This window comes from Aquarana catesbeiana, linkage group LG12 (assembly GCF_042186555.1).
Source record: "Aquarana catesbeiana isolate 2022-GZ linkage group LG12, ASM4218655v1, whole genome shotgun sequence".
In the NCBI taxonomy this organism is placed as follows: Eukaryota; Metazoa; Chordata; class Amphibia; order Anura; family Ranidae; genus Aquarana; species Aquarana catesbeiana.
In genome coordinates, this window is record NC_133335.1 from 229,099,327 (window position 1) to 229,171,415 (window position 72,089).

The 72,089-nt window shown below is 45.9% G+C and overlaps 1 protein-coding gene across 2 annotated transcripts; it reads right to left on the reverse strand.

Moving 5' to 3' along the window:
- Nucleotides 1–17,137: 17,137 nt before the first annotated feature.
- On the reverse strand, nucleotides 17,138–57,614 carry GPRC5C (G protein-coupled receptor class C group 5 member C). 2 transcript variants are annotated; one of them, XM_073606881.1, is made up of 5 exons: nucleotides 57,443–57,614; nucleotides 28,316–29,348; nucleotides 25,492–25,586; nucleotides 21,424–21,555; nucleotides 17,138–19,964 (listed from the first exon to the last, which is right to left on the reverse strand). In XM_073606881.1, exons 2-5 carry the CDS (start codon nucleotides 29,343–29,345, stop codon nucleotides 19,938–19,940), a joined length of 1,284 nt encoding a protein of 427 aa, XP_073462982.1. In that variant the 5' UTR covers nucleotides 29,346–29,348; nucleotides 57,443–57,614; the 3' UTR covers nucleotides 17,138–19,937. The 2 variants fall into 2 exon arrangements, with proteins under 2 accessions (XP_073462982.1, XP_073462981.1); XM_073606880.1 differs by having other exon boundaries at nucleotides 25,492–25,589; nucleotides 57,443–57,610.
- Between the last annotated feature and the right edge of the window lie 14,475 nt (nucleotides 57,615–72,089).

A 72,089-nucleotide genomic window follows, 5' to 3' on the forward strand; every position in this document is an offset into this window, starting at 1 on the left:
ACTGATGATGGATGGTGTTGATGGTACGACTCTGATGGTGGACTGAGTTGATGGTGTGGCTCTGATGATGGACGGAGTTGATGGTATGGCTCTGATGATGGATGGAGATCATGGCACAGCTCTGATGATGGACGGAGTTGATGGTACAAAGTCTGATGATGGATGGAGTTGATGGTATAGCTCTTATAGGGGATGGAGATGATGGCACGGCTCTGATGATGGACGGAGTTGATGGTACAGCTCTGATGATGGATGAAGATAATGGTACGGCTCTGATGATGGATGGAGTTGATGGTATGGCTCTGATAATGGATGGAGATGATGGTACAGCTCTGATGGGGGATTGAAATGATGGTACGGCTCTGATGGTGGACTGAGTTGATGGTATGGTTCTGATGATGGACAGAGTTGATGGTAGGGCTCTAAAGATGGATGGAGATCATTGTACAGCTTTGATGGTGGGTGGAGTTGATGGTATGGCTCTGATGATGGATGGAGTTGATGGTACGCCTCTGGTGGTGGATGAAAATAATGGTACAGCTCTGATGGTGGGTGGAGTTGATGGTACGGCTCTGATGATGGATGGAGTTGATGGTATGGCTCTGATGGTGGATGGAGATGATGGAACAGCTCTCATGATGGATGGAGTTGATGGTATGGCTCTGATGGTGGATGGAGCTGATGATGTGGCTCAGGCGGAGGATGGGGGATGATGGTACGACTCTGATAGTGTATGGAACTGATGGTATGGCTCTAATGGTGAATGAAGATGATGGTACAGGTCTGATGGTGGATGGAGATGATGGTACGGCTCTGATGGTGAACGGAGCTGATAGTACAGTTCTAATGGTTGATGGAGATGATGGTACAGCTCTGACGATGGATGGAGTTGATATTATTGCCCTGATGGTGGATGGAGCTGATGGTATGGCCCTAATAGTGAATGGAGTTCACACTCAGTATGGCTTATGTGGTGGATGGAGCTAATGGTATAGCTCTAATGGCGAATGGAGCTGATGGTTTGACTCTGATGATGGATGGAGCTGATGGTGCAGCTCTAAAGGTAGATGGATTTGATAGCACGGCTCTGAAGATGGATGAAGTTGATTGTACGGCTCTGAAGATGAATGGTCTTGATGGTACTGCTCTGATGATGGATGGCATTGATGGTATGGCTCTGAAGATGCATGGAGTCGATGGTACTGCTCTTATGATGGATGGAGTTCATGGTATGGCTCTGATGGTGGATGGAGATGATGGTGGATGGAGCTGATGGTACGGCTCTGATTGTGGACAGAGTTCATGATACGGCTCTAATTGTGGATGGAACTGATGGTATACCTCTGATGATAGCTGGAGCTGATGGTATAGCTCTGATGGTGGATGGAGCTGATGGTATGGCTCTGATGGTGGATGAAGCTAATGGTACGGCTCTGAAGATGGATGGAGTTGATGGTACTACTCTGTAGTAGTATGATGGAAGGAGTTGATGGTATGGCTCTGATGGTGGATGGAGCTGATGGTGGACAGAGCTGATGGTGGACAGAGGCTCTGATGGTGGACAAAGCTAATGGTACGGCTCTGAAGATGGATGGAGTTGATGGTACTACTCTGTAGTAGTATGATGGAAGGAGTTGATGGTACGGCTCTGATGGTGGATGGAGCTGATGGTGGACAGAGCTTATGGTGGACAGAGCTGATAGATGGAGTTAATGGTCTGGCTCTGGGGTGTTCTACTCCAGAGATTGTACTCCATGTTGGAGTCTAATGCCATGTACACACCGGCGGACTTTTCGACCGGACTGGTCCAACAGACTTTCTGGCGGACTTTCGACGGACTTTTGATGGACTTTTGATGGACTCCCGACGGACTTTTTAACGAACGGACTTGCCTACACACAATCACACCAAAGTCCGATGGATTTGTACGTGATGACGTACACTGGACTAAAATAAGGAAGTTGATAGCCAGTAGCCAATAGCTGCCCTAGAATCGTTTTTTGTCTGTCGGACTAGCATACAGACGAGCGGATTTCTGGGTCCGGCAGAGTTACGACGTAAAGATTTGAAGCATGTTCCAAATGTAAAGTCCGTCAGATTTTCGTCTGGAAAAGTCAGTTGAAGGTCTGATGAAGCCCACACACAATCAGATTGCCTGCCGGACTCGGTCCGTCGGACCAGTCCGGTCGAAAAGTCCGCTCGTGTGTACGCTGCTTTAGAGTAGTGAGAGAGCCTGTGGTGTCAGAAGGACTCCTTTTGAGAGGCGAGGAGTGGGCCTATACATCCAGGAGTCTGGAGAGAGTTCAGAGAACCAGAAGATCTGTTGGGATGATCTGAAGTACCAGTGACCCCCCCAATGCTGGGGGTTATTACGGTACCCACTGACACCAAAGCTGAGGGTTATTAATGCACCCGCTGACACCAATGCTGGAGGTTATTACTGCACCCAATGACACCACTGCTGAGGGTTATTACTGTACCCACTGACACCAATGACACCAATGCTGAGCGTTATTTCCGTGCCCACTGACACCAATACTGGGGGTTATTACTGCACCCACTGACACCAATGCTAGGGGTTATTACTACACCCACTGACACCAATGCTGAGGGTTATTACTGCGCCCACTGACACCGATACTGTTTTTTTTTACTACACCCACTGACACCAATGCTAGAGGTTATTACTGCACCCATTGACACCAATGCTGGGGGTTATTACTGTACCCACTGACACCAATGCTGGGGGTTATTACTGCACCCACGGACACTAATGCTGGGGGATATTACTGCACCCAATGGCACCACTGCTGGGAGTTATTACTGTACCCACTGACACCAATGCTGGGAGCTATTACTGTACCTACTGACACCAATGCTGGGAGCTATTACTGTACCCACTGACACCAATGCTGGGGGTTAGTACTGCACCCAATGGCACCACTGCTGGGGGTTGTTACTGCACCCAAGGACTCCAAGGCTGGGGCTATTACTGCAGCCAATGGCACCCCTGCTGGGGGTTGTTACAGCACCCACTGACACCAATGCTGGGGCTTTTACTGCACCCACTGACACCAATGCCGCCCAATGATTTCTAATGGTGGCCTTGGGGTTGGATAGTGCAACCATTTTTCACGTTTCATTCTAAATATGGATGTAACATAAAACATGATTGGAAAGGCGGAGTTTGCCTTTAACGCAGCAGAAGTGAGCAGACAAGAGAAGTTCATTTTCAGGGTCTATCCCTTTAGCGACGACCTTACGCACATATGCGGCCCCGGCTTTAAGGGAGACCCGATCCACGATCCGCCACTTCCCTCGGCTAGAGTGAGACTGGGAGGGAGCCAGAAACGTCTTCTTTGTGTAAACACGGAAGCGACGTCACAACGTCACTTATGGTTTACTCGGCTGCCAATGGCACCATTTTTTTAAAAAGATTACAGTATTCAGAATCTCCGTTTTTGGTGATCTGAATACTTTGAAGTGCAAAAGAGGGATTTGGGGTCTTTTAGACAATACCATATGGGTTAGGAAAAAGGTGAAATTGTCTAATGTATCAGCCTACGATAATTTAATTGGGGTTATACTGTCCGATGTTCGGAAAAAAGCCCCAATGCATTTCGACCTATATGTTTACGGTCTTCCTCAGGGGGTTCTTGTATTTCTATAATTACATCAAAAGACAGTTTTCAATGGTATAAAATATGATGTACAATGATCATTTATGCATCTATCATGTGTAAAAGCTTTTTTCCGAACATCGGACAGTATAACCACAATTCAATTATCGTAGGCTTATACATTAGACAATTTCACCTTTTTCCTAACCCATGTTGTAAACATTGTGTTCCCCCTTTTCCAATCTACCAGTCTCGCATTGTACATACCCAGAGCTCATGTTTTAACTTCTGTGTTAGTATTGTTCAAATAGTTTTTTTTTTAATTTTTTTTTTTTTAAATTACTTATATATTTTTATAAATTTTTGTTGACTCATGATTGCTGCTAGAAAACCCCACGGGGAATTTTTCCTTTTTTATAACCTGGTAACCATTAATTTTTTTTTTTAAAGCGCCGCCTATGGAGATTTTTAGGTACTGTAGTTTGTCGCCAATCCACGAGTGTGCGCGATTTCAAAGCATGACATGTTATAGGTATCTATTTACTCGGCGTAACATCACCTTTCACATTATACAAGAAAACTGGGCTAACTTTACATTTTTTTTTTTTTTTTTAATTCATGAAAGTGTCTTTTTTCCCCAAAAATTGCGTTTGAAAGGCCGCTGCGAAAAAAAAGAAGTGACATAAAATATTGCAACAATCACCATTTTATTCTCTAGATTATCTGCTAAAAAAATACACATATAATGTTTGGGGATTCTAAGTAATTTTCTAGCAAAAAAAAATACGGATTTTAACTTGTAAACAACGAATGTCAGAAATAGGCATAGGCATGAAAGGGTTATATAAAACTCCAAACACTCAGCTTAACAATGTGACGGGAACGCTCTTCTGCAGAACAATGGTGACATAACTCTGTTTTAGCTGTTATTCTATGAGATGGGGGGGGGCTGGTTACAATAGCGATTGTCCGGATGCATATTGAACGATCGATCCTTTGGTTGGCCATGGGGCTCCAGCAAACATTTACAAAGTACCCGGCTTCCTGAAATGAACTTGTAAACAGCAGCTGACAGTGGAAATACCTCTAAATCCTGAATCTCCGGGTCAAATATCTACACTTCCTAATTCCTTCAGGAAGCGGCCCCCCCCACACAGACCTACCCGTGTCTATACTGTGTCCCCCCTCAGTGTAACCAGATCCGCAGAGGGCAGGGGGCTGCCTAAAGGGGGAAGGAAGTCCAATTTAGTACTTTTTATTTTTTTTGCCAAGTACGGAGAGGTCAGCCAAGGCACTGGGCTGGCAAGGGAACTGAATGGTTTATTTAGGGGTAATAGATTTCAGGAAGTTTGCCTCCGTGTGTACACAGGACAGAGCGCCGTGCTGGAATGTGCTCCTATGGGGGGATAAAGTAACAAAAAAAAAAAAAAAAAGGAGAAGTCTGAAGGAACAAACCAGTTTTAATAAAATATAATTAAATTAAATGTTAAAAAAAAGAACAGTGCTCCTCCGGAGAGCCGAGAACAAGCTGAAATTTTCCGCCTATTAGTAGAGTAGCTCTCACCCCAGCGAGGGGCGCTAGATTTGTCCCAGATTCTTCCCCCAAAGGCAGCCGGGCACACACCAACAGTCACTCCTCCGGCTCAATAAACACTCCAGGGGCAGTGATGGCGAACCCTGGCACCCCAGATGTTTTGGAACTACATATCCCATGATGATAATGTGCTCTGCAGTGTAGTGGAGCATCATGGGAAATGTAGTTCCAAATCATCTGGGGGTGCCAAGGTTCGCCCATCACTGGTCTAGGGGGTGGCCTTTCAGTTATTGATGATTAACATGAATAGGGCATAGGGAGTTGTGGGATACTCCATGGACACTTTAGAATAACAGGGAGGTGAAGCCTCCATCAATCTAAGACACAGGCTGGAGGGGCGTGACAAAGCCTGTGACTGGCAGAAATCCGCCCATACCATGTTATTTCCACAAAATAATAAAGATTTGCGTTAACACATCCCTGAATACAGTATATATACACAAGGGAAGTTTTGGATTTTTGGCGGTGCTTAAATCATTAAAAAGTACCAAGAAACAATTAAAATATAACAAGTTTTATTTATACAATGTTAACAAGTTTTTTCTTCCATACATAAGAGAAAGGAGGGAGGTTAGCAGATTGTCCTTATATCATATTGTAGATGACATGATGATTGTACAGTATATACTATCCCGACATGTTTCGTCTTTAGTGGGCTTCCTCGGGGGATTGATTCACACAATCATCACTATAAAACAAAAAGGACCAATACAGTAACAGAGAAAGGGAAATATGTTCTTTTTTAGTAAAAAATATATATTATGTATGTTCTTTGTAGGCCCTCTGCGGCCACACGGATGATTACAGTTCATACCTGTGCCGTCCCTTTTGGCCCCTTGACTTGGCAGTGTGGAGGGTTTGCGTGGGTAAGCTAGTTAATGGGTAAATATGGCGAATATATGCATACTGTTCCATTCCAAAGTGTTGATTTTTTTTTATCGTGTTCAATGCATATATTTCCCTTTCTCTGTTACTGTATTGTTCCCTTTTGTTTTATAGTGATGATTGTTTGAATCAATTCCCTGAGGAAGCCCATTGAGGGCGAAACATGTCGGGATAGTATATACTGTACAATTATCATGTCATCTACAATATGATATAATGACAATCTGCTAACCTCCCTCCTTTCTCTTATGTATGAAAGAAAAAAGTTTTTTAATATTGTATAAATAAAATAATGATAATATTTTCATTGTTTCTTGGTACTATTCATGATTTAAAGTGGTTGTAAATCCTTTACAACCACTTTATACTACAGGCAAGCCTATAATGATGCTTACCTGTAGCTACACTGGATATCTTCTAAACCTGCACGGTTTAGGAGATATCCCTGTATTTGCATGTGCCGACGTCATCAGCACATACGCACTATGTATGTGCCGTTGCTTCAGTTGTACTGTGCCGTTACCGGCAGCTCCCGCGCGCAGGAGCGGGAGTGACGTCATCGCGGCTCCGGCCAATTATCCGCGATACCTGGAAGTAACCCCTCAGGGAGATGTCGGCCGTCAGAGCGGTGAACGGGGACCGCCGCAGGGGCTTTGATCTCAGGTAAGTAATTCATAATGAGCTAGTATGCTATGCATACTAGCTCATTATGCCTTTGTCTTGCAGTTTTTTGGGGTTTTTTTTAGGATTTTTTAAAACTGGTTTACAACCACTTTAAGCACTGCAAAAAATCCAGTTCAAAACTTCCCTTGTGTATATGTAAATTATACAGTGTGTCTTTAGTATCTGCACCAACGCTATAAAAGGGCCTCAACGATAGCCAGCAGAAGAAAATCTCAAAGGACTCCCCCTCCTATAATAATATAGCGCCATCATGCATATACAGAAATAGAAGGGACAATGTAAAATAAACAGTGTGTGTTTAGTATCACTTTAATAAGACAGACTTCCCTGAGCCCTTTCCTGAACAGGAACTGATGGAACATGGAACCTACAATTATTACACAAAAGTGGGTCACAGCCGCAAGTCTCTCCATGAAATATCTTCATCTCTTAGTTCTGCCATGCTCCATTCTCAGTTCTGTATTGGCTCGTCACTTTGCCCAGCGCAGTAAATATCAGGCAGCTGCTTTATCTCCAGCACAGTGATAGCATTGTGTGGACAGTCCATGGCGGCCCGGGCGGGGCAGTCTCATTAGGTGATATCAGTGGGTGTGGTCGGCTACCTGTGCAAAGTTCTAGAGCAGATGATGAAAGGTGAACGTGCCACTTACATCACCTTCTTCTGAAACGACGAGAATATAAAATACTCAGCCGCTAATTATTTCTGCTGCATTGGCTTTTACTTATTTTTAATATTTTAATATTTACGGTATATCTGTTCCCCTTCAGGTGCCTGGTACACACCATGAAAAGGTGCGTCCGAGCGCACGCAATTTTATGTGTTTCTGTGCGATGCATTTTTGACAGCCCATTCATCTCAATGGGCTGCCAAGCGCATTGGGAATGCACAAAAAAAGTACAGCAGGCAGCCTTTTTAACCCCTTCAATACCGGGCACTTTTACCCCTTTCCTGCCCCAGCCAATTTTTAGCTTTCAGCGCTGTCACACTTTGAATGACAATTACTCAGTCATGCAACACTGTACCCATATGATTTTTCTTATTTTTTTCACACAAATAGAGCTTCCTTTTAGTGGTATTTAACCACTTCCCGCCCGCCCTATAACGGATTGACGTCCGGGAAGTGTTTCCGTTATCCTGACTGGACATCATATGATGTCCAGCAGGATAACATGCCGCCGCGCGTCCCCCGGGGCGCGCATCGCGGCGATCGGTGGAGCGGTGTGTCAGCCTGACACACCGCTCCACCGATCTTGGTAAAGAGCCTCCGGCGGAGGCTCTTTAACATGTGATCAGCCATGTCCAATAACGGCTGATCACGCTGTCAATGGGAAGAGCCGTTGATCGGCTTTTCCTCACTCGCGTCTGACAGACGCGAGTAGAGGAGAGCCGATCGGCGGTTCTCCTGACAGGGGGGGTCTGTGCTGATTGTTTATCAGCGCAGCCCCCCCTCAGATCACCACACTGGACCACCAGGGATCGCCACTAGGACCACCAGGGAAGGGGCAACATGTGGATGGCCAGGTATGTACCCCATGGCTATCCACATGTGCCCAATGTGCCCAATCTGTGCCAATCAGTGCCCACAAATGGGCACTGATTGGCACCAATATGTTCCAGATCTGCCCAGCAATGTTTTATCAGTGCCACCTGTCATTGCCCATCGGTGCCACCTGTCATTGCCCATCGGTGCCACCTGTCAGTGCCCATCTGTGCCCATCAGTGCCCACCTATCAGTGCCCATCAGTGCCACACATCAGTGCCACCCATAAGTACCCATCAGTGCCACCCATATGTACCAATCAATGCCACCTACGAGTGCCCATCAGTGCTGCCTATGAGTGCCCATCAGTGCCACCTATGAGTGCCCATCAGTGCCGCATACCAGTGCCACCTATCAGTGCCCATCAGTGCCCATCTGTGCCGCCTATCAGTGCCCATCATCAGTGCCCGTCAGTGCCACCTCATCAGTGCCACCTCATTGGTGCCACCTCGTCGGTGCCCATCAGTGCCGCCGTATCAGTGCCTGTCAGTGCAGCCATATAAGTGCCCATCATTGAAGGAGAAAACGTACTTATTTACAAAAAATTTTAACAAACAAAGAAAAACTTGTTTTTTTTCAAAAATTTTTTTTTTTTTTTTTTTGTTGTGCAAAAAATAAAAACCGCAGAGGTGATCAAATACCATCAAAAGAAATCTCTATTTGTGGGAACCAAATGATAAAAAATTTGTTTGGGTACAGTGTAGCATGACCGCGCAATTGTCATTCAAAAAAAGGACGTCAATTTTGTTTGGGTGCAATTGTCGGTTAAAGCGACGCAGTGCTGAATCACAAAAAATGTCCCAGTCATTCAGCAGCCAAATCTTCCGGGGCTGAAGTGGTTAAAATATGTATTTCTTTTTTATTTCATTTAAAAAAAAATGTGATGATTTATTTTTTGTACATACTGTCACCAGTGCAGTACAGTGTCATCATATAACTGCTATGGTGGTGATCAGGGACACTGACTGGTGACAGTATGTAAAAAAAAAAAAAAAAAATATGAATCTTTTTTTTTTTTTACATTTTTTTAAAAATATTTTTTCTTTATTTAATTATTTTTTACATTTTTTTTTTTACATACTGTCACCAGAGCAATTCAGTGTTACCATAACAACATTATCTTACTCTAAGGAGGTGATCAGGATTTTTTTTTTGTACACACTATGATTGCTTATAACAGTGATAATCAGTAAAATTATTATCATATGATCTGCTGTGATTGGTCACTGTGATCACATGGTTACGGCAGCGGAGCGATCCTGGGAGGACGTCACTTTACAATAGGCCAAGCGGGAAGCGGTTAAAATTGCTCCTGCAATTTTACTAGTTGTTTCCCTCATCGCAAGCGGTGTGGACCGCGCCTTACAGTTTTGTGTACCATAGAACTGATCGCCAATTAATTTGGATCACCTGTTTGATCGCTTTCATAAACAGCCGATCAGCTTTCATTGAATACCGATTGGCTAAGCATTGAAATCAATAGGCTTAAATATCCGCAAAAAAAAGCCTGGCATCCAGGAGCTGTGCTGGGTAATCCAGTTGGCAAGGTTCGGCACCTGCAAGATGTTCTCGAAGTTGCAAAGGACCCATTAAATACAACCTGTTCAACCGAATGAGTGTACCCCGCAATCGCCCCAAAACCACGTGCAATTCATGCTAGTGCAGGGTTCAAGGGGTTAAAGCAGGCGGTATGGACGTGATACAACGCCTCCTGACTGCCTGTCAAATGCTTACTGAAGAGCATCCAAATGCAGTTTGCTTTTCAGAGTGCAACCCCCTAGTGTAAATGAGGCCTGAGGGGGGCGCTCTCTGGTTATTCTCCAATTATTACCTTTGCACCATAAACATTGGTGAGCTGGAGGCTGGACCTGTGACCCCTGTACTTGTTAAACCACCTTCACTGCTTTTGAAACTCAAACTGGAAGTTCCCATACTCAAGAGCTCTGTATATTCTGGTCTAGAGAGTAAAACATTGTTTAGAAAAGGAACTACTTGTGTGTTTTTCTCTCTGGTACTCTGTGTGACGGAGATTATACAAGTTATTTCTATAGTTTAATATAATGGATAATGCCCAACTGAACCCTTGTGATTGATTACTGTAAATGCAACCAAGCTTTTTCCATTATGAAGGGGTTCCCGCCATCCTTGTGCTGAGTTCCCTGGTCTGTACACCGGCTGAGCCCATTAAGAGAAGTTTCTACCATCCCTGTGCTGAGTTACGGGTCTGTACACCTGCTGTGCCCATTATGAGGGGTTCCTACCATCCTTGTTCTGAGTTCCTGGGTCTGTACAACTGTTGTGCCCATTATGAGGGCTTCCCACCATCCCTGTGCTGAGTTCCCAGGTCTGTACACCCGCTGTGCCCATTATGAGGGGTTCCCACTATCCCTGTGCTGAGTTCCTGGGTGCCTACACCTGTTGTGCCCATTATGAGGAGTTCCCACCATCCCTGTGCTGAGTTCCCGGGTCTGTACACCTGCTGTGCCCATTATGAGCGGTTCCCACCATCCCTACTGGAACACACAAAGGGAGGGGACTACTTCCTTTATGAATGGGCTGTAAATATCCAAACGATATGATGGGATTATTGGAATATTTTAGGAAGTCATGTGACACCAGCATGGACCTTTGATGGGACGTCGCTCTTCATTCCTCCACTCGGTCACTCTTAGATCTCCACACAGGAACACGGAATGAAGGTCACATTCTCCCGATATTCGCAGCCTTTCAGCCAGTGTAATGATCAGGTATCTGAGAAGAACCTAAATAGTTCAGCTTTCGCTGCAACTTTAAAGAAAACACAAAGAGTCACATTTTCTAAGAAGAAAGCGATTGATGGGCGTTCACCGAGAAATTCAGGTGAAATGTCAAAGTCATTGAAAAGTCAGCTCTAATCCTTATCTATACCCGGCCTTTTCTGACACTTTGTTTATATTCAAAAATCAGTATCTAGAACCTCCAAACATTAAATATATATATATATTGTCCAACAAAGGATATCCATGCAGGGTTAACTCCAATCGATCACCTTTACCACACAGCATGTGCAACACTCCCCCAAGGTAATAAACTTACCAGGCACTAGGTCATAGGCTTGTGTTTAGGTTATCACTATCAGCAAACACTGCATCTCTCCATCTAAGTTGTTGCTCATCACAAGCAAAAGAAAAAGGTGCACATAGCATAATCCAATAATTTGCAATGTTTATTAAAATTAATCCCCTTACACATGTGCAGTTACAATTTTTAAAAGTATAAAAGCATGTATCAAGTATTATATGCATCAAAGAATCTTATCGCTATCTCCTGTCTAACCTTTCACTGCTTCAACTAATCTCTCATACAGCGGTGTTCCCGGGTAAGGCGAGCAGGGGACCCGACGACGTGGGTTAGTGGGTGGTCACACCCTGACGCGTTTTGTTTCGTCATCACTTCATCAGAGGTCGTCACGCCCTCTGACGAAGTCATGATGAAACGCGTCAGATGCTACACTCAGTGATGGCGAAGAGCGCCTTGTGGCTGAAACCCTGGTCGGCTGATCTAGCTTCCAAACAGAACTGGTGCAAGATCCCATTCGATGGGAGAGCATTATTTGGAGATAAGTTGTATAAAGCTATCTCCAAGGTGACAGAAGGGAATTCCGGCATGCTTCCCCAAGACAGAAGGATGCGAAGACCCAGAGGCAGTTCTTCTAGGTTCCGCCAGTCGAACCCAAGGGATTTCAGACAGTCAAGGCAGTTCAGAGACAACAGAAGACCTTGGAAGGGCACTCAGGCATCCTTTTTGAACAGGAAAAAGAAGGCCCTTACGGCTCCACAGGAGCAGAAGCAGTCTTTTTGACACCAGATTAGCCCAGACACTCCCGGTAGGAGCCAGGCTAAGGTTCTTTGTTCCAGTCTGGGCCACCCATTGCCAGGACCCCTGGGTTCTGTCAACAATCCAGTGGGGCACTTTTGGAATTTTTCTCATCCTCCACCTCGGACATCTTTCAAAAGAACAGAGATTCCATCCACTCCGCTGAAGGCTCAAGCTCTAAAACATTTCATAACATCACTTCAGCTTCAGAGGGCAGCTGTGCCGGGTCCCTTGGCAGAACGCTTCGCAGGCTTCTACTCCACCCTATTTCTGGTGCCAAAGAGGACAGGTGGGTGGAGGCCTGTGATAGATCTAAAGAGACTCAACATCCGCCCCGAAAGCTTCAAAATGGAATCCCTGCAAACAATTATTCAGGCAGTCCAGCCAACAGATTGGATGATCTTAGTCAGTCGATCTGCAGGATGCATACCTACACGTTCCAATTCTACCTGTATTTCAAAAGTATCTAAGATTTGCAGTGGGACATACCCACCTACAGTTTCAAGCCCTGCCTTTCGGTCTGTGCACCTCTCCCAGGGTGTTCACCAAGATACTAATAACCGCTCTGGCCCCCTTGCGGGAGAAGGGCTTGAGGATATACCACTATATAGATGACATCCTCCTCCTAGCAAGCAATCCGGATCAGTTAGTATATCACCGGGAGATTCTTCTACAGTCCCTAAGAGAGCTAGGGTGGCTGATAAAGAGTCAACTAGCACCGACACAGCAGATGATCTACCTGGGTGCAATGTTCGACACTCAGGAGGGGACAGTGTCATTACCACCTCCGAAGGCTAGGATTGTCATCCAGAGAGTGATCAAGGTCATCCGGAGCCCGTATCTGACGGCTTGAGCCTCATTGGCACAATGTCTTCCTGCATACCCCTTATTCCTTGGGCCCATTGGCACTTGAGGTATTTCCAGACAGGTTTCTTGGCGCAGTGGAGGAAACAACGACTCTCTCAGGCGATCCTGCTGACGGGAGAAATGCGCAGCAGTCTTCACTGGTGGACAGGTCTGGAGAACCTCTCCAAGCTTCGTCACCTGGGCTCCCTCTCCTGGATCACAATTACGTCTGACGCAAGCGGGCAAGGCTGGGGAGCCCATTGCGGGGAAACCAGGATACAGGGAAGATGGCCCTGTTCCACCCAGGGAGTGGTATCCAACATCTTGGAGATGAGGGCAGCATTCTTGGCGCTGACTTCAATGGCATCTCAAATCAGAGGCCAGAGAATACTCCTACGCCTGGACAACAGGGCAGCTGTCGCATATCTGAAGAAGCAGGAAGGCACTCACAGCAGATCACTCCTCAGAGAGGTAGAGCCGATTATGCTCTGGGCAGAGAAGAACCTCCTGGACCTCAGAGCGATATATCTTCCAGGCAAGTTGAACATAGAAGCAGACACGCTGTCAAGGAACTTCCTGGACAAAAATGAGTGGGCCCTTCATCCCCATGTCTTCCATCAGATCGCCAGCCTGTGGGATCCCCCTCAGGTAGACCTGTTTACCACTCCGGAGAATGCCAAACTGGCCAGATTCTTCTCTTGCCTGCCACATACACAAGCCAAGGCAGTGGATGCCCTGTCATGCCCCTGGAGGTTCACCATGGCGTATGCCTTTCCTCCCCGGCCATTAATATTCAAGTTCCTCCTGAGGCTCCTCAGAGAGCCAGTCCAGGTGGTGGCAGTACTTCCGTATTGGCCAAAGAGACCCTGGTTTCCTCTAGCCATGCGCCTCAGTGTGAGCTCTCCAATCGGGATCCCTCCTTTTCCTCAACTTCTGTCGCAGGGCAGTCTAGTTCATCCAAACCCTCAGAAGTTGGATCTTTGAATTTGGAAGTTGAGAGGCTAAAAGCCAGAAAGCCTGCAATCAATGCTATATATTCAAGAATCTGGGACAAGTTCTTGTCATTTGCTGCCGGGAATGGCTTTGATCCAATCCTTCCCTCTAAGTCCAATATTTTGGGTTTTCTTCAGACAGGTCTTGATCTGGGGCTTGGTCTAAGCTCCCTCAAAGTGCAGGTAGCAGCAATTTCTGCAGCAACAAATAAGAGATGGGCGGAGGATCCTTTGGTGGCCACTTTCCTCAGGGGAGTATTAAAGATTCGCCCACCTGTCAGACGATCATTTCCTAAGTTGGATTTGTCCCTAGTCCTTGATGTTCTATCTGACCATCCCTTTGCTCCAGTGGAACAAGTAGCAATATGGAATCTAACACTGAAAACGGCTTTCCTGCTAGCCATTACATCTGGCAGAAGGATTTCGGAACTTCACTCTTTAGGGATAGGTGATAACCATATCTCCTTCTTCCCAGACAGAGTGGAACTTCATCCCCTTCAGGGGTTCACACCTAAGGTCGCTACTCCAAGCCACCTGTTGGAACCCTGGGCTCTACCAGTATTTACAGATGCAGTTTCAGAGTGTTGTCATGAGCTAGACATCTCCAGAGTGCTCAGGGCCTACCTAGAAGCCACCGGACCCTTCAGAAATTCTGAGAGACTTTTCATTGTACCGTTCGGTAAATACAGAGGCAAAAAAGCTTCCATCAGAACTCTGGAATCTTGGGTTGTAAAGCTAATCCAGAAGGCCTACAGGGTGAAGAATATGGAGCCTCCATCCCGAGTGAATGCTCATTCTACAAGGGCAGTCTCAGCTTCCTGGACAGCAAGCGCTAACGTTTCGTAGGAGCTGGTTTGCAGGGTCACGACCTGGTCTTCTCACCATACATTTCTCAGACACTACCATATTGATCCAGGAGATCTCACGACTGTTGAGTTCGGAAGGAGGGCAGTTCAGGCTGCAATGTCCTTTTCTAATTAAACACTTATTATTAAGCATTATCCCACCCGTGTCAGCTAGTTATTTATCACCAGTATGCTGCCATGGAGGCACCAGGAAAACGGAAAATTGTATCATACTTACTGTAATAATTTTCCTTTCCTGGTGCCTATCCATGGCAGCATACGCTCCCACCCTCGGTATTCTATATTACGGAGAATGTTGGGGGAGGGACTATGCCTTTAATTTATGCTATTCAATAGTCCTAAGGGAGGAGTCGAGGCGGAGCTCTATCACCAGTATGCTGCCATGGATAGGCACCAGGAAAGGAAAATTACGGTAAGTATGATACAATTTTCCATGTTTTTTTTAGGAATATAAATATCACTTGTGACAGCAATAAGCAGTGACAGGTACTCTTTCTGGAGAGATCTGGGGTCTACTAGCCCCCGGATGTCTCCCTGACCTTTAAATAACCTGATCACACCAAAATCGTTCTTAAACCGAACATTTAAAAATGGCGCTGTTTTCTTTCGGGGAACCTGGAAGTGACAACAGTACTCAATGCTTCTAGTTTCCTATACCGTAGAGCTGATTGGAGACCTTCATGTCCTCCATGGGCTCTATGGGGTGCCAGCTTCAGTTCCTTTCCATGCTCTCTGGTGTGATGGAGATAACGGAGGGGCACCAGCGAACGGCATAGTTACATAATTACATAGTAGGTGAGGTTGAAAAAAGACACAAGTCCATCAAGTTCAACCTATGTGTGTGATTATATGTCAGTATTACATTGTATATCCCTGTATGTTGTGGTCATTCAGGTGATTATCTAATAGTTTCTTGAAACTATTGATGCCCCCCGCTGAGACCACCGCCTGTGGAAGGGAATTCCACATCCTTGCCGCTCTTACAGTAAAGAACTCTCTACGTAGTTTAAGGTTAAACCTGTTTTCTTCTAATTTTAATGAGTGGCCACGAGTCTTATTAAACTCTCTTCTGTGAAAAAGTTTTATCCCTATTGTGGGTCACCAGTACGGTATTTGTATATTGAAGTTAAAAACATTATTTTATATTAACATTACTGATTATTTTTAAAAATATTTTTATACAGTGATTTAAATTTCCAATACTCCATTAAATTTTTAAATATTTGTATACAATACTTTATATTTCTATTGCTGATTACATTTTTAAAACTTTGTAAGCAATGCTTTACGTTTCCATTACTGATTAAATATTTTATTTGTAAACAATATTTTATATTTCCATTACTGATTCAATCTTTTTTTATTTGTATACAATATTTTATATTTCAATTTCTGATTATATTTTTAAATGTTTGTTTACATTATTTTATAAACATTACTGCTTATTTTTTAAAATATTTTTATACAGTGTTTTAAATTTCCATTACTCCATTACATGTTTACATATTTCTATACAAAACTTTATATTTCTATTACTGTTTACATTTTTAAAACTTTGTAGGCAATGCTTTACATTTCCATTACTGATTAAGTATTTTATTTGTAAACAATATTTTATATATTCATTACTGATTACATTTTTTTTATTTTTATACAATATTTATGTTTCCATTACTGATTATTTTTTTATTATTTGTATACAAAATGTTATATTAATTACATTTTTAAATAATTGTATTTAATATTTTATATTTCCATTACTGGTTAAATTTTGAAATCTTTGTATACAATATTTAATTTTTACATTACTGATTATATGTTTAAAAATCTTTGTATGCAATATTTTATATTTCCATCATTAATTAAATTTTGAAATCTTTGTATACAATATTTAACTTTTACATTTCTATGCTATTTTTTTTCTTTTTCTTTCTAGAACTAACTTTAATAAATAGGATAGACTAGTACACTTCTCCTTAGAGCATAAAGACTTAGATCTTTGATAAGCTCAAAATAAATATGTTCAGTGAGAAGACAGAATTACATGGAATGGAAAATTCTCGGATCAAACAGGTCCATCACATGCGGTTGGAAAGTCCCTGTCGCTGTCTTGTCAGCGGGACTTTTCACAAGCGTTCGTGCGAGGAGCATGCACAACGCAAGACAAGCAAAGCCGTCCATCAACAATTCGCTTTTCCCCTCCACAAAGGTGCCAACCGTAAAGGAAAAAAACCAAAACGCAACAATGACACGATTTTCGTTTAAATAAATGTTTTATTTAATATTACCGGAAACAAAAATATACAAACGTAGATACAAGACGCCTCCGGAGAGGACGAATTTTACAAGGATTCCTGGTCGATTTAAATAGCGCACACGTTCTCTTCTGGAAACCAGTGCGGGATTGGCTCCCGGCTGAGGAGGGCGGAGAGGAACTCAGATAAACCCCTCCCCCGCAGAACCAGTTCATTCATGCCACATTCGCACGTTCACACGCAAAAAACAGTGTAAAAATAACATTCTTTACATTTTTTTTATTATACAGAAAGTCAGGTAAATAATAGAGACGTAGAAATATCGATTCGCTTTATAAGGCGGCGGGCGCCACCCCGCGAATTATCGGTGAAACGGAGGACTATCAGGCCATCGATCGGGCTTACTCAAGAAAGGAGCGCCAATTGCGACACGCAACCCATGCCAAACCATCAGAGGGCTACTCACTTAAATCTGATCAGTGATAGATCAATGGTGATTGGTTAGTAGGGGATAGGACAATATCTTCTGATTGGTTTGTAGGGGATATGACAATAACTTCTGATTGGTTTTTAGGGGTTATGATGATAAATTCTGACTGGTTGGTGCATTTTATAACGATAAATTCTGACTGGTTGGTAGCAGTTATGATACTAAAATTTGATTGGTTGGTAGTGGATATGATGTTAAATTCTGATTGACTGGTAGGGGTTACAATACTAAATTTTGATTGATTGGTAGGGATTATGACAATAAATTCTGATTGGTTGGTGTGGGTTATGATGATAGATTTTGATTGGTTGGTAGGGGTTATAATAGTAAATTTTGATTGGTTGGTAGAGGTTATGATGATAGATTCTGATTGGTTGGTAGGGTTATGATGCTAAATTCTGATTGGTTGGTAGGGGTTATGACGATAAATTCTGATTGATTGGTAGGGGTTATGCTACTAAATTCTGATTGGTTGGTAGGGGTGATAACAATAACTTCTGATTGGTTGATAGGGTTTATGATGATAAATTCTGATTGGTTGGTATGGGTTATAATACTAAATTCTGATTGGTTGGTAGAGGTGCTCAATTTTAATTGGTTCCCAGGGGTCTGCCCTTTGCTTTCTTGAATAAGCCGGGTAGTAGTCCTCAAAGGCACAGGGATATATGGTAGCACAAAGGCAGCAGCTGATCTCCTTATTGCCCCAAGACTAGAAAAAAAAACATTATATATTGCCATTAAGGTAAAAGTGGACCTGTCTAGTGTAGCCTTTCTCAACCAAGGTGCCGTGGCACCCTAGGGTACCATCTAGCTTCCTCAGGGGTGCTGTCAAAGGTGAATTAAAATTATGTCTACAAAATAGCCCTTCTCCAGCGAGGTGCCGTCTAGTTTCCTCAGGGGTGCTACCAGCCGGGGATCCCAGGAGGCATCATTGACCAAATAGGGTTATGACCAAATTTGGCCAATGATGTCATCTGGATCCCCTGGCTGGTTGCACCCCTGAGGAAACTAGATGGCACCTCGGTGGAGAAAGGCTGCCTTGTAGACAGGAATATGGTCATCCAACATGCCCGGCCCCTTTGTTTACATTTATCTGCCGGTCGTGGTGAGACTCCAATGGGAACAGATGATCTCAACAGGTCGTCATGTTTTTTTTTTTTTTTTGGCTGGTCCTCGGAAGCAAATAATTGTGATGGATGATGGACAATGTGCACGGTGAGGCATTTTTGAGGCGTTTTATGGGCCCCTCGGCTCCCTTTTAATGTTGGGGGCATGTATGGTTGTGGGTGGCGGGCAGGGGAGGGTGCATGCTCCCTTTCCTGGCCAGCCAGGTTCTGAAATGGATTTTGGGTGCCCCCCACCCCACCCCCACACAGTTTTATTTTACCTTAAAATCCATACCAAACCTTAATCAAGGATGAAAGTTTGCCTTGCCTTTTTTTTGCATTTCTTTTTTGACATTTTAGACTGGGGTCCCTCAAGATTTTGAATACTTATAAACGGTACCGGAAATGACCAAAGGTTGAGAAAGGCTGTTCTAGTGTACACGCTGAAGGCAAACATTTTGTACCCTAGACCATCAGGTCGATTACATCATATAGCGTCAAATGTTCCGAATTTTGGTCAGATGGACCTGGTTTTTTTTTTGGAGGCCTAAGATGACGCACCCTCGGCTGTAAAGGATAGGAGGCGGATTAGCTCTGCTTTAAGGCTTAGCCCCCCCTAGGATGAAAAGACAGCTGGGGGTACACATACTCCTTAACCGCCATACTTTACACCACAGTGCGTCAAAAGCAATACCCCGTTATAGCCATGATCTTCAGAAGGCTCCCGCTAGAGAATCCTCCTGGTTGCCATGGCCAACAAAATGCTGCCCTTCCCTCAGACACTTTGACAGGGACATGCTTTTTGGGAGACACAACTTTTCAAAATGGTTGCCTTCGGCGACGGGCGGGCGAACAACGCCCTTGGAAAAAGGAAAGACTGTGCAAACAAAGCCTCAGCCGCGAACGGCTGCAAAATGTAACGCCATGGTAACATGTCATTGACTAAACTTGACCTTCTAGTGACAGCTGACCCTCCATGAGTTTGATTGGCTGCTGTGGGATCCTCGGGGGGGGGGGGGGGGGTGCAGGCGCCATCTGCATTTTTCTAAGCCTTCGGCCCGGTATAGATCAGTCCCTGGGAAGGTTGTTCGTGGCGGCCGTGGCTTTTGTACAAAGAACGCTCAATAGTCACAAGTCCGATAAGTCATTGATGCAGCCGACTCCTCAGGAGGGTGAATTCCAGCTTGTCGTAAGATCCGGGTCTCACCATTGGTTGTACGGGGAGTTTGACTAAAGCAAAAGGAAAAGAAAAGAAAATTAGGGCGTGGTGAGTGTTGGTGGGATACATACATACCAAGGCTTATAGGATGGAGAGTATGGTGGGGTGAGCAGACAGGTGGTAGAGCACTTAACAACCTAATTTAAGTACTTTGGACATACCAAGCATACTATGGTCCTCCTATTCTGCTGTAGATAGTCTACCCACCAAAATGATAATTGCTCCTATTTAACCCCTTAGTAATCTGTAGTTAACAGCACTAATACCTTCCCATTTCCTTTACCTACATTTATATATATTTTTGCTGAATATATATATATATATATATATATATATATATATATATATATATATATATATATATATATATATATATATATATAAAATATATATATATATATGAATAAAATAAATAAAAACAAGAAGGAAGATGTTATGTAAAAGGAGAAGTGATACCAGAAATGAAACCAGCAAAACAAACAAATAAGAAAAAAAAATAATTTAAAGAAATAAAAAATAAAAAAAAAATAATAAAAAAAAATTATATATACGGTATATATATATATATATATATATATATATATATATATATATATATATATATATATATATATATATTTTTTTTTTTTTTTTTCTGTCAATGGTCCTCCTATTCTGCTGTAGATATTCTACCCACCAAAATAAGTAATAATTGCTCCTATTCAACCCCTTAGTAATTTGTAGTTTTCCTTTACCTACATTTATATATATTTTTGCTGAATATATATATATATATATAAATAAAAAGAAAGAAGATGTTATGTAAAAGGGGAAGTGATACCAGAAATGAAACCAGCAAAACAAACAGAAAAATAAATATATTATTTATATATATATATTATATATATTTTTATATATATATATATTTATATATATATATATATATATATTTTTTTTTCTTATTTGTTTGTTTTTCTGGTTTCATTTCTTGTATCACTTCTCCTTTTACATAACAGCTTCCTTCTTTTTTTTATTTTTATTTTTTATACCCAAAACGTTAAAAACAAAATAAATAGAACAATTCTCAGTAACTGTAAGAACCTTTCTTCCTTTCTTCTGCAGTAACACTATTTGCTTGTTTTTTCTTTCTCTTTTTTTTTGTCTTTAGATTGCTTTTATACAGGTTTTATATCAAGAAAAAAAAAAAGCTGATCGTTGTAAAACACCCCTGTCAGTGTTAGATGGTTTGTTTCAACTCTCTAACTGCTACATTTGCTGATGAGCTTGTTCTGCTGAAAAAATAACAGACTTACTGGCGGGATCGCCAGATGGAAATAGAAGAAAGAAAGCCTGAAAAAGAAACCATCTAAGGACTGGTTAAGCTGCCATAGAACGAATGTTAGCTTTGGGGTTTAATACAGATTTTAAAAAAAATTAAAAAAATTAAAATCATAACAGGCCAATCACTATGTATGCAGCTGGTGATTATACCTGTCCGTTGTTTGCGTTTTGGCGGTTTTGCGCGGGGTAGGCGTCCTCTGCCCGCAGTGTGGAGTTTCCGCTGTTGACTGGGTGGGTGTTGACAGTGGCTCTGGGGATGATGATGTCATACGGGAGTTCGGACTGTCAACAAAGATAAGAAAAAAGGTTTAATATGGCCAAAGGCAAATCCATCGATCACAAATCAATAACTATTCGATGAGTCGCACTAAATACAGACAAAACGCATCCAGGCCCTGTTTGGAAGAAGTTGACTGAAAGGGTAGTTGATACTTGGAATAGACTTCTGGCAGAGGTAGTGAGACAGTCAACGGTAAATGGCTTCAAAATACTTTGGACAAACATAGATCTATACTCAACTAAACTAAAATAAAACGAAAAAAAACCAAACAAAAACAAAACCCTGCACATCGATCCTGCCAGAACGAATAAAGATCCTCCTTTTTCATGTTTTTCTATAACTCGGTTGCCTCTGCAGACCACATCCTTATTTTCCATCTTTTTTTAGCGCTCGGTCATGTTACATCCAGAGACATATTTAGCATCAGGAAGGAGATCGTTTGCATCTCCAGCTGTGAGCGCACGGAGGATTCGGTGGCAGAGCAGACCCTGTAAAGGGAACCTGTCATAACAGAAGTATGTAGATGGCGATCGCCGACCCCTTTCTGAAAATGTTTGTTTGCGTGGGGGTGTCATGGTGAGCCTCTGGCTTCGCCGCTTTGAGTCCCTGACTTATACTTCTCTCCGACTCTTCTGGGTCACAAAGCACTTAACCACTTCCATACCGGGCACTTTCGCCCCCTTCCTGCCCAGGCCAATTTTCAGCTTTTAGCGCTGTCGCACTTTGAATGTCAATTGCGCGGTCATGCTACACTGTACCCACACAAATTTTTTTATCATCTTGTTCCCACAAATAGAGCTTTCTTTTGGTGGTATTTGACCACAGCTGGTGCTTTTATTTTTTGCACAACAAATAAAAAAAGAACAAAAATTTGGAAAAAAAAACGTTTTTCTTTGTTTCTGTTATAAAATTTTGTAAATAAGTAAGTTTTCTCCCTCACTGACGGGCACTGATAAGGCGGCACTGATGGGCACTAATAAGGTGGCACTAATGAGGTGGCACTGACGGGCACTGATGGGCACTAATAAGGTGGCATTAATGAGGTGGCACTGATGGGCACTAATAAGGTGGCACTGACGGGCACTGATAAGGCGGCACTGACGGGCACTGATAAGGCGGCACTGATGGGCACTGATAAGGCGGCACTGATGGGCACTAATAAGGTGGCACTAATGAGGTGGCGCTGACAGGCACTGATGGGCACTAATAAGGTGGCATTAATGAGGTGGCACTGATGGGCACTAATAAGGCGGCATTGATGGGCACTGATGAGGCGGCATTGATGGGCACTGATGAGGCGGCATTGATGGGCACTGATGAGGCGGCATTGATGGGCACTGATAAGGTGGCACTAATAGGCAGCACTGATGGGCACTGATAGGTGGCACTGATAGGCATGGATAGGCAGCACTGATGGGCACTCATAGGTGGCACTGATGAGCACTCGTAGGAGGCACTGATGAGCACTCGTAGGAGGCACTGATGGGCACTGAAAGGCTGCACGGATGGGAACTTTTTTTCCTGTATTTCTCTTATGATAGGTACACTTTAAGTCTATTCCGAGTTTGTTTTTCTAAACGCTGAACTCCCGAAAGATAGAAAAGACACAAATGACCTGGAATGTGAGAAGAGCCAAAAGTTCATGGGCTGACAAGAAGCATGCTGATAGGAGGACTGAGCAGAGTGACAGAGAGGAAAGCTCATCACTGTGTTGCTTCTCCTTTCGCTGTCCAGTCACAGCTTGTGGTGACCTGGGCTCAGAGGAAGTGGGTTTTAATGATGCTGGCCAGCAGACTGAGGACATCTAGTGGCAGGAAAAAAAGTATTGCAGGGTAGGCTTCTGGACTGAAGGTGACTTACACTGCTTGAATTTAAAGGGCCAACTATAATTGGGATAGAGTAGGAAGAGGTCCTGTTAGATTTTTTTTCTGGCTGTTGGGGAGATTTCCCTTAACCTCCTGTCCTGGAGACAAAACAGGAAGTAATAGGATGTTTCTACAAAGCGTGTCCCCATTGTATATTACCTATCTTCCGGTTTTGGTGGCAACTATAATTGGAATAGAGTAGGAAGGGGTTAAAAATCCTGTTAGATTTTTTTTTCCTGTTAGGGGGGATTTCCCTTCACTTCCTGTCCTGGAGACAAAACAGGAAGTAAGAGGATATTTCTACAAAGTGAAGGGAAGTCACTTAAATCCTCATTGGCAGATTGCTTCTCTTCCTGTTTTGGTGACAACTATAATTGGGACAGAGCAGGAAGGGGTTCAGACTCCTGTTAGATTTTTTTTCTGGCTGTTGGGGAAATTTACCTTCACTTCCTGTCCTGGAGACAAAACAGGAGGAAAGAGGATATCTCTACAAAGTGTGTCCCCATTGTATATCACCTCTCTTCCTGTTTTGGTGACATCTAGAAGTGGAATAGAGTAGTAAGGGGTTAAAACACCTGTTCGATTTTTTTTTCTGGCTGGGGAGATTTCCCTTCACTTCCTGTCCTGGAGACAAAAAACAGGAAGTAAGAGGATATCTCTACAAAGTGAAGGGAAGTTACTTAAATCCTCATTGGCAGATTGTTTCTCTTCCTGTTTTGGTGACAACTATAATTGGGATAGAGTAGGAAGGGGTTAAAACTCCCGTTAAGATTTTTTTTTCCTGCTGGGGGATTTCCCTTCACTTCCTGGCCTGGAGACAAAACAGGAAGTAACAGGATGTCTCTACAAAGTGTGTCCCCATTGTATATCACCTCTCTTCCTGTTTTGGTGACAACTAGAAGTGAAAATAGTAAGGGGTTAAAACACCTGTTAGAATTTTTTTTCCGGCTGGGGGGATTTCCCTTCACTTCCTGTCCTGGAGACAAAAACAGGAAGTAAGAGGATATCTCTACAAAGTTAAGGGAAGTTACTTAAATCCCCATTGGCAGATTGCTTCTCTTCCTGTTTTGGTGACAACTATAATTGGGATAGAGTAGGAAGGGGTTAAAACTCCTGTTAAGATTTTTTTTTTCCTGCTGGGGGATCTCCCTTCACTTCCTGGCCTGGAGACAAAACAGGAAGTAACAGGATGTCTCTACAAAGTGTGTCCCCATTGTATATCACCTCTCTTCCTGTTTTCGTGACAATTAGAAGTGGAAAAGAGTAGTAAGGGGTTAAAACTCCTGTTAGATTTTTTTTCCCTGCTGGACAGGTTTCCCTTCACTTCCTGTCCTGGAGACAAAACAGGAAGTAAGAGGATATTTCTACAAAGTGAAGGGAAGTCGCTTAAATCCCCAATGGTAGATTGTTTCTCTTCCTGTTTGGGTGACAACTATAATTGGGACAGAGTGAGAAGGGGTTCAAACTCCTGTTAGATTTTTTTTTTCAGGCTGTTGGGGAGATTTCCCTTCACTTCCTGTCCTGGAGACAAAACAGGAGGAAAGAGGATATCTCTACAAAGTGAGAGGAAGTCACTTGTGTCCCCATTGGAAGATATTACCTCTCTTCCTGTTTGGGTGACAACTTGGGTGTGCTGGTAATAACTGGACAAATAAAGAAGATAAATCTCCCCAGCAGGAACACAGACAGCAAATAAAAACCTGACAGAGAGTCCAACCCCTCCTGCGCTTGAGCAAAAAAAAAAAAAAAAAGTTTTCTCAAATTTCCAAACAACTTTTCATGGAGGGAAGTACAGAGCCCCATCAAATGATCCTTTCTTGCACCCAATACAGTGAACGGCTACAACGTATCAAACAATAAAGTTTTTGCTGAGAGGGTCCTTTATGTCAGTACGGGTGGAGGGGCCCTTTAAGAAGCGGCGTCTGTGTGTTGGCAGGGCGCGCGGCTGGCCGTGAATAGTGGCACAGTGTAATCTGCAGAGTCACCGAGCAACCGCAAAGCCGCTCCGGCCAACTCCGGAGGAGGAAAAACATTGGCAGGGGGAGGCGAGCGGGTGCAGGCGCAGGCGCTTACCTTGTTCTTATTCATGAGCGCCATCTCTGTCGGCTGGTACACGCTGCTCTTCATCTGCCCATTGTACCCGCTGTAGGGCGACACCGGCCTCTTGGCTGCTGGGAAAACAAGACGAGCGTAATGATCACCTGGTATAAAAAATCTGAACACAATGTATCGATTGTGTAATATTCATTGTATCCGCCTCTGTGACTGCGCTACAATGTATCCATGACGGCAAGCCGCCCCGGTGACTAACAAGGTGTGGAGAACTGTGCAAATATGAGATAAGAAAAACACACATCTCCATCCATATTATTAACCCCTTCAATACTGGGCACTTACCCCCCGTCCTGCCCAGGCCAATTTTCAGCTTTCAGCGCTGTCACACTTTGAATGACAATTGCGCGGTCATGCAACATTGTACCCATATGACAATTTTTTTTATCATTTTGTTCCCACAAACAGAGCTTTCTTTTGGTGGTATTTAATCACCACTGGGGTTTTTATTTTTTGCTAAATAAATAAGAAAAGGAAGATTTTTTTTGGAAAAAAAAAATGAATTTTTCTTAATTTCTGTTATAAAATTTTGCAAATAAATAATTTTTCTTATTACATAGAAAGATAACAAAAAAGAAAAAAGGCAGACATTTTTGAAAAAAAAAATTTTTTTCTTCATTTCTGTTATAAAATTTTGTAAATAAATAATCTTTCTTCTTACATACTTACATTAGTAAGAAAAGGCAGACATTTTTGAAAAAAAAAAAGGCATTTTTCTTCCTTTCTGTTATGAAATTTTGCAAATAAATAATCTTTCTTATTACATAGAAAGATAACAAAAAAGAAAAAAGGCAGACATTTTTGAAAAAAAATGTTTTTTTCTTCATTTCTGTTATAAAATTTTGCAAATAAATAATCTTTCTTCTTACATAGTTACATTAATAAGAAAAGGCAGACATTTTTGAAAAAAAAAATTGCATTTTTCTTCATTTCTGTTATATAATTTTGCAAATAAAAAACCTTTCATCTTACATAGTTACATTAATAAGATAAGGCAGAAATTTTTGGGAAAAAAAACGGCATTTTTCTTCATTTCTGTTATAAAATTTTGCAAAGAAATAATCTTTCTTATTACATAGAAAGATAACAAAAAATAAAAAAGGCAGACATTTTTGAAAAAAAAATGCATTTTTCTTCATTTCTGTTATAAAATTTTGCAAATAAATAATTTTTCTTCTTTAACACCAAAAAAAAAAAAAAGGCATAATGAGCTAGTATGAATTGCATACTAACTCATTATGAAATACTTACCTTCGATCGAAGCTGTTGCAGCGGTCCCCACACACCGATGTGACCAGCGACATGTCTCCTGGAGTTATTTGCGGGTTCGCAGGCTCCGGCGCTGTGATTGTCCGGAGCCGCGATGACGTCACTCCGCACGTGTGCGCGGGAGCCACCGGTCACGGCTACTGAAGAAACGGCACGAGTGGGTCGTTTCTTCAGTGCGCATGTGCCAATGACGCCGGCACATGCGGATACAGTGAATATCTCCTAAATTGGGCAAGTCATTTTTTAATTATTAACATTTTTTTTCTTATTATTACATTTTTTTTTTATTATTACATTTTTTTTCTTGTTATTATATATTTTTTTCTTATTATTACATTTTTTTTTCTGTTTTTACATACAGTGACCAGAGCAATACACTGTTACCATAGCGGCATTGTACTACTCTGGGGAGGTGATCAGGAGATTTTTATTTATTTTTTACTTTTTTTTGTCCATATACTATGATTGCTTATAACAGTGAATTTCACTAGTATAAGCAACCATTTTTATTGAATGAAATCTATTCATTCAGTATTTATTATTGTGGTTAGCTGTGATCAGCCACAGCTAATCATATGGTACAGATGGGCTGTGATTGGCTAGAGCTTTCTTTTGGTGGTCACCACTGGGGGGTTTTATTTTTTGCTAAATAAATGAGAAAAGACAGAAGATTTTGAAAAAAAAATGCGTTTTTATTCATTTCTGTTATACAACTTCTTCCCAGCAGCAGAAAGGCAGACAGAACCCTCCTACAGCTCCTGTGACTCTCTGTGCAGTTGTAGCACCCCCTCATCTCTGCCTCCCATGGTCAAGCTAAGGGGGGTGCACTATGATGTAAGGGAGGGTGGGGGGTCTCTTGACTTCTGATGGTGGGTTTCTCTGAACATCTGCTTATAGTTATTATGATTATAATACAATTTAATGCCAGTTGAAAAGGCAGGTCGCACACTGCTGGTATCATCCACAAGAAACGTTATTGGAGTACAGGATCATCCAGCGCCCAGGGCAAGGATGCAAAATTGCGCCCCCTCCCCCCCACCAATAATACATGCTGTAGAATGGGTGCCCCACCCTGCGTCCATTATTTGCCCCTTTGCTTTGCTGGGCCCAGGCAACTTCCCCTCCTGCCCACCCCTTGTCCCTGCCCTCCTGCCCACCCCTTGTCCCAGAGCTGATGCTTAGACAGAACACCATGGCAGGACCATCTTCTGTCTGAGCACTCTCCAATTACTAAAGGCATTACTAAAACAGGTAATATTCGAATGCGGAGACAATTATTTAATACGATAAAGAGAAGATACATTTATAAAGTCTTACAGATACAGCCCTGTGAGGGCAACAATATTCTGATAAAATTGAGTTTGACACCCCTGTGATATTAGGGACAGACTGTGACACGGGGGGGGGGGGGGGGATTAGATATGGTTCTATGTTCTCTGTATGACAACAGGAACTAGATGAATGTTCAAACTACTTCAATCATCTGGTGAAGGTATAAAATAATTTGATCGCTCACCTGCTTGTGACTCATCCATAGAAAAGGCTTTGTTCTCCACGTACATGCTCTGAGAACCTTGTTCCTTGAGGATAGTTTCATAACCCACCCCTCTTGTCGGGTAGAGTTCCTCTTCGAAAGTCTGCTCCATGTTCGCTTTGGTCAGCTGAGAGATCTCGGGAATAATGTAGAAGAAGATGAAGGCCCAGGCATTGGACACGAGAGCGATGGCCAAGGTTGGGTCATCCCAGTACACTGGGTTTCCAACCTGGATGTTTCCATAAACGTACATAACAATCCAAACGATCCAAATGCAAGCAGAGAGGAAGAGGGTGATGATGATGAAAGCCGAATGCTTCTTCCAGTGGCCATATCGCCCGCACAGCGCCGGCCAGCAGGTCACAAACCCGGCCACTATGAGGAACATGACATAAATCAGAGCCATGACAAAATCCTGGTTTTCAATGTTACATGGCACTCCTGGGGTGCCCGTTGTCCGTACGATGGTGATAATGAGCCACTCGGTGTTGATGATGACTTCTACGAGAGAAAGGGCCAAAGCTATGCCGAAAATTAACCAGCCGCTCGGCCCAGAGTTCCTCCTCACCAAGTAGTTGAGGTTAATGGCGTGCGCCCACAAACATGAGAAGCAGATGCCAAAGAGTACGCCAAAGAGGAACCTCCTTGACGCGCACGTGGAGAAGTATTTTTGGACTATCATATCAAAGACCAAACAGAAGAGGCCAAAGGTGCCGATAAGGAAGAAGACCTGAGTTCCCAGGATGCTTTTCTTCCTCTTGTCCTGGATAAATGGGATGCTGGCTAACAGGACAATGGTGAGGATGAATGAGGACACAATGCCAGCACTGGTAATGGCTTCTAGAACTATACCCCATGCAGAGGAAAGGTCACATAAATAGTAATATATTGAGTCGATGTTTCCGCATCCTGCGGGAGGAGTCTGAGCATCAGTTAAACATAGGAAACTTGAAAGAAGCAAGATGGAAACCCAAAATGTCCAGGAGGTGGAGAGGTTTGTTGAGCTAGCCATGTCCTGCAAAAAAAAGAAGAGAGTTTAATGAAGACAATCCATGACCAGTGCGTCTGTTACCTTTGATCTGTTGGAAATTGTATTTACCAGTAAATCTTTACTTTATTGATGTTATTATTGAATGTGTTGCCCCTCATCTAAAGTCCCACAGGCAATTTATGTTTCTTTGTAGATTTTTTTATTTACTATTAGGAACATATATAAAGTTAGTCACCTAATAAACATAATGCTTTCAATATTCCAAAAACCTTGTTCCTTGTACAAGACATGGATGACCAGCATGGCGTGGAGGAAATGGTGTGTCCTGCAAGGAGTCCTGATCTCAAACCTACTGACCACCTTTGAAATGAATTGGAATGACAATGTTGAGCCAGATCTTTTTTTTTTGGTGTCCAGAGTGAGGCCTGAGGTTTAAGTCAGGTCTTATCCAATATCAGTACCTGACCTTGCAGGCTCATGGCCAAAAAACTCTACTATTACATCTAAGACTCCACAAAATCCTCATGCTCCGAACTAATATACTGTATGGCTCAACGTATGTGGACATCCCTGTAGATTATTGAGTTCAGGATTCTCCAGTGAAGGCTCTTAAAAAATACTCTATCATACAAAGACATTGTAGACAATTGTGCTCTTCCAGCCTTGTGGTAACAGTTTGGTGAAGACCCTTTTCTGTTCCAGCATGACTGTGGCCCCCTCGTGTACAAAGCCATCTCCATAAAGACATGGTGTGACCAGTTTGGTGTGGAGTTTTCTGCACAGAGCCCTGACCTCATACCTACTGAACACCTTTGGGATGAATTGAAACACCATTTGCGAGCCAGGTCATCTCATCCAACATCAGTAGCTGACCTCACAATTGCTCCTTTGGCTGAATGGAATTTTGTGGGAAGCCATGGTGTGACCAGTTTGGTGTGGAGGAATTCACGTGTCCTGCACAGAGCCCTGACCTCATCCCTACTGAATAACTTTTGGAAGAGTTGGAATGAGTCAGGTCTTCTCAACCAACATCTCCATAAGTACATGGTTTGCCCGGTTTGGTGTGGAGGGATTAAGAGCCCTGACCTCAACCCTACTGAACATCTTGAGGATTAAATGTATATTTACTATATTAACGGTCTTGGTTTTAGGAATGAGATCTCCAGTTCCATAAAAGACATGGTGTGACTAGTTTGGTGTGGAGGAACTCAAGTGTCCTGCACAGAGCCCTGACCTCATCCCTACCGGACACCTTTGGGATGAATTGGAACGCCCATTGTGAGCCTAGTCTTTTTTTTTTATAGTGCCCAAGGTAGGACTGGATGTGTGAGCCAGGTCTTTTTTATCCAATATCAGTACCTGACCTCACAAATGACCTCAACCCTAATGAGCCTCTTTGGGAAGACTGTGTGCCCAGTCTTTTCATTCAACCTCAGTTCCTGACCTCAACCCTACTGAACACCTTTTGGGATGAACTGGAACACCAGTTGTTAACCAGGTCCACTTATCCAACAGGAGTACCTGAACTCAACCATATTGAACAACTTTAGGATGATTTGTAATGGTAACCGTGAGTCGGGCCTTCTCATCAAACATCAATACCTGACCTCACATGCTCTTTTGGCTTAATTCCCACAGGCACGCCCCAAAATCTTGTGAAAAGCCTTCTCAGATGAGTGGAAGCTGTATTAGCTGCAAAACGGGGGCAACACCATAAAAATGGCCATGGTTGCTTCTTGACCCTATGACTGTAGATATGCCCCTCACAACAACGTCTCATTCACACCATAGCACCTACATTAGCAGGCATTTAATGTGCATGTGCTGGCATCTTTAACATGCAGTTCAGTTTTCATGACCCTAATTTTTCTTTTCTTTTTAAATTTAAAGCTGAACTCTGGAATACATTTAAACAGTGGTGGAACTACCAGGGCCGCCCTAGCATTCCGCCATTGTGTGTGTGTGTGGGGGGGCCAACATTGCAGGAAGGGGGCCCGCTGCAGAACATCTCACTGTCCCTCAGTTCTCCTACTTGGTCTGTGGTGACCACATGCAATGCAATAAGGGGTACTAGTAGTACCAAAACCAAAAACTCCCAAATCCCCCGGGGATGTCCCCTTTGCTCTATGCTATTTATGCCAATGGGTGACCTTTGGTTTGCAGCAGAACATAAGATGTCCATAATACAGAGAGATCATTACAAGCGCAATGTTCCCCATCTAACAGTCCACTTTCCGTCAATTAAAAATGTAACTCTTTCAGCTCTGGGACTTGAACCTCACCACCCAATAGGGTGTGCCGCGCACGGCAATAAAGAGTTAAAGCCACCTTCAGCTCAGACCTGGGAAGTGCTGGTAACACATGACTGCACCTCGCTGGAGTTTGGTAAATACAAACTAGTTTCTGCCAGCGTGAGTCAAAGTTTACCCACAAACACAAGAGATCCAGCAGGAGGGCTTTGTCTCTGTTCTCATGCTGCACAATGGCCTTCTTACCGAATAGCCCTCTGAGGGCGCAGTCACACTAATGTGCCTTTCATAAGGAACATCTTTTTTCAGCAAATTGGTTGGTGTTTCTATCGGCATTAAAAAGATAAATAAAAGCTCTGAACAATATGAACCCGGGTCACACGGGGTTAAATCTCTGGGCTTTACATCAGACAGAGGATGAATACATGCCAGGTCCTAGAGACGTCACTTTAATAAAGGTATCTGCCTGCGGCGTGTCACTTAAAGGGCATGTAAACCCCAACAAGGAACTGCTTTTATTTACTTCCTCTTTGGTTGGTTAAATATCCTGCTAAGCCATACTGCGGGCCATACATTATACAATTTCCCTTTGGATTTACCAAAACCATATAATATGAGGTCACACCTAAACACTTTCCATTTTTGGGCGGCACAGTGGTGTAGTGGGCAGCACTCTTGCCTAACAGTAAAAAGGGTCGCTGGTTCGAATCCCAATCACGACACTACCTGCCTGGAATTTGCATGTTCTCCCTGTGCCTGCGTGGGTTTCCTCCGGGTACTCCAGTTTCCTCCCACACTCCAAAGACATGCTGGTAGGTTAATTGGCGTCTGTCCAAAAAAATTGGCCCTACAATATGAATGTGAGTTGGGGACCCTTGGATTGTGGGCTCCTTGAGAGTAGGGACCGTTGTGAGTGTGCGATGTATGTGTGGAGCGCTGCGTAAATTGACAGTACTATATGGGTACCTTAAATAATATATAATAGAGGAGCATCTTAATGAGACACAATGTACAGGGATAGGGACAATTGTAGACACGCACCCACACTCACTCAGGTTGAACTGGATGGACTGGTGTCTTTATTCAACCTTACTAACTATGTAACTATGTATGCAATCAGGCAGGCCTTTCTACTACACAGTTGAAGGTAAATCTAAAGGATGCTTTGTTGTATCTGATTGATAAGATGAAAAAGATACCAAGTGATTTTGCCAAAAATCTTGTGATCTGATAACTTCCTGTGCTCTCTGACTGTGTCCAAGAGAGGTTATGTAGATGAGGAAGACAGGCTATGGAGCAGGAGGAGAGGCTATAGAGAAAGAGAAAGGTTATAGAGATGGGGCAGGGCTATTGACATGAAGAGGAGGAGTTATGGAGATGAAGTGAGGTTATAGAGATGAAGAGGAGGGGTTATGGAGATAAGGAGGAGGATACATGGAGATGAGGTGGGGTTATGGAGATGAGGAGGAGGTGGGGTTATGGAGATGAGGCAGGTTTATGGAGATGAAGAGGTGGGGGTTATGGAGATGAGGCAGGGTTATATAGCTTAGGAGGAGGGGTTATGGAGATGAGGAGTGGTTATTGAGATGGGGAGGAGGGGTTATGGAGACGAACAGAAGGGGCAATGGAAATGAGGCAAGGTTATGGAGTTGAGGACAGTTGGTTAAGAAGATGAGGAGGCGTGGTTATGGAGATGAGGAGGAAGGGTTATGGAGATGAGGAGGTGTGATTATGTAGATGAGGCATGGTTATGGAGATGAGTAGGAGAGGTTATGGAGATGGCGAGGAGGGGTTGATGAGGAGTGGTCCTTTTTTTATGTTACAAGCAGAGTGTAGGACAATAATAACAATTATACTTGTTATATTTACTATTCCTACGTCAAGGCTTCACTTAAACCTGTGTGCTCGTTAATGCATCTTTTGATGCACATAATGTGCGCACATTAACATACACGGGACATGTTGAGGTGAGTCAAAATTAATTCTGAATGGCACCCAATGCATATACAGTGTTGAATGTATTGACTGAAAGGAAGTGTAGAGGTCCTTCACAGTAAGGCACCACGGTGCATGTTTTCATGCACTGCGGATCATTGCGGCCTGTGAGAGAAGGATTAGAATCTTCTCACCAGAAGAAGTCCAATAGTTTTTATCCCAGTATTTTAGCTTAGACATGTTGGTATAGGCAACAGGCAACTGATGAGTGTGCATGTCAATTCCCATAACGCAATTTTAGGAATTTATTGGCTGTTCCAAACACAACACGAGCCCTAATGAAGGGGCTGTACCCCCAGGTCTTGTCTGAATGATTATATTGAAAGCAGGGCTGGGACAAGGCGTGGGCAGGAGGAAAAGTTGCCCTGGGTGCAGCGAAGCAAAGGGAACAAAAAATGGATGCAGGGTGGTACACCCATTCTACGGCATGTAGTAATAGTGGGGGAGAGGGGCGCAATTCAGCATCCTTGCCCTGGGTGCTGGATGACTCCAGATTGGAAGCAACATTTTTCTGATTCTTTGATCTTTCTCCAGTTCCTATTGAAGTGGCTTTGAAAGCCCTTCTGTACTTGAGAGCTGCCCAACATGAAAGCAGACCTGCACTCCCATTTTGCGCATTCACTCGTGTTAGTTAGTTTCCTCTCCTCTGTCCCAGTGGAATGTTTTTTTTACTTTTTGTAAAATATGTTTGGACTCTTCTAGTGTGGCGCTCCCAATCTTTGATCTATCTCCAACTCCAATCTGGAGTGGCTTTGGAAGTCCTTCTACACATAAAAGCCGCCTTCCTGGCTTCGAAATGCTGTACGTCACTGACCTCACTACCTGTGGAGGATGAATGCTCCTCTTGGATTCCAAGACCGATAACTCGTTTCTAGTAGAAAGTGTCGCCTGTCAAACTCAACATTCCGAGTTAAAATTGCCGCATGGCAAAGCAGCATGGCCGCAGCCATATGAACTCACCTAACACGCCCTCAAAAATAAATTTGAAGGTGGACAGTCGGGAGGGGTTGTAAAAATGCTGGTCAACCTCCTCTTTTTGCTGCCTGTGTGAACTAAGCCTAACCGATTTTCTAACCCTTCTCTCCTGAATACAAAACAAAAACCCTTAGGGCTCATTTACACTTGCTTCAAAATGTGGAATTGGGTGCTTTTTTAAAGCGCTCTGAATGCCGATCAAAGCTCATCTCACTAATAAAATGGTCACCTTACAGTCCTGCTCACATGTTGTGTTTTCTTTGCTTCAAAAATGATCCCCCGTGTCGCTCTCTTGGTGCTTCAAAACATCTCCAAAGCCTCCATAGAAGTCTATGACAACGCTCGCTTACAGCACCTGCAGGTATGAGATATCCCAGGATGCACTGAGAAACCAACAAGTAAACCGGTAAGACGTCATCAGCAGTCACTTCCGGTTGATGTGTATATATTCTGGGAGTGTCCGTTGCAGACGTCACATCTGGTGTGCAGCGTGGAGCAGCTGGAAGGTGAGCGGGGTCCGGACTGGAGTGGAGCAGCAGGCAGACGACACACGTAGTGTGCAACATGGGAACGCTATAGCGGAAGGTGAGTGGGGACCAAAGAGAAAGGACTGAGTGGCAAAAGGATCAGCAGAGCTGAGGGACTGGAGCAGGAGAAACTAGCAATGTCACATGTGGTGTGGAGCATGGGAGCAATATAGCGGGAGGTAAGCGGAGAGCGAAGAGAGAGGAGGATCAACAAACCAGAGGATCAGCAGAGCTGAGGGTTACTACTGAGCTTGGATCAGCAAAGGGGGGAGTACTACTGAGTGGGGGATCAGCAGAGCTGGAAATACTACTGAGCAGGGGATCTGCTGAACAAGGGTACTAATAAGCTGGGGATCTGCTGAACAGGGGAACTAACATAAGTGTGCGCAGCCTAATGCATTACGGTGTGCACCCTAAAGCTCAAACACACAAGTGTGTGTCTACATATATATATGGCCATTGATCTCCTTGCCGGCACAGTGAAAGAGAAGTGCGTGTTCCCAGGGGCACACAGAGTGATAATGCTAATGCACATGGGGTGATTAAGGTGTGCCCAGGCACACTGGGCACAACCTGTGCGCACGCCTATGGGTACTAATGAGCTGAGGATCTGCTAAGTTGGGGTACTACTAAGCAGAGCTGGGGGATCAGAGCAGGAGAAACTAGCAATGTCACAGGTGGTGCACAGCATGTGAACAATATAGTGCAAGGTTAAATGGGACCAGAGAGAGAGGATCAGCAAACAAGAGGATCACCTGAGCTGGGGGTTACTGCTGAGTGGGGGATCAGCAGAGCTGGGGGCTACTACTGAGTGGGGGATCTGCAGAGCTAGGGTTACCACTGAGTGGAGGATCAGCAGAGCTGAGGGTTACTACTGAGTTTGGCATCAGCAGAGCTCGGGGTACTACTGAGTGGAAGATCAACAGAGCTGAGGGTTACTACTGAGTGGGGCATCAGCAGAGCAGGGGATCTACTGAACGAGGGTACAAATGTGCTGGGGATCTGCTAAGTGAGGGTACTACTAACATGAGGTTCTACTGGGCCCCTTTAAAACAAACTGAAAATCGATACACATACAGGGAATTTTCCAAGCTTCAAAAAAGCATCACAGAAGCATCAAAAACACATGTCGAAGAGGTAGGCGCTTAAAGTCAAAGCAAGTGTAAATGAGCCCTCAAAGTATCAGCATGTCCCTAGGTTCCATCAGAGAATCTGGGAATCAGGTCATACAGACAATGTCATGAAAAATTGTTGTAGAGAATAGCTGAGTGCGATCCGGTATATTTCATATTAAAGGAAGTGTCTGGAAAAGTTGCAGAATGAACTGAGCAGAGCCTGGAAAATGCAAGTTTGCAAGAGAAAGTAAAGGATGTCCAGCTTCCTATAGTGGCTGCCATAAATTTCCGATGTGGATAAACAACTCTGGAGAGGATGCTCAGCACAGAGCTATGGAGAGCTCAAGGGTCGGTGGACATGGAAGGCCCCAATCAGCTGCTGCTCTCTTCTATCGCAATCATCTCCTGACAACGCTCTCCAGTTCTGCCCGCCTGCTGGAGTCATGGATGGGGCTCTCCTGTGTGCACGTTGTGTCATTTTATCTACAGACAAAATCCTGGCCATGAAAACCCTTCATAGGGGACAGACATACTCCTTAACCCCCTCCAGTATGCAGACAAAAATGACCTGAGTTACCAGGACCAGGAAAAATGAATAGACAAAAAAATGATTGGTTAAAACCGCAACCAATTTTTTTCCCACCACTTTCATTTAAATTGGGGTTTCAGAAGAAGAAATTAAATAATTTAGGGGGTCGAGTGAAATGTTTAGTGTAGCATAACAATTTTGGTAATTAAACAGAACATTGTTATTAAGGGCTGGTACCTGAGATCAAAAAGGGGGAGGACTGAGGGGGAAAGGTGGACAACTTTGGAGAAATGATGGAAAACTGAGGAGTAAAGAGAAGGGAAGAGGGACAGCTGAGAAGAAAAGAGGGGCAACTGAGGAGAAAAGAGGGGCAACTGAGGAGAAAAGAAGGACAACTGAGGAATAAGGAGGGGCAACTGAGAAGGTAAGAGAGACAGCTTAGGAGAAAAGAGGGACAACCAGGTAGGAAAGAGGGACAATTGAGGCTCTAAGATGGACAACTGAGGAGGTAAGATGGACTAATGAAGAGAAAAGAGGAACAACTGATGAGGAAAGAGGGACAACTGAGGAAGAAAGAGGGACAGCTGAGGAGGTAAGATGGACAACTAAGGAGAAAAGAGGGACAACTGAGGAAGAAAGAGGGACAGCTGAGGAGGTAAGATGGACAACTGAGGAGAAAAGAGGGACAACTGAGGAAGAAAGAGGGACAGCTGAGGAGGTAAGATGGACAACTGAGGAGCAAAGAGGGACAACTGAGGAGGTATGATAGACAACATAAGAGAAAAAGAGGGGCATCAAAGGAGGTAAGATGAACAAGTGAGGAGCAAAGAGGGACAACTAGGGAGATAAGGTAGACAACAGAGAATAAAAAAGGGACATCTGAGGAGGTAAGATAAACAACTGAGGAGCAAAGAGGGACAACTGAGGAGGAAAGGTGGACAACCGGGGAGGTAAGATGGACAACCGAGGAGCAACGAGGGACAACTGAGGAGGTATGATAGACAACATAAGAGAAAAGAGGGGCAGCTAAGAAGGTAGTATGAACAAGTGAGGAACAAAGAGGGACAACTAGGGAGGTAAGGTGGACCACAGAGGAGAAAAGAGGGACATCTGAGGAGGTAAGATAAACAACTGAGGAGCAAAGAGGGACAACTGAGGAGGAAAGGTGGACAAGAAGGTAAGATGGACAACCGAGGAGCAACGAGGAATAACTGAGGAGGAAAGGTGGACAACCGGGGAGGTAAGATGGACAACCGAGGAGCAACGAGGGACAACTGAGGAGGTATGATAGACAACATAAGAGAAAAGAGGGGCAGCTAAGAAGGTAGTATGAACAAGTGAGGAGCAAAGAGGGACACCTAGGGAGGTAAGGTAGACCACATAGGAGAAAAGAGGGACATCTGAGGAGGAAAGGTGGACAACCAAGAAGGTAAGATGGACAACCGAGGAGCAACGAGGAATAACTAGGGAGGTAAGATAGACAACAGAGAAGAAAAGAGGGACATCTGAGGAGGTGAGATGAACAACTGAGGAGCAAAGAGGAACAACTGAGGAGGAAAGGTGGACAACTAAGAAGGTAAGATGGACAACCGAGGAGCAACGAGGGACAACTGAGGAGGTATGATAGACAACATAATAGAAAAGAGGTGCATCTAAGGAGGTAGTATGAACAAGTGAGGAGCAAAGAGGTACAACTAGGGAGGTAAGGTAGACAACTGAGGAGAAAAGAGGGACATCCGAGGAGGTGAGATGAACAACTGAGGAGCAAAGAGGGACAACTGAGGAAGAAGAAGGAGAGGCAGCTGAGGTGGAAAGATGGAAAACTAAGGAAGAAAGATGGACAGCTGAGGAGAAAAGAGGAGAGCTGTGAAAGAAAGAGGGACAACCAAGAGGGAGCGATGGACAGCTGAGGAGAAAAGGTGGACAAAGGAAGAGGAAAGAGGGACAACTGAGGAGGAAATTGGACAACTGAAGAGGAAAGATGGATTTCTGCAGTTATACTGCATTAAGCAGAGGTCTCCGCAAGATAATTTGGAGAGCAAATATCAGTATCTCCGTTATAATTCAGCCCTTTAAGTGCTGAACCATGGTGCAAAAAACGTGCCCCTATGACATCACAGCTTGAAAGTGCTTCATCATAACTAACTGTTTCAGGATTTTGTCCCAGCGAGCCTGAACTGCCCTGCACCCTACATGTCCCCAGCTGCATCCTCAAAACAGTCATAAGGTTATATGGTTCCTGCTCTTTGTTCTTTTGAGCAATAAATATCTCTTCACACGTTTACCGCTAACATCAGCATCATGGTATTCGCCAACACAACTATAAAATCTTTATTTATACCACAAATATCATGAGGGAAAGGGGTGCAGGTTCACGGGGCGGGTTGCCAGGTACCTGTCTCCAGATCTGGTATTCGCCGGTGTAATATTTACCACCATCTGTTACCTACGAGGCAGCTTTTATCTCAAGTGTTCCAATTTAAGCACGCACACGCCACTCGCCCCTCTGCTCTCCTCTCCTCAGACTCATTGCCAAATGCAAATCCGCGCACCTTCCATGGAATAGGAGCACTAAAGCCCAAGGCTGGCCATACACGGTCGAAATTTCGAAAGAATTTTCTTTTGAAAATCAGAAAATTAGTGCGTTTTGCGATCCGATGGCGCCACCATTGATTTTTCGAAAATTCGACCAACCGAGCCTTCAGTTTCACCTCCATGTTGCTACAGAAAAGAATTTTCTTGGCTAGGAATCTTCTTTTCTGTCCGGGAATTTTTCTTTTCTTGCACGTGCGCATTTCTTCTTCGATTACATTTCTCACACGATTCTCCCATCATTGATTAGAAAATCGTTAGTTTTTTTCAAAAAATTTCCAACATGTCCGATTACTCAAATTCGATTGCTGCACGGAAATCGGCTGTTGCTGCAAATACAAAACGAAAATTCTTAGATAAGATTTTTGAAAGAAAATTCTACCCATGTATATGGCCAGCCTAACTCCTAACTCCAGCCTAACTCCGGGTTTTGCGTTACCTTAACCGGTTCCCGACCGGCGCACGCCGATGTACGTTGGCAGAATAGCAGGGCTGGGCAAATGGGGCGTACCCGTACGTCCCTTTAAATTTGCCGCCGTGCCATTGCGTGCACGCCGGCCGGGAGCTCCGTGAGTCGGGTCGCGGGTCCCACGGACTCGTTCGCTGCGGGGATACCCGCGATCGCCTCACATAGAGGACGAACGGGGAGATGCTAATGTGAACAAGCATCTCCCCGTCCTGCTCTATAAATGACAATGGTCCCAAAAATGTGTCAAAAATGTCCGATGTGTCCGCCATAATGTCGCAGTCATGATAAAAATCGCAGATCGCCGCCATTACTAGTAAAAAAAAAAATTAATAATAAAAATGCCATAAAACTATCCCCTATTTTGTAAACGCTATAACTTTTGCGCAAACCAATCAATAAACGCTTATTGCGATTTTTTTTTAACCAAAAATATGTAGAAGAATATGTATCGGCCTAAACTGATGAAAAAAATGTTTTTTTAAATATTTTTTGGGGATATTTATTATAGCAAAAAGTAAAAAATACTGCGTTTTTTTCAAAATTGACACTATTTTTTTGTTTATAGCGCAAAAAATAAAAACCGCAGAGGCAATCAAATACCACCATAAGAAAGCTCTATTTGTGGGGAAAAGAAGGACGCCAATTTTGTTTGGGAACCACGTTGCACGACCGCGCAATTGTCAGTTAAAGCAACGCAGTGCTAAATCGCAAAAAGTGCTCTGGTCAGGAAGGGGGTAAATTCTTCCGGGGCTGAAGTGGTTAAATAGTTTGTTTGGCCAGCTTGGCCCAGGCAGGACACTACTGCACTACCGATATATAGAGTTCTAGATTGCATAAACCAGCTGTGACAGGTTCTCTTTTTAAAGTCTTACCGCCAGGTTTTGTGCTACTGTAAAAAATTCGTTTTGGCCAGCTTGGCCCGACCTAACTGTTTAAAGTAACACAAAACCTAGGGTTAGGGTTTAAAGAGAACCTGTCACTCCTGGCTTGCGCATGCTAGAGCTTCATACACCAGTCTAATTTAGTTCGAAAAAATGTGTTTTTAGAATGGTCCATTTTTTTTTTTTTTTTTTAGGTAAAGGCCTGGTTTTACCAGCTTGGACCGAATTCTACTTCCCGCACTTCCAATCCAAAAGGACATATAATTTTGAAGCACAGGCATTGTATTCAAACATTTTTCAGGGTTTTCATATGACATTTGTTGAGTCCGTAATGGCACCATCGAATGCTGTGACCATTTTCGCGAAGTTCTGCGAAAACGTTCGGTGTATGGCCAGCTTAAAGTAGTAGTGAACCCTCAATTTTATCGCTTAACACATTGAGCACAATAAAATAAACATCCCCCCGTAAACTATTTGGTAAAAATTCTCCTCCCCTGCCTGGTGCTTCCAGTTTTAAACTGGCTCCTGCTCTCCCAGTGCTGCTTCCCTGAACTTCCCAGTCTTCGCAGGAAAGTGGACAATGCAGTCTCCAGGCAGTCTCTCAGTTTGGTGAGGGGAGGAGAAGAGATGAGCAGGATTGCATTGCCATCCTAGGCTATGGGGCTGTGGGTTTCTATTGATGCACACGGTGTAGGAAGACACAGCTCCAGTCCCCGCATTGCAAGGGTGGCCCTATAGGATGCCGCAAGATGAAGGGGCCACCCTGAGACAGGAGACCTGGGGCAGCAGTCACGGGACCAGCCTAAACTGGAACATAGACATAAATTAAAGAGAAAGAATCTGCATACTCATAAAGTAAAAAAAAAATCAGCTGCTGGAAGTGCTTAATGGTAACTGAGGGTGTAATATCCCTTTAAGAGTGGACAGTGCAGTCTGTAGTCAGTCTGTAGGTTTGAAGACGTTAGCAGGTAGAGGAAGAGGGAGGAGCAGGGGTGGGTGCCTTGCCATCTTAGGCTATGTGTGTCTATTGATGCACACAGTGTAGGGAGACGCAACTCTAGACCCTGCATACAAGGGTGACCCCATAGGACGCTGCAAGAGAAAGGAGCCTAACTGAGACAGGAGACCTGGGACAGAGGTCATGTGACCGGCTTAACCTAGATCATAGGCGTGGCTTAAAAGATAAAATAAAGCTGCATACTTAGTAAGGGATTAAATAAGCTGCTGAAAGTGCTTAATAGAAACAGAGTGTAATATCCCTTTAAGAGTGGACAGTGCAGTCTGCTAGTTTACAGAGAGCAGCAGGTAGGAGGAAGAGTAAGATGCTGGGGAGTGCCTTGCCATCCTGGGCCAGGGGGGCTGTGTGTTTCTATTGATGCACACAGCGTAAAAAGAGAGACACAACTCTAGGCCCTGCATGCAAGGGTGACCCCCCCACAGGATGCTGCAAGAGAAAGGAGCCACCCTGAGACAGGAAACCTAGGGGCAGCGGTCACGTGACCAAACTGGAGCATAGACAAAGAATATCACGTTATCACTGGGCAACGAAGACCCACATTTCAGTGCTGCGTTGAAATTAAAAACTGAATCCAAAAGCCGCACAAGACTGACAGCTGAATAAAAAATGGAAAACTGTACAAGATTGCAGAGTCAGCAATAAATGGTGACAGAGAGCAGAGTCAGAGGGCCCCTTTAATTTCCCATGTCAGGGCGGAGCGGTTAAGGCCGTAATTGCGACTTTGAGGTGAGAAAAGCAAACAGGTTGGATGTGCTGACAGCGGGCGATTAAATACCGAGGAAGGAACGTTAGACACCAGGCAGAGGTCCTCCTGTTGTCAGCACAAGGCTCAGGATTTGCACACAATTGCCTCCTCTGAGCTCCATTGTCCGAGACCCGGTCCTTCATAATCCGGAATTCCCCATAATAGACATACAGACAGTGTCATGACCCCGTGAAGTGCTGTCTATACACTTCCTCAAGTGCCTCCGATCCAAGCAATGGCTGCAGGGCAAAGGAGAAATTCCACTCCATAAATGCGCAAACACCGATCACCAAGCGTGCGTGTCCAGCCCTGTCCTGGGGGGGCATAAGAGGGTCCTGAGGTCCAAGTCAGGACAGGTGCCCTTTACACCCCTGAGCAGTTTTGGCAGTTTTTTTTTTTTTTGCACGCAGGTAGAAAAAAATCATTTTAGGCCTGAAGACGTTTTAAAACCCCCAAAACGAATATCTTCTGAACGCAGAGACCCTGGAGAATAAAATGGTGGTAGTTCCAATTTTTTTGATTTACTGAATGGTGGACCGTGGTCCGGACCAAGCAACAGTTCTGTCTGGACCACATCCCCCGCTATCTTCCTCACAGTGAAAATCATGAAGATGTATTAAACCCCCCTCAAAACATTGTATATCTTTTGAATGCAGAGACCCCGGAGAATAAAATGGTGGTAGTTCCAATTTTTTTGATTTACTGAATGGTGGACCGTGGTCCGGACCCGGACCAAGCAACAGTCCTGTCTGGACCACAGCCACCGCTATCTTCCTCACAGTGGGCCTTTTTTTTTTCTCACGCAGGTATAAAAAATCATGAAGACGGATTAAACCCCCCCCTCAAAACTTAGTATATCTTCTGAATGCAGAGACCCCGGAGAATAAAATGGTGGTAGTTCCAATTTTTTGATTCACTAAATGGCAGACCCCGGTCCAGACTCTGAATGAGCGACGGTCCTTTCCAGACCACAGCCACCGCTATCTTTCTTACGGTGGGCGTTTTTTTTTTTGCACGCAGCCATAAAAAAATCATCTTAGGCCTGAAGACAAATTAAAACCCCCAAAACGAATATCTTCTGAACGCAGAGACCCTGGAGAATAAAATGGTGGTAGTTCCAATTTTTTTGATTTACTGAATGGTGGACCGTGGTCCGGACCCGGACCAAGCAACAGTCCTGTCTGGACCACAGCCACCACTATCTTCCTCACAGTGAAAATCATGAAGATGTATTAAACCCCCCTCAAAACATTGTATATCTTTTGAATGCAGAGACCCCGGAGAATAAAATGGTGGTAGTTCCAATTTTTTTGATTTACTGAATGGTGGACCATGGTCCGGACCCGGACCAAGCAACAGTCCTGTCTGGACCACAGCCACCGCTATGTTCCTCACAGTGGGCGTTTTTTTACATGCAGGTATAAAAAATCATGAAGATGTATTAAATCCCCTTCAAAACATTGTATGAAAAAACATTCTGAATGCAGAGACCCCCGAGAATAAAATGGTGGTAGTTTCAATTTTTTGATTTACTGAATGGTGGACTGGACCGAGCGACAGTCCTGTCCAGACCACAACCACCGCTATCTTCCTTACAGTGGGCGTTTTTTTTTTTTGCACGCAGGCATAAAAAAAATCATCTTAGGCCTGAAGATTAATTAAAACCCCCAAAACTTATATCTTCTGAACACAGAGACCCTTGAGAATAAAATGGTGGTAGTTCCAATTTTATTATTCACTGAATGGTGGACCGTGGTCCGGACCCGGACCATACAACAGTTCTGTCTGGACCACATCCCCCGCTATCTTCCTCACAGTGAAAATCATGAAGATGTATTACACCCCCCTCAAAACATTGTATATCTTTTGAATGCAGAGACCCTGGAGAATAAAATGGTGGTAGTTCTAATTTATTTGATTTACTGAATGGTGGACCGTGGTCCGGACCCAGACCAAGCAACAGTCCTGTCTGGACCACAGCCACCGCTATCTTCCTCACAGTGGGCGTTTTTTTTGCATGCAGGTATAAAAAATCATGAAGATGTATTAAACCCCCCTCAAAACATTGTATATCTTCTGAGTGCAGAGACCTCGGAGAATAAAATGGTGGTAGTTCCAATTTTTTTTAAAATCCTACCATGTTAGCGCAAACATTCAGTAAAATAATATACACAATGCACAGAAGCACAATATATTACTGGGTTTTTGGTAAAATATAATAGATAAGGTTCTGCCGAGCAATTAGATACCAAACAGGTCGAGTTGTAGAATTGTGTGTGCTCACGCGATTGGCGACAAACTTGGATACCCAACATTTTTCATAGGCAATGCTTTAAAAGCCTCTACTGCCCCCCTGTGTAACATCTGTAGCCCAAATGGCATTTTCACACAGGTGTGTTTACATGCATATCAGCATATTACATGGGGAAAGGGGGGGGGGCTCAGAACTTTTTTTTTTTTTTTATAAAAGTGCTGGGGTGTAACTTTTATTTTAACCGTTTCCATACCAGGCCAATTCTGGCACTCCTCTCCTACATGTGAAAATCATAATTGTTTTGCTAGAAAATTACTCAGAACCCCAAAACATTATATATGTTTTTTTTTTTTTTTTTTCCAAGAGACCCTAGGGAATAAAATGGCGGTCGTTGCAATTTTTTATGTCACACGGTATTTGCGCAGCAATTTTTCAAACGCATAAAAAAAAAAAAAACTTTCATGAGTTAAAAAAAAAAGCAAAACACAATATTTACCTCAATTTTTTTTGTATAATGTGAAAGATGATGTTACGCCGAGTAAATAGATACCAAACATGTCTTGCTTTAAAATTGCGCCCGCTCGTGGAATGACGCAAAAACTTCGGTAATAAAAAATCTTTAAAATTTTTTACAGGTTATCAGTTTAGAGTTACAGAGGAGGACTAATGCTATACTTTTGATCACTTTTATTCCTATTACAATGAAAGTAAACATTTTCTTTCCCCCCACAGCAGCCGGGGAGAATGGAGAGGGGGTGGAGCCAGCAGCACTGCGGAGCGAAGGGGGGGGGGCCACCGCACATAGTGCACACCCCCTGCGCACGCCTATGGTAACTCCAATATGGCCACCTGGAGGCGCTCTGTACACAGACGGTATACAGAACGCCCCCCCAGAAATGCAATATGGCCACCTGGAGGCGCTCTGTACACGGATGGCATGCAGAACGCCCCCGCCCCCAGAAATGCAATATGGCTACCTGGAGGCGCCCTGCACACAGATGATATACAGAACGCCCCCCAGATATGTCATTTTCTGCTTGTGTGATTGGCTCACTGATTTTCCCAGAAGTCTGCACTAAGATACAAGTCATATTTTGGGCATCCCCTGCAACACAAATGTCATTTTTGGGGAGATCCTCCCAAAGGGTAAGGTAATCACATCTAAAAGGGATGCAGTCCCTGCAGCTTTCCTCATTAGAGCCCTGCAGGTGCAGCAGCCGATTGATAATTGTGAAACCACGCCCATTAGATTCACTTTCCCACATGGACACAGAGACACACACAGGGATTTATACAGAATAACAAAAGGTCGGAATCTGCTACAAAGTTACAATCCCTGCAATGTACAGAGATCTCAACAAAAGTGGAGTTACTCTTTACCTCTAAAGGGATGACCTGTAAGGGATTTTAAAGCGTCACCTATGGAAAATTTTGGGGTACCATATCTTGTGGACAATTTTAAGGATGGACATGTTGGGTATCTATTTACTCGGCACAACCTCATCTTTTATAATCTAACAAATAATTGGGCAATAGATTGCATTGCTGTGCCCTAAAATTTATTTTTATTGTAATTTTTACTGAAATTTTGGGCTTGATAAACTGTTGTGAAAATATTGTGTGGCCAAAAAAAAAAATAAATAAAAAAATTGGAATGACCGTCATTTTATTCTCCAGGGTCTCTGCTTTCAGAAATATTTAATATTTGGCGGGGGTTTTAACTAACCTTCAGGACTAAAATGATTTTTAAACCTGTACAAAGAACACAATAATTGCTCTGGCAATGAAAGGCTGATGGAAGGCCTAAGCCATCTGTTTGCTGGGGACGGTTTGCAGATGTCCAGGTAGCGGCACAGCTGTGCTAATTTATGTAGCTGCTTCACAGAAGAATGCCAACGACGTCACCTGTGATCCTTGTGCATGGGGGACATGAACTGTCAGGATGTGAGGAGAGGAAGAGGATTTGTACAATTGGAATGGTGGTGAAGATCTGCCCCCCCACCCCCCCATCCCCCACAAGTGTTAATTAAAGCTCAACTCCGTCCATAAAAACTTTAAATTTAATTATATTCCCCGAAGGTCACAAAGGATAGAAATCCACTCTGTGAGCACCAAATGCCTTTTACAAACCCAGATATTACCTTGTAAACATAGCAGTGGCATCATCACTGGGCTGTGCAGAGCCTGTGCAGAGAGCTGAGGCTCCACCCACTACAGAAAACTGCAGGGGGGGGGGGGGGGGGGGGCGGAGACAAGACCAGTCACTCTGCAGAAGGAAAAAGAAAAGAGCTGTGGGAGGGGCCCAGCAGACTCCACCCACTACAGGAGGGGGCGGACACAAGACCAGGCACCCTGCACAAGGAGAGAGAGGAGAGCTATGGGAGGGGCTCAGCAGGCTCCACCCACTACAAGAAGGGGAGGGGACAAGACCAGTCCCCCTGCACAAGGAGAGAGAGCAGCAGTGAGCGGTCTTTATTACAGGAAGCCTCATGACACTGGATTACTGCACAGATCTGGGAGAAATAAAGTGCATATTTCTGGAGGGGACTGGGGGCAACTGTGGGGTAATTGGTCTCTGGAGGGGGCTGGGGACTTTGCAGGGGCACTGTGGGAGACCTGAGAACACCGCAGAGGGCTCTGTTGGATTGGTGGCACTATGAGGGGGGGGGCTCTGCATCAGGATAGAGGATACTTTGGGAGGTCGGGGGCACTCAGGGAGCCTGGGTGCACTGGGGGAGGGGCGCTGGTTTGGAGGCTGTGAGGCACTGTGGGACACTGTTGGATAGGTGGTACTGTGGGGTCTGGAGACTCTGCAGCAGGCTGGGTGGTACTGTGGGAACTGGGAGCTTTAAGGGGGCACCGTGGGAGGTTGAGAGGCAATCTAGGGCATTGTTGGATTGATGGCACTATGGGGGGGGGGTAGAGACTGGAGGACACTTTAGGAGGTTGGGTGGCAATGTGGGAGGTTGGGGGGGGGGGCACTGTGGGAAATTGGGAAGCAATCTAGGGCATTTTTGGTTAGATGGCACTATGAGGGGGGGGGGGGGTGGTAGAGGCTGGAGGACACTTTAGGAGGCTGGGTGGAACTGTGGGAGGTTGGGGGGCACTAAGGGCTCTCAGGTGACCTGCGGCACTAAGGGATTGGTGGTGGTGGGGGGGGCGCGGAATGGGAGGCTAGGAGGCACTGTGGGACACTAATGGACTGGTGGCACTGTGGGAGACTATAGGGCATTTGGGGGGCTAGGGGGCACTGTGGGACACTAATGGACTGGTGGCACTGTGGGAGACTATAGGGCATTTGGGGGGCTAGGGGGCACTGTGGGATGCACTCTGGGACACTGTTGGATTGATGGCACTATGGGGGGGATAGAGGCTAGAGGGCAATTTAAGAGGCACTATGGGAGGTTGGGGGGGGCACTTTGGGGACTAAAGGCTCTCAGAGGGCCTGGGGCACTGGGGTGTGGGGGAGAAAGTTGGGAGGTACTGTAGGAGGGTTGGGACCCTATGAGAGCTAGGGGGTACTATGGGAGGTTGGGGGGGGCACTTTGGGGACTAAAGGCTATCAGAGGGCCTGGGGCACCGGGGTGTGGGGGAGAAAGTTGAGGGAGTACTGTGGGCAATTATAGAGGGTTGAGACCCTATGAGAGCTGGGGGGTACTGTGGAAGGTTGGGGGAGGGCACCTTGGGGACTAAGGGCTATAAGGAGGCACTTGGGTTGGAGGGGGGGAGAGAAAGTTGAGGGGCACTGTGGGCAATTATAGGAGGGTTGGGGCACTATGGGAGCTGGGAGACACTGTGGTAGGTTTTAGGGATCTACAGCTGGCTGGGGGCCCGAGAGGCGGGGAGGCCGTGGCCCGGTGGTTGAGGCTATAATGGGATTTGTGGGAACCGACCGACTTTTCTGACCCGACTCTGTAGATATGGAGCTGTGATTGTGTCACCATTGCCTGCAGCACTCGTCAGGAAACTCTCACATACCAGCAAATCATACAAAAGGTAATCCTGTCATCATACAAAGATCACTGTACACCTGGACTGAAACATTCTTCAGAAATTGCCCCTAACTTTAATGGGGTACGCTTTAAATATACGTATTAAGTTGTATGTGTTTTACAGGATTCCGGAGAACTGGGACTCTGCTTCTTTAAAAAAAATAAAATAAAAAAAAATAAAAAATAAAAATGAAATTATATATATATATATATATATATATATATATATATATATATATATATATATATATAATTATAATTTTTTACAATATATATTATATAAAAAAAAAAAAAATATATATATATATATATATATATATATATATATATATATATATATATATATATATATATATATATATTTTATAATTATATAATATATCATTTATATTATTTATTTATTCTTTTTTTTTAAAGAAGCGTTTCTCCGGTGTTAAGCGAGGTAAATATCACCCAGGAATTCGGGAAATCTGACTTTATTAGGCTGGAAGTGATACGTTGTTGCTAGCGATTACCCATCCATTGTCTCCGGGACACAAAGGCCACACTTCAGCCGGTGTCACCTTTTATTGCGACACATTCATACGCGAACCTCGCCCCGGGGCTCAGCGATGAATTGTTGGGAGGTATTTATCTGGCTCGGCTCCTCGTCAGTAAACACCGTCATTGTCAGCTGCTTGTGGTCTGCAAAACGAGTCCATCCTTGATTGTCAGCTTCGCTGCCGAGTCTATAGACATTGTGTTTGCAGGGCTGGTGACGCAAAATGTATAATGAATGAGCTTAACCTATGTGTAGTCTTTTTAATGTGGTTGGATTAAATGTGAAACAATTGTATCAATGTTCCAAATGATCGTCTATTATTTTTTTATGTATAAAGTCGGGGGGGGGGGAGGGGCTGTGTCGGGGGGAGGGGCTGTGTTTGCTCATTACATGTGCAGATGCTGCTTCCTGTACTGCAACACAGCAGTCTTTATTTTTTCCAGGTAATGTCAAGTGTGATAACAATCTGGCAAACAACATCGCTTTATCTCACCTGTCATCTGCTGCGCGGTTAGGCGTTTCTATTGCTTAAAGTGGTTGTAAACCTCAGACATGAAATATGAACAAAACATATCCCTCTATATCCGGGGTCTGCAAACTTTCTAAACAAAGGGCCAGATTATTGTCTTCAGAGTTTAGGGGGGGCAGACTGTGGCCAGTGTGAGTAGAAAATGTCCTGGTGTCAGTGGGAGGAAACAATGCCACATCTTTAGCAGGAGGAATAGTGCCCCATCATTGGTGTCAGTGGGAGGAATAGTGCCCCATCATTGGTGTCAGTGGGAGGAATAATGCCCCATCATTGGTGTCAGTGGGAGGAATAGTGCCCCATCATTGGTGTCAGTGGGAGGATTAGTGCCCCATCATTGGTGTCAGTGGGAGGATTAGTGCCCCATCATTGGTATCAGTGGGAGGAATAGTGCCCCATCATTGGTGTCAGTGGGAGGATTAGTGCCCCATCATTGGTATCAGTGGGAGGATTAGTGCCCCATCATTGGTAACAGAGGGAGGAATAGTGCCCCATCATTGGTGTCAGTGGGAGGAATAGTGCCCCATCATTGGTAACAGAGGGAGGAATAGTGCCCCATCATTGGTGTCAGTGGGAGGAATAGTGCCCCATCATTGGTATCGGTGGGAGGAATAGTGCCCCATCATTGGTAACGGTGGGAGGAATAGTGCCCCATCATTGGTGTCAGTGGGAGGAATAGTGCCCCATCATTGGTGTCAGTGGGAGGAATAGTGCCCCATCATTGGTGTCAGTGGGAGGAATAGTGCCCCATCATTGGTATCGGTGGGAGGAATAGTGCTCCATCATTGGTATCAGTGGGAAGAATAGTGCCCCATCATTGGTAACAGAGGGAGGAATAGTGCCCCATCATTGGTATCAATGGGAGGAATAGTGCCCCATCATTGGTGTCAGTGGGAGGAATAGTGCCCCATCATTGGTATCGGTGGGAGGAATAGTGCCCTATCATTGGTATCAGTGGTAGTAATAGTGCGCCATCAGTGGTGTCAGTGGGAGGAATAGTGCCCCATCATTGGTGTCAGTGGGAGGAATAGTGCCCCATCATTGGTATCGGTGGGAGGAATAGTGCCCCATCATTGGTAACGGTGGGAGGAATAGTGCCCCATCATTGGTGTCAGTGGGAGGAATAGTGCCCCATCATTGGTGTCAGTGGGAGGAATAGTGCCCCATCATTGGTGTCAGTGGGAGGAATAGTGCCCCATCATTGGTATCGGTGGGAGGAATAGTGCCCTATCATTGGTATCAGTGGTAGTAATAGTGCGCCATCAGTGGTGTCAGTGGGAGGAATAGTGCCCCATCATTGGTGTCAGTGGGAGGAATAGTGCCCCATCATTGGTGTCAGCGGGAGGAATAGTGCCCCATCATTGGTGTCAGCGGGAGGAATAGTGCCCCATCATTAATACATAGTTACATATTAGGTGAGGTTGAAAAAAGACACAAGTCCAACCTATGTGTGTGATTATATGTCAGTATTACATTGTATATCCCTGTATGTTGCGGTCATTCAGGTGATTATCTAATAGCTTCTTGAAACGATCGATGCTCCCCGCTGAGACCACCGCCTGTGGAAGGGAATTCCACATCCTTGCCGCTCTTACAGTAAAGAACCCTCTTAAGGTTAAACCTCTTTTTTTCTAATTTAATAAGTGGCCATGTCAGTGGGAGGATTAGTGCCCCATCATTGGTATCGGTGGGAGGAATAGCGCCCCATGATTGGTGACAGTGGGAGGAATAGTGCCCCATCATTGGTATCAGTGAGAGGAATAGTGCCCCGTCATTGGTATCGGTGGGAGGAATAGCGCCCCATCATTGGTGTCAGTGGGAGGAATAGTGCCCCATCATTGGTATCAGTGAGAGGAATAGTGCCCCATCATTGATGCCATTTGGAGAAATATTGGCGGAAGCGTGCCCATCATTGGTATTAGTGGGAAGAATAGTGCCCCATTGTTGGGGTCAGTAGGAGGAATAGTACCTCAAGGGCCGGATAAAGGCAAGCAAAGGGCCACAGTTTGGAGACCACTATTCTATAGTGTGTACTTGTTTCAGTCAAGAGCACTAAGTGTCATTTCTATCTGCTGCCTCCTTCCTCTGCTATCCGCATAAGTCATTTCTGACAAGTTTTCCTGACACCAAGAGAAAAATGGTGACGGAGAGGGATCTCCAGCACACAGCCAGTGATTTATAGCCTCGGCTCTGTTCCTGTGTGTTTGGGGGGGGGGGGGGGGGTCTCTTTGCTCCAAACAGCTCTCAGAGTTCTCCTCACTGAGCTCCGCAGTGTATAACTTCAGCTCTCCGCCCCCCTTTTTTTCTGAACTCTCAGACAAGCTTTATTCAGCACTTTCAACAGATGTAGAAGAGGGGAGGGCTGCAGATAGACAAGTGCAAATTATGTAAGAGGATTTGTTCAATCTCTGTGTATCACCTGGGGACATCGGCTCCTGTGACGGCTCTTCAACGATCACCCCACAACTCACAATCTGATTCTGCGATCTCTTATATACCAACAACTACTTAATACAGGAACTGACCTGATTGGATACAAATTGATCGGATAGGTTAGGTAGGTGCAAAGTTTTGGTAAATCTAAAGTTGGTTGTAGAACGATTGTAATGTGTATGGTGGCCCCCAACCCCTTCACGCAAATATGTGGCCTCTCGGCGGTTGGGCCTCGGTGCCGAGCGGACGCGTATTTGCATTCCACTGCTGAGCCAAAAGCAAGCGCCCGCCACAGTTACCGGCGGCTAACAAGAGGCTCCCGATCGATCAGGAGCTTTCCGATCATTTGACCGGCGTGAAAGCCAATCCCGGCGGTCACATGACCATAATCCCCGCCCTGCCTCCTGGAATCAGAAACCCCATAAAGGGCCGGGAGGCGCTGGCTCTAAGGGGTTACGTTGGCCATAAGCTAGTATATTGTTAAAGAAACATTCGTATGAAAATCCTCAGCACATTCGATGATCCGACAAACATCGTTCAAAAGTACTTCAAAGTCTTGTTTGATTTTAGCATTAGATTTTGGAAAGAATGTATTTTCCCGAACGGAAAACCACATGCAGTGCTGGAAATTCGTTCGAGAAAAAAAAATGCCATCCTGCTTCTTCACTGCGTTCGAAAACAAACGCCGATTTGGCCCCAGAAACGATTAGGAAATCGAACGAACGTTCTTCGAATGAAAAATTTTGAATGAAATTCAACTAACAACTGAACTTTTAGCTCTTCAACCAGCTCATCCCCCACAGTTATTACCTTGCCACTCCCAATTAGATTGTAAGCTCTTATGGGCAGTGCCCTCGTAACCCTCTTGTATTGGATTGTATTATAATTGTACAATTACAATTGTTTAGGTTGTTAAGCGATTCGCAAATTGTTGACGCTATAGAAATTCTGTATAATAACAATAATAATATAAATCCTATATAATAATAATAATAATAATATAAATCCTGTATTATAATAATAATAATAATATAAATTCTGTATAATAATAACAATAATAATAATAATAATAATATAAATCCTGTATAATATTAAAAATAATAATAATCATAATAATATAATTCCTGTAGAATAATAATAATAAAAATTCTGTATTATAATAATAATAAAAAAAAATCTGTATTATAATAATAATATAAATCCTGTATAATAATAATAATAAATCTGTATAATAATAATAATAAAAATACAGTATAAAAAATAATAATAATATAAATCCTGTATAATAATAATAATAATAATAATATAAATCCTGTATAATAATAATATAAATCCTGTATACTATTAAAAGTAATCATAATAATATAATTCCTGTGTAATAATAATAATAATAATAATAATAATGTATGTCAGCTTTAGATGGTAATTCAATTTTGCTTTGAAAAGATTTCCTCTTTTTTCCTGTTCCATCTCCAGGGCAGGGACACAAAATCTCCCCAGAGGGACAACAGACAACAAAAATAAACAAACAAATAAACAAATACATACAAATAAATAACGGGGCCTGACATTTCCCTGCACTAAAAAACATCCACCTGAAATCAGTACAAAGAGGAAAAGACGTTTTATGAATTGTTTTAGGTTTTATGGGTCATTTTATTATTCCACATCTAAGGAAACAAACATCCGCTAATGAATTCCGTTAGCCAATAAAAAAGGATCACTTCTATTTCCTTTTCATGTTACAGAGAAGGACAGCAAGTAATAAAAAACAATGATGGGTATCTCTGAATTAGGGAAAAGGGGAAAGTCTTTTGCCATTAAATTGTCACATTTTCTCCCACATGAATTATGTGTGCCAGTGTGTCATATGCCCAAAACCTGTGCCTTTGTCAGCGATGGTGACTGCCATCTCTCCTTTCCATATTACCTATATGTCACAGGTGGGCACTGCCATCTCTCCACTCCATATTACCTATATGTCACAGGTGGGCACTGCCATCTCTGCTCTCCATAATACCCCTATGGTATAGGTAGACGCTGCCATCTCTCCTTTCTATAATACCCCTATGTCTCAGGCAGGCACTGCTATCTCTCCTTTGTATGTTTTTTTCCAGTGGCACAGGTTGGCACTGCCATCTCTCCTCTCTAAAATTCCCCTATGACACAGGTATGCCCTTCATTCTCTCCTCTCCTTAATCTCCTTTTGACACAGGTAGGCACTGCCACCTCTCCTCTCTATAATAACCCTATGACACAGGTGGGCACTGCCATCTCTCCCCTCTATAATCCCCCTATGGCACAGGTGGGCACTGCCATCTCTTCTCTTTATATTACTCCTATGGCACAGGTGGGCACGGCTACCTCTCCTCTCTATAATACTCCTATGGTATAGGTAGGCACTGCCATCTCAACTCTCCAAAAGCCCCCTAGGGCACAGGTGGGCTCTGCCCTCTCTCCTCTCTATAATACCCCTATGTCACAGGTGGCTGAGGTGGGCACTGCCATCTCTTTTCTCTGTAATACTCCTAGGTCACAGGTAGGCACTGCCATCTCCTCTCTCTGTAATACTCATATGGCCCAGGAAGGCACTGCCATCTCTATTCTCTGTAATACCCCTATGGAACAGGAAGGCACTGCCATCTCTCTTCTCTGTAATACCCCTATGGCACAGGTACGCACTGCCATCTCTCCTCTGTATATTATGCCTATGGCACAGGTGGGTACTGCCTCTTTATAATACTCTTTTGGCAGAGGTAGGTACTGCCATCTCTCCTCTGTATATTACTCTTATTGCACAGGCAGACACTGCCATTTCTCCTCTCTGTAGTACTTCTATGTCACAGGTGGGCACAGCCATCTCTCCTCCCCATAATACCCTTATGATATAGGTCGGCGCTGCCATCTCTCCTCTCTATAATACCACTATGTCACAGGTCGGCACTGCCATCTCTCCTGTCTATAATACCCATATGATACAGGTGGGAACTGCCTTCTCTCTTCTCTATAATACCCCATGTCACAGGTGGGCACAGCCATCTCTCCTCCCCATAATACCCTTATGATATAGGTCGGCGCTGCCATCTCTCCTCTCTATAATACCACTATGTCACAGGTCGGCACTGCCATCTCTCCTGTCTATAATACCCATATGATACAGGTGGGCACTGCCTTCTCTCTTCTCTATAATACCCCATGTCACAGGTAGGCACTGCCATCTCTCCTTTTTATAATACCCCTATGGCACAGATGGGCACTACCATCTCTCCGCTCTATAATACCCCAATGACACAGGTGGGTACTACCATTTCTCCTCTCTATAATACCCCCATGACACAGGTGGACACTGCCATCTCTCCTCTCTATAATACTCCTATGACACAGGAAGGCACTGCCATCTCTCCTCACTTTAATCCCCCTAGGAAACTGGGGCTAATTCCTTCTGTGGGTTTTCTTCTGAAAAACGTTTTCAGTATAATAAAAATCTAATACCCATCCAAAGTCCAACTTAGATCTGAGCTTTTTAAACCCCACAGTACACTGAATGCCTCCACCCCAATCTGTCTATTTATTACAACAAAGCAAATGTTCCGTAACAAACCAGCAATGGCCTGCAGCCCACTAGATGTCACCTTAATGGTCGGCCACACATCTGCTTCTCGTTTACGTGTTCAGGTCCTGCCGTTGCCCAACGGACATGTACGTAACCTGAGAAAACGGAAGGGTCAGAAAGGTCCTACAGAGATTTTTTCCAAAAAAGTTGAAAAACCGATGTGAACAAAACCAAACATTCTACTTCCTCCCAAGCTTCCAACATTGACCCATGTATGGTGACCCTTGCCGACCACAGGATCGTTGGGAGGTATTGACGTTCAACAAATCTCTGTGAGCAAACCCAAACATTCTACTTCCTCCCATACTTCCAACATTGGCCCATGTATGGTGACCCTTCCCGACCACAGGATTGTTGGGAGGTATTGACGTTCAACAAATTTCTGTAAGCAAACCCAAATATTCTACTTCCTCCCATATTTCCAACATTGATCCATTTATGGTGACCCTTGTCAACCACAGGATACTTGGGGGGTATTGATGGTCAACATATATCTGTGAGAAAACCTAAACATTCTACCTCCTCCCATACTTCCAACATTGGCCCATGTATGGTGACCCTTGCCAACCACAGAATCGTTGGGGAGTATTGACGGTCAAAAAATCTCTGTGAACAAAACCAAACATTCTACCTCCTCCCATACTTCCAACATTGGCCCATGTATGGTGACCCTTGCCAACCACAGAATCGTTGGGGAGTATTGACGGTCAACAAATCTCTGTGAGAAAACCCAAACATTCAACCTCTTTCTATACTTCCAACAGTAACCCGTGTATGGTGACCGTTGCCAACCACAGAATCGTTGCAGGAGTATTGACGGTCAAAAAAAATCTGTGAGCAAAACCAAACATTCTACCTCCTCCCAGGCTTCCAACATTGACCCGTGTATGGTGACCCTTGCCAACCATAGGTTTGTTGGGGGGTATTGACGGTCAACAAATCTCTGTGAGCAAACCCAAAATTCTACCTCCTCCCAGGCTTCCAACATTGACCAATGTATGGTGACCCTTGCCGACCACAGGACCGTTGCCGAGTATTGACAGTCAACAAATCTCTGTGAGCAAAACCAAACATTCTACCTCCCCCCAGGCTTCCAACATTGACCCGTGTATGGTGACCGTTGTCAACCACAGGCTTGTTGGGGGGGTATTGACGGTCAACAAATCTCTGTGAGCAAAACCAAACATTCTACTTCTTCCCATACTTCCAACATTGACCCGTGTATGGTGACCCTTGCCGACCGTTTTATATCAATCGACGATAAGATCTGATTGGCTGCAATGGTCACTGCCCCAAAGTCACAAACCTCTTTTTTTTTTTTCTCCTTTTACTCCCTTCACCTGAACTGAAGAAATGAAAACAGCGTAGATATTCCAGCTCAGTGGAAAATTCTACAGAGCCTTGGTTACGGGGCGACCCTGGCTTACGAAAGAGTCTGTAGGGAGCTGAGGATAGGTTTGAAGCAGAACCCACACCGCAATTAAAACATACATAGGAACACTATACGGCCTTGTGCCTTATAAGCTGCGCTATGCGCATAATAACCCTCTGGGGCCAAGGCTGGGTTAACTCCTTCCCGACCACAGAAAGTTACAATGCATATCTTGTAAAGTGAGCGCTCAGCGGGTGCAAAGTCCTGCCTGGCCAAAGTGTAACATTCTTACCTAATTTTTGCAGAATTCCTTCCAGAGGGACTGAGATCCGAGCAGAGAAAGGAGTTTTATCCCAGAGTTGTCGGAGAGCAAGGCGTCCTCCAGTGCTGGCTTTTGCAGCTTCTGTCTAATCTGAGCTGTAGGCACTGAGTGCTTCTCACTTCTCCACTCCTCCTCCTCCTCCTCCTCCTCCTCCTCAGCTTGCACAAGCTTTGGCTTGTTGACATCACAGTGACATCATTAAAACACCCCTCAGGACCTGCAGGTAGATGAAGCCACTCCTTTCCTCCCCCACCACCATGCCCTGGCAAAGACACACCTTGTCCCATGATGATAACATCGTTGCAGCAGCTGGAAACCACATCTGAACCACGGCTTGTTTGCTAAAGCGCCGAGTGTTGTAAACTTTTTCCTTTTTATTATTATTACTACGCAAGATTTATATAGCGCCGACAGTTTGCGCAGCGCTTTACAACATGAGGGCAGACAGTACAGCTACAATACAATTCAATACAGGAGGAATCAGAATGCTCTGATCATTAAAGCTTACAATATAATCTTTTTTTTTTTTTTGTAATTTTTGTAATTTTTTATTTAGGCTTGAAGGTAAGGCTACTTTCACACTGGGGCGGTGAGGGCGTTCACTTTTTGCACATTACCATTATAGCCAGAATAGGTGCAGGAACTCCCCCCCGTCTGAGTCACCCCTTGTCTCTGCCCCCTCTACCCACCTGACCACCGTCCCTTGATTCCACCCCCTACCCACCTACCAGTACTGCCCCTTTTAGAGAATACAGAACCAAGTATCATTTTGTGGTGCTAAATCATTTGTATGGAACATGGTAATGATAAAAAGAAAAGCAGTAAAATAGATCCCTTGCAGCCAGCAACAATAGAATCTCAGCAATAGATCCCCACACAACAATGGACTCCACCCCAACAACAATAGATTCCCTGCAGCAACAGTGAACCACCCACAACAAAATATCACACCCAGTGACAAAATATCCACCCAAGCAACATTAGACCCCCTCCCCCAGCAGCAACAACAGATCTCCCAGCAGCCAGCAACATAAAGACCCCCCCCCCCAGCAACAATAGATTCCCCATCAGCAACAATAGACCCTCACACAAAATCAGATCCCCACCAGTGACAATAGATCTCCCAGCAGACACTCCAGAACACCCCACACCCCATGCTATTACATACATTCAGTGCTGGAGGTGCCGGAACTGCGTTCCCCCCGCGTTCCAGCTGAAAAAAAGCCCCGATTATAGCATGCTCAGGGCACCACTTTCATGCCTCGTTAGGTACGTTTTCATGTTTTTCCCATGGTTCTCTATCGCCCTCACCTTTACTTATACATCCGTGCACCATTTGTATACACACTCATTTTTTGCGTATCACACATTTTTGATTATTCAAGGCCAATGGCGTCACTGGTGGGGCCAGAGGGGGCCTTGACCCCCCCAACATTATGCTGTGCCCCACCATGTGCCCCCCCCCCCAAATTGTTTTATTTATTTTTTTACAAAAAGGCAATGTCTTTTTGTTTGCATTCATAGCGGATGCGCCGCATCTTACTCGGGTCGCCGCTGGAGTAACACAGTCTCTATTGAGAGGGAGAGCGTCCCCAGTCAGCTCCTGCGGGTGATTCCTCCCCCCTCCCTTTGCTCGCTGACACTGAATAATGCGAGCGCTCACACAACCATGGCTGCCCGATCTGCTCCTTCCCCTGCATCCTCATTGGCAGGGAGAAGAACGAGTTGCAGGAAGGACTCCACCAGGACTCTCAGTTACTGAAAAAACTTAGGACAGGAGAACCAGCCTGTAAATTCCAAGAGATGCCAGACCAGCGCTGTCAATAGCAGGGGCAGGACAGCAAGAGGGGGCTGGGGAACCCCACAGTGGCGGAACACCAGGGCCCGGTGGCAAGACAACATTTGCAACCCTGATAGTTCTCCCACTGCTTTGGACCCTTATATTTTCTTGATATGCTGGTGACATATATCTCTTGTTTTCTGTCACCCTGGGGGGGGCCCCAATACAGTAGGAAGGGAGCTCACTGCAGAACATGTGAGAGGGCCCGTTGTGTCCCCCCATGTGCCCCCCCTAAATATGAAAGCTGGAGACGCCACTATTCGCGTGCTGAAATATGGATTCAGCACCCCCTTCCCCCCTTTTGTTGGTCTCTTTCATCCACGCATGCACTGTAACACACTCAGAATAATCCAAGTATTTCTCTATCTATGGAATAGTACATCTAAGTATCAGGTAACTGGTTCATATATGTGCCCCAATGGTAGATGTTAGTGCATCTCCAGCGCATCAAGATCAGCATGAAATATGACAAAGTATTATTATCTGCTCTCTAGCTCCCTCGTCACCTCCTCCCATGCTTGCCTCCAGGACTTTTCCAAAGCCTCTCCAATCCTATGGAATGCCCTACCCCAATCAGTCCGCTTATCTCCTACTTTATTAGCTTTTAGACGATCCCTGAAAATCCTTCTCTTCAGAGAAGCCTCCCCGACCCACACCTAACTGTTTTTTTAATTTTCTCCATCAGCTCATCCCCCACAGTTATTACCTTTTGTTTCCACTTGACCCTCCCTTCTAGATTGTAAGCTCTAACGAGCCAGGCCCCTTTGATCCCTCCTGTATTGATTTGTATTGTAATGCCGCGCACACTCGGGCGGTCTTTTCGACTGGACTGGTCCGACGGACTTTCGACAGACTTTTCCCGGACTTCCGACGGACTTTCGAACGAACGTACTTGCCTACACACGATCACACCAAAGTCCGACGGATTCGTACGTGATGACGTACGACTGGACTAAAATAAGGAATTTGATAGCCAGTAGCCAATAGCTGCCCTAGCGTCGGTTTTAGTCCGTCGGACTAGCATACAGACGAGCGGACTTTTGCGACCGGACTTGAGTCCGTCAGAAAGATTTGAAACATGTTCCAAATCTAAAGTCCGTTAGAGTTTCGACCTAAAAAGTCCGCTGCAGGTCCCGTGGAGCCCACACACGGTCGGATTGTCCGCTGGATTCGGTCCGTCAGACCAGTCCGGTCGAAAAGTCCACCCGTGTGTACACGGCATAATTGTACTGTCTGCCCTCATGTTGTAAAGCGCTGCGCAAACTGTTGGCGCTATAAAAAACGTGAATAATAATAATAATAATTATTATTATTATCTGTCCCCTGCAGTACTAACGGGGGAAGTAATCCCTTTGAGAAATTCCCTCTCTTGAAATTACTTCAAGAGATGTGTTTCCGCTCCTTTGCCTACATATATTAATCGATTTGATCTCTGTGTAAATTATTATTATACTTTTATTATACACGATTTATGTAGCGCCAACAGTTTACGCAGCACTTTACAATGTATAGGGGGGGACAACACAATTACAGTACAGTTCAATACAAAAGGTACAAGAGGACAAGACTGTAAATCATGAAATATAATATACAGCATACTAATTTCTACACCCCCCTAAACTTCTAGGTCCCCGCGCTTCCCCCGTGTGTGGGGGGGGGTGGGGTATACCATTCGGTGACCACTTGCAAGCTCCACGGACCGCCCGGCCGCCTGGGGGCGAGGGGGGGGGGGCAGTCCCCCAGTGGGGGCTTGGGATCCTTTCTGGGGGGAGTCTTCTATCCCTTACTTTTAGACCCCTTTCACACTGGGGTGCTTTGCAGGCGCTGCAGCGCTAAAAATAGCGCCTGATATGCGCCCTGAAAGAGCCGCTGCTTTGTCTCCAATGTGAAAGCCCCCGAGGACTTTCACACTGGAGCGGTGCGCTGGCAGGACGGGAAAAAAAGTCCTGCTAGCAGCATCTTTGGAGCGGTGAAGGAGCGGAGTGTATACCGCTCCTCCACCGCTCCTGCCCATTGAAATCAATAGGGCACCGCGGCTATATACCGCCGGCAAAGCGCCTCTGCAGAGACACTTTGTGGTCGTTTTTAATCCTTTCTCGGCCACTAGCGGAGGGGGGTGTGTTTAAAACCTAAAACGTCGGTAAAGCGCCGCTAAAAACCGCCGACGCACCTCCCGCCCCAGTGTGAAAGGGGCCTTAAACAAAAAAGAAGTCTCTGGATAAGCGAGCCAAACTAAGTGGAAAGGGTAAATAAATATACTGTGATTACTAAGTGGAATACACGATAGTATTCAGTGAAATGTGTTTACACGTCATGAAATATTGTAATCTGTGCCTTTGATGTATTTATAGAAATGGAAGAAACCCCCTGAGGAAGACTAAAATCTATATGGTTGAAATGCACTGGGGTTTTTCTTTACATTGGACGGTGCAATCAACTACTGTGGGATAATACCCATCGTTATATATTCAGAATCATATCATAAAATATAATTGTCCTTTCTTTCCAATCTCATATAATCTCGCATTGTACATACCGAGAGCTCATATTTTAACTGTTGTATTCAATTATTGTCCAATCATTTTCTGTCAATAAAATCAGTGATTTTTTTTTTTTTTACGAATCCTTTCGACTTATTTTTGCTGCTAAAAAGCCCCATTGGGGAAATCTCCATTTTTTTTTTACAAAGGTTTGCGACTTAGCTGCACTTTTCGGCCTCTAGGGGCGCTTTTAACCCCCGCTAGCGCCCAGAAGAAGGGGTTAATAGCGCCCGTGTAGCATGTTGCTGCCGAAGCGCTTTGCAGGTGCTTCGGCGGCGCTGCCCATGCATTCCAATGGGCAGGGGCGGTGGAGGAGCGGTGCATACGCCATGTATACGCCGCTCCTCCACTGCTCTAAAGATGCTGCTTGCAGGACTTTTTTTGAGACCCCTTTCACACTGGAGGCGTTTTTCAGGTGCTTTAGTGGTAAAAATAGCGCCTGTAAAATGCCTCCTCTGCAGTCCCAGTGTGAAAGCCTCGGGGCTTTCACACTGGAGTGGTGCGCTGGCAGGGCGTTAAAAAAAAGTCCTGCAAACGGCATCTTGGGGGCGCTTTAGGAGTGATGTATACACCGTACAAAATACAAAACCATACAAAATGAATGGACAGCGTTGCCGAAGAGCCTGCAAAGCGCTTCGGCAGCGCCGCAACACGGGCGCTTTTAACCCTTTATTCTCCTGCTAGCGGGGGTTAAAAGTAGAGCTGGGCGATTTTCTAAAAAAAAAAAAAATCTGCGATTTTCTTAAAAAAAACTCGATTACGAATAGTTTTTAAATTTTTTTTTGGACACCGCGTCAGTCCTGAGGAGCTACGGGCTGGACTTTTTTAGGTGAGGCCGCGGCTTCTGCCTAGTCCGCGGCCTCCGGCACGGTGAAAAAAAAAAAAATCGATTTGCTTAAATTTTTAATCGATTTGACCTCTCAGCTCGATTCAAGATTTAAATCGATTTTTTTCCCAGCCCTAGTTAAAAGCGCCCCCCCCCCCCCCCTCCCAGCTGCCAAAAAGCACCGATAAAACGACGGTAAAGCGCCACTAAAGCTAGCGGCGCTTTATGGCTAACGCCGGAGCTTTCAGTGCGAAAGCCTAAAGGGAATTGAATGAGAAAATTGTATAATGTATGGCCAGTTTTATGAAAGAAGAATCCGTCCTCCGGGGAAGGAGGTTCTTATTACAAAAAGTTACAGTTCTCCATTTATAGTACAAAGTAACAATTAAAGAGCAAAAGGAAAAAACAAATAGCCGGATTGGTTCCTGTGGGGACAACAGGATTGTTGGGGGATCTTCATAGTCAAGAAATGTTTTATTACATAATTTCGGACAACCAATCCTGTGAGGCCCCGCCTCTCTTTCAGTAGATGGAAAGGGACGAAGTGGCAGGAAATAGTGAGGGGGTGTTGTGGATTTTAGGGGGGGGGGGGGGAGTATTAGGAGTGGGTGAAGTTCACACCACAAAAACGCACTCCAGATCCGTTCCAGGTGCGTTTCTGAATGCAAGTTTTTAATGCGTTTTCTGTCGTCCTGGTGCGTTTTGATGCATTTCCGGATGCTTTTTTTCTTCATTTTTAGGGCCAGTTCACGCCATGGCAAGGCAGTCCGGATGCGTTCCGGGCACTTTACTGCATGCGTGTTTTTGGTGCATTTTATTCCCCTCTTTTTTTTTTTTTTTTTATGGGCCAGTTCACACCACATGCAGTCCAGTGCGTTTTTTGTTTTTTTTTGTTGCATCAAAAACGCATGGAAAGTAGGTTATATGGTTTTTAATGGTATAGTTCACACCAGTGCTTGCAGTTCCAGAAAAAAAAAAGTTGAACATGCTGCTTTTTTTCTGCACTGTACTGTACTTGAATGCTGTAAAATGCATCAAAAATGCACTGCAACACACTTGTCCTTATTTAAGGTTAAGAAAAAAAGAGGGTGGAAAAAAAGCACTGGACTGCATCAAAAACGCACCAAAAACGCATCAAAAACGCACTGTAAAGCATCAAAAACACACACGCAGAATAGCACCTAGAACGCATCCGGACTGCGTTTCTATGGTGTGAACTGGCCCTATAAGTGCTGGTTCACACCAGACGTAGTTCCGTTCAGTTCGGTGTGCTTTTTGTCTGCACAAAATGCATGCACCGTGTTTTCCATGTATTCCAATGGCTCTAGTTCACACCATGCAGTCACTTTCTGCACCGGATACTGACTGCATGGTGTGAACTAGAGCCATTGGAATACATGGAGAACACTGTGCATGCATTTTAAAAAGGGCCAGTTCACACCACAAAAACGCACTCCAGATCCGATCCGGATGCATTTCTGGATGAGCGTTTTTTTAACGTGTTTTTGATGCGTTCCAGTGCGTTTTTGATGCGTTTCTGGATGCAATACAGAATTTTAATTTTTTTCCAGTTTTTTTTACTATGTTAGGGCACAGTGGATTTTTGATGCGTTCCAGTGCGTTTTTGATGCGTTTCTGGATGCAATACAGAATTTTAATTTTTTTCCAGTTTTTTTTACTATGTTAGGGCAAAGTCAATTTTTGATGTGTTCCAGTGCGTTTGCGATGCGATTTACTGTGTTCCAGCGTGTTCTACTTTTTTTTCTGGAACTGGAAAGCCCTGGAACTGACTGGTGTGAACTAGGCCATATAACCTACTTTCCATGCGTTTTTGATGCAGAACAAAAACGCCCTGGGCTGCATGTGGTGTGAACTGGTCCTTCCTGTTTTTTTGTTCAGCCAGTTCACACCACATGCAGTCCAGTGCGGTGGATCTGGAGTGTGTCTTTGTGGTGTGCACCAGCACTTTCACTGGAATGGAGTCTGGTGCGTTTTTGATCCGTTCCAGTGCATTCCAGTGAGTTTTTTTATGCATTTTACCAGTACAGTCCAGTGCAGGAAAAATGCAGCATGTTCTACTTTTTTTCTGGAACTGGAAAGCCCTGGAACTGACTGAACTGGTGTGAACTATGCGATTGGAAACAGATTGGAACAGATTTGATTTTTCCCCCAACCACCTCCAACCCCCTGGCAATAGTTAGGGCTCATTCACACATGAGGCCAGGGGGTGGTAAAACCAAGCAACTGAGCCATGGTTTTACCACCCCCGCTCGGGGCTGTACACATGCAAAATGTGTAAAAATGTATTTGGAGGGTGACACTGCCGCTAATCGTGACCCATGCAAGCCTATGGGGCTGCACCGCAACTGCATGCAATGAATGCAATTGCAGCGCAGTGATGCAACATTTCCATATACAACATCTCACCTGTAAAATGCTCTCTGAAAAGCGATCCAACATGGATCGCTTTTCGGAGGGGCAGTAAGGCTTGCCGCACAGGTAAAGGAGCCCTTACTCCTGTACGGAGTGTGGAGAGTCCCCATGTAGGAGTATTAGTAAACTCAAACCAGTAGAACAAAGTCCACCAAAATTCAATTCCACCAATCCACATGGCCACGGAGGGGTTTTGCTCCTGTTCCGGTCCTGTCAGTGGCGTGCTCCCGTTCAGGTCCTGTCAGTGGCGTGCTCCCGTTCCGGTTCTGTCAGTGCCGTGCTCCCGTTCCAGATCTGTCAGTGGCGTGTTCCCGTTCCGGTCCTGTCAGCGGCGTGCTCCCATTCCGGTCCTGTCAGCGGCGTGCTCCCGTTCCGGTCCTGTCAGTGGCGTGCTCCCGTTCCGGTACTGTCAGTGGCGTGCTCCCGTTCTGGTTTTGTCAGTGGCGTGCTCCCGTTCAGGTCCTGTCAGTGGCGTGCTCCCGCTCCGGTTCTGTCAGTGGGGTGCTCCCATTCCGGTCCTGTCAGTGGCGTGCTCCCGTTCCGGTCCTGTCAGTGGCGTGCCCCTGTTCCGGTCCTGTCAGTGGCGTGCCCCTGTTCCGGTTCTGTCAGCGGCGTGCTCCCGTTCCGGTCCTGTCAGTGGCGTGCTCCCGTTCCGGTCCTGTCAGTGGCGTGCTCCCGTTCCGGTCCTGTCAGTGGCGTGCTCCCGTTCTGGTACTGTCAGTGGCGTCCTCCCATTCTGGTCATGTCAGTGGCGTGCTCCCATTCCAGTCCTGTCAGTGGCGTGCTCCCGTTCTGGTCCTGTCAGTGGTGTGCTCCCGTTCCGGTTCTGTCAGCGGCGTGCTCCTTTTCCGGTTCTGTCAGCGGCGTGCTCCTTTTCCGGTTCTGTCAGTAGCGTGCTCCCGTTCCGTTTCTGTCAGTGGCGTGCTCCCATTCCGGTCCTGTCAGTGGCGTGCTCCCATTCCGGTCCTGTCAGTGGCGTGCTCCCGTTCCGGTCCTGTCAGTGGCGTGCTCCCGTTCCGGTTCTGTCAGCGGCGTGCTCCCGTTCTGGTCTTGTCAGTGGCGTGCTCCCGTTCCGGTCCTGTCAGTGGCCTGCTCCCGTTCTGGTTTTGTCAGTGGCGTGCTCCCGTTCAGGTCCTGTCAGTGGCGTGCTCCCGCTCCGGTTCTGTCAGTGGGGTGCTCCCATTCCGGTCCTGTCAGTGGCGTGCTCCCGTTCCGGTCCTGTCAGTGGCGTGCCCCTGTTCCGGTCCTGTCAGTGGCGTGCCCCTGTTCCGGTTCTGTCAGCGGCGTGCTCCCGTTCCGGTCCTGTCAGTGGCGTGCTCCCGTTCCGGTCCTGTCAGTGGCGTGCTCCCGTTCCGGTCCTGTCAGTGGCGTGCTCCCGTTCTGGTACTGTCAGTGGCGTCCTCCCATTCTGGTCATGTCAGTGGCGTGCTCCCATTCCAGTCCTGTCAGTGGCGTGCTCCCGTTCTGGTCCTGTCAGTGGTGTGCTCCCGTTCCGGTTCTGTCAGCGGCGTGCTCCTTTTCCGGTTCTGTCAGCGGCGTGCTCCTTTTCCGGTCCTGTCAGTGGCGTGCGCCCGTTCCGATCCTGTCAGTGGTGTGCTCCCGTTCCGGTTCTGTCAGCGGCGTGCTCCCGTTCCGGTCCTGTCAGCGGCGTGCTCCTTTTCCAGTCCTGTCAGTGGCGTGCTCTCTTTCCTGTCCTGTCAGTGGCGTGCTCCCATTCCGGTCCTGTCAGTGCCCTGCTCCCGTTCCGGTTCTGTCAGTAGCGTGCTCCCGTTCCGGTTCTGTCAGTGGCGTGCTCCCATTCCGGTCCTGTCAGTGGCGTGCTCCCATTCCGGTCCTGTCAGTGGCGTGCTTCCGTTCCGGTCCTGTCAGTGCCCTGCTCCCGTTCCGGTTCTGTCAGTAGCGTGCTCCCGTTCCGTTTCTGTCAGTGGCGTGCTCCCATTCCGGTCCTGTCAGTGGCGTGCTCCCATTCCGGTCCTGTCAGTGGCGTGCTCCCGTTCTGGTACTGTCAGTGGCGTCCTCCCATTCTGGTCATGTCAGTGGCGTGCTCCCATTCCAGTCCTGTCAGTGGCGTGCTCCCGTTCTGGTCCTGTCAGTGGTGTGCTCCCGTTCCGGTTCTGTCAGCGGCGTGCTCCTTTTCCGGTTCTGTCAGCGGCGTGCTCCTTTTCCGGTCCTGTCAGTGGCGTGCGCCCGTTCCGATCCTGTCAGTGGTGTGCTCCCGTTCCGGTTCTGTCAGCGGCGTGCTCCCGTTCCGGTCCTGTCAGCGGCGTGCTCCTTTTCCAGTCCTGTCAGTGGCGTGCTCTCTTTCCTGTCCTGTCAGTGGCGTGCTCCCATTCCGGTCCTGTCAGTGCCCTGCTCCCGTTCCGGTTCTGTCAGTAGCGTGCTCCCGTTCCGGTTCTGTCAGTGGCGTGCTCCCATTCCGGTCCTGTCAGTGGCGTGCTCCCATTCCGGTCCTGTCAGTGGCGTGCTTCCGTTCCGGTCCTGTCAGTGCCCTGCTCCCGTTCCGGTTCTGTCAGTAGCGTGCTCCCGTTCCGTTTCTGTCAGTGGCGTGCTCCCATTCCGGTCCTGTCAGTGGCGTGCTCCCATTCCGGTCCTGTCAGTGGCGTGCTCCCGTTCCGGTCCTGTCAGTGGCGTGCTCCCGTTCCGGTTCTGTCAGCGGCGTGCTCCCGTTCTGGTCTTGTCAGTGGCGTGCTCCCGTTCCGGTCCTGTCAGTGGCGTGCTCCCGTTCCGGTCCTGTCAGCGGCGTGCTCCCGTTCCGGTCCTGTCAGTGGCGTGCTCCCGTTCCGGTACTGTCAGTGGCGTGCTCCCGTTCTGGTTTTGTCAGTGGCGTGCTCCCGTTCAGGTCCTGTCAGTGGCGTGCTCCCGCTCCGGTTCTGTCAGTGGGGTGCTCCCATTCCGGTCCTGTCAGTGGCGTGCTCCCGTTCCGGTCCTGTCAGTGGCGTGCCCCTGTTCCGGTCCTGTCAGTGGCGTGCCCCTGTTCCGGTTCTGTCAGCGGCGTGCTCCCGTTCCGGTCCTGTCAGTGGCGTGCTCCCGTTCCGGTCCTGTCAGTGGCGTGCTCCCGTTCCGGTCCTGTGAGTGGCGTGCTCCCGTTCCGGTCCTGTGAGTGGCGTGCTCCCGTTCCGGTCCTGTCAGTGGCGTGCTCCCGTTCCGGTACTGTCAGTGGCGTGCTCGCGTTCCGGTTCTGTCAGTGGCGTGCTTCCGTTCCGGTACTGTCAGTGGCGTGCTCCCGTTCCGGTACTGTCAGTGGCATGCTCCCGTTCCGGTCCTGTCAGTGGCGTGCTCCCGTTCCGGTCCTGTCAGTGGCGTGCTTCCGTTCCGGTACTGTCAGTGGCGTGCTCCTGTTCCGGTCCTGTCAGTGGCGTGCTCCCGTTCCGGTCCTGTCAGTGGCGTGCTCCCGCTCCGGTTCTGTCAGTGGGGTGCTCCCGTTCCGGTCCTGTCAGTGGCGTGCTCCCGTTCCGGTTCTGTCAGTGGCGTGCTCCCGTTCCGGTCCTGTCAGTGGCGTGCTCCCGTTCCGGTCCTGTCAGTGCCCTGCTCCCGTTCCGGTTCTGTCAGTAGCGTGCTCCCGTTCCGGTTCTGTCAGTGGCGTGCTCCCGTTCCGGTCCTGTCAGTGGCGTGCTCCCGTTCCGGTTCTGTCAGTGGCATGCTCCTGTTCCGGTCCTGTCAGTGGCGTGCTCCCATTCCGGTCCTGTCAGTGGCGTGCTCCCATTCCGGTCCTGTCAGTGGCGTGCTCCCGTTCCGGTCCTGTCAGTGGCGTGCTCCCGTTCCGGTTCTGTCAGCGGCGTGCTCCCATTCTGGTCTTGTCAGTGGCGTGCTCCCGTTCCAGTCCTGTCAGTGGCGTGCTCCCGTTCCGGTCCTGTCAGCGGCATGCTCCCGTTCCGGTCCTGTCAGTGGCGTGCTCCCGTTCCGGTACTGTCAGTGGCGTGCTCCCGTTCTGGTTTTGTCAGTGGCGTGCTCCCGTTCAGGTCCTGTCAGTGGCGTGCTCCCGCTCCGGTTCTGTCAGTGGGGTGCTCCCGTTCCGGTCCTGTCAGTGGCTTGCTCCCGTTCCGGTCCTGTCAGTGGCGTGCCCCTGTTCCGGTTCTGTCAGCGGCGTGCTCCCGTTCTGGTCCTGTCAGTGGCGTGCTCCCGTTCCGGTCCTGTCAGTGGCGTGCTCCTGTTTCGGTTCTGTCAGTGGCGTGCTCCCGTTCCGGTACTGTCAGTGGCGTGCTCCCGTTCCGGTTCTGTCAGTGGCGTGCTTCCGTTCCGGTACTGTCAGTGGCGTGCTCCCGTTCCGGTACTGTCAGTGGCATGCTCCCGTTCCGGTCCTGTCAGTGGCGTGCTCCCGTTCCGGTCCTGTCAGTGCCCTGCTCCCGTTCCGGTCCTGTCAGTGGCGTGCTCCCGTTCCGGTCCTGTCAGTGGCGTGCTCCCGCTCCGGTTCTGTCAGTGGGGTGCTCCCGTTCCGGTCCTGTCAGTGGCGTGCTCCCGTTCCGGTCCTGTCAGTGGCGTGCCCCTGTTCCGGTTCTGTCAGCGGCGTGCTCCCGTTCCGGTCCTGTCAGTGGCGTGCTCCCGTTCCGGTCCTGTGAGTGGCGTGCTCCCGTTCCGGTCCTGTCAGTGGCGTGCTCCTGTTTTGGTTCTGTCAGTGGCGTGCTCCCGTTCCGGTTCTGTCAGTGGCGTGCTTCCGTTCCGGTACTGTCAGTGGCGTGCTCCCGTTCCGGTACTGTCAGTGGCATGCTCCCGTTCCGGTCCTGTCAGTGGCGTGCTCCCGTTCCGGTCCTGTCAGTGGCGTGCTCCCGTTCCGGTCCTGTCAGTGGCGTGCTCCCGTTCCGGTCCTGTCAGTGGCGTGCTCCCGTTCCGGTCCTGTGAGTGGCGTGCTCCCGTTCCGGTCCTGTCAGTGGCGTGCTCCTGTTTTGGTTCTGTCAGTGGCGTGCTCCCGTTCCGGTTCTGTCAGTGGCGTGCTTCCGTTCCGGTACTGTCAGTGGCGTGCTCCCGTTCCGGTACTGTCAGTGGCATGCTCCCGTTCCGGTCCTGTCAGTGGCGTGCTCCCGTTCCGGTCCTGTCAGTGGCGTGCTCCCGTTCCGGTCCTGTCAGTGGCGTGCTCCCGTTCCGGTTCTGTCATAACATTAAGACAGCTTCCCAGCTTAGAGATGTGCCGTGTCACCATATGCAGTAAGAATAGTACAGAGTTCCTCTGAGAAGTGCCGTCCCGTGTCACTTACACACTGTATCCTGATGTATGTTGCATTTAGGAGGGACGTGCTGAGCCTGCGCTCTCTCCACCAGTCAGTGTACCTCTGTTGCCTCACTCCCAGTAACCCATACCAGTTACCACGCTTCACCACTGGCTGCAAAATACCTTGCACTAGTCCTCAGTTACCCATAGCAACTGCATGACTCTTGCTTGACTTGCCCAGTGGACCTTTTGTAGTAGCTGTGCTTCATACCCCATACATGCTTTACTGACTCTAGTTCTTCTGCTATGCCATACGCCACCATGCCCCCCTTTCAATAACTTCAGACCAGGCTTGAAACAGTTAACAGCATTCCTGAAGATTCATGGACACAGTTGAACAGCAAAGCACAGAGTCCAGCCCTAACTAATGCAGGCTGCCCAGGTTCACACCTTCCAGAAAAGCAAAGTCCATTCAACAAGAGTCCAGTAATGGTAGGTTCTTAGTCCAGGGAGAATCCCAGCAGGGTGACCCAGAAGGCCCTACCTTGATATTTATGTGGATTACAGGAGGGGGCAGAAGTCATAAAGCCCCTGAAAGAGTCTAGCCATAGGTAACCCTTTCCCATCCTGGGCAGCCTGTAACTGTCTTCTGTATAACTATACATTGCAGGAGAAATACATTCAATGACACCCCACAAGCACCTGCTTACAAGCGTGCTCCGGTTCTGGTCCTGTCAGCGGCACGCTCCCTCCTCTCTCTCCTTCTCAGGCTGTATGGTCAGGTCCAGCTGGGCGAGTGGGCAGAGTTGAGAAGAGCCAGTGGTACGTTCTCATTCTGGTCCTGTCAGCAGCATATTCAGGTTCTGGTCCTGTCAGCGATGCCTTCTCATTCTGGTCCTGACAGCGGCGCTCTCATTCTGGCCCTGTCAGCAACATGCTCAGGTTCTGGTCCTGTCAGCAGCGTGTTCAGGTTCTGGTCTTGTCAGCAGCGTGTTCAGGTTCTGGTCCTGTCAGCAGCATGCTCAGGTTCTGGTCCTGTCAGCAGCGTGTTCAGGTTCTGGTCTTGTCAGCAGCGTGTTCAGGTTCTGGTCCTGTCAGCAGCATGCTCAGGTTCTGGTCCTGTCAGCACCGTGTTCAGGTTCTGGTCCTGTCAGCACCATGTTCAGGTTCTGGTCCTGTCAGCAGCATGTTCAGGTTCTGGTCCTGTCAGCAGCGTGTTCAGGTTCTGGTCCTGTCAGCAGCATGCTCAGGTTCTGGTCCTGTCAGCAGCATGCTCAGGTTCTGGTCCTGTCAGCACCATGTTCAGGTTCTGGTCCTGTCAGTAGCATGTTCAGGTTCTGGTCCTGTCAGCAGCATGTTCAGGTTCTGGTCCTGTCAGCAGAGTGTTCAGTTTCTGGTCTTGTCAGCAGCGTGTTCTGGTCCTGTCAGCACCATGTTCAGTTTCTGGTCTTGTCAGCAGCATATTCAGGTTCTGGTCCTGTCAGCAGCATATTCAGGTTCTGGTCCTGTCAGCAGCATATTCAGGTTCTGGTCCTGTCAGCAGCATATTCAGGTTCCGGTCCTGTCAGCAACATGTTCAGGTTCTGGTCCTGTCAGCAGCATATTCAGGTTCTGGTCCTGTCAGCAGCATATTCAGGTTCCGGTCCTGTCAGCAACATGTTCAGGTTCTGGTCCTGTCAGCAGCATATTCAGGTTCTGGTCCTGTCAGCAGCATATTCAGGTTCCGGTCCTGTCAGCAGCATGTTCAGGTTCTGGTCCTGTCAGCAGCATATTCAGGTTCTGGTCCTGTCAGCAGCATATTCAGGTTCCGGTCCTGTCAGCAACATGTTCAGGTT

Coding starts and splice junctions, on each gene's coding strand:
- GPRC5C (XM_073606880.1), bottom strand. CDS start 29,345: ATGGCTAGCTCAACAAACCTCTCCACCTCCTGGACATTTTGGGTTTCC. Junction 21,556..25,491: donor CGCTCATGAATAAGAACAAG/GTAAGCGCCTGC, acceptor CTTTGTTGACAG/TCCGAACTCCCGTATGACAT. Junction 19,965..21,423: donor AAAACGCAAACAACGGACAG/GTATAATCACCA, acceptor CTTTTGCTTTAG/TCAAACTCCCCGTACAACCA.